Genomic DNA, 72,089 nt, shown 5'->3' with positions numbered 1-72,089 from the left:
GTTGGCAATATCCATTGGTTCTGTATATTTAGTGCCATTGTGCTGTAACTCAGAGCAGATCTGAGTGTTGTCATTGAGATTCTTGACATAGCTATAGAATGCTTTGTGGTTGTCTTTAGAGTCAGTGGTGATTTTGTTTTCATAACTAGCTTTGGAGGATTGTATGAGGGATCTCAGCTTCTTACTTAAGCTGACCAGGGAGTTTTTCCAATCATGGGATTTTACTCTTTTTTGCAACAGTTTCTTTCTTCTGTTGTAGAGTTTGTTTATGGCAGGGGACCACCAGATTGGCTTCATTTTTTGGAGGATAGCATCTTGGTTCTGTTAGGGATTGCACGATCCATGCACTCATGTAAGTGCTTATAAAGTGCATTTGTGTAGGATTCAGCAGTCATACCTCTATTGTCCGTCAGCATGGGTGTCATGAAGTTTGCCACTTCTGTCTTAAGAAGTGTATAGCTGGCTTTGGAGAAATTATTTACTGTGGTTTCCCTAATAGGGGGTGGGGGAGGGATGTGGATGTCTAGGGTGATTAGCTTATGGTCGGATCTGACCAATGAGGAATTGACCTCTGCTGGTGTTGCCCATGTTGGTAATAACCAGGTCTAGGATATTGCTGCCTGTGGTGGGGGTGTTTATAAGTTGATCCATGGCATTGGAATTTATAAATTCCAGAAAAACATTGAGCACAAGAGTTGGTACATGAGTAGTTTTCCCAGTAAATGTTAGGGTAGTTGAAATTGCCCATTATTAGGGTGTTAGGTTGTACCCTAATATTTTCCAGTGTATTAAGAAATGAGGAGTGGGAATCCTGGGGCATGGTGGGGGATCTGTAGCAAGCTACAATTTGGATTGGGGTCTTGCCCACAGTTAGTTGCACTTGTATAATCTCGGATGCATTATGCTGAGCAACTAGCCTGGAGGTGTGGATATCCTTAATGAATATGGACACGCCTCCACCTTTAGTGTTTTGGTCCAGGTTAGGTGGCCGAATGGTGTGGTATGAATTATAGCCTGGTAATGCAGGGGTACTCTCTGGAGCCTTGAACCAGGTCTCTGTCACTGCACAAATGTCGATGTTCTCCATTTTAAGGAGTGCCTGGGGAGAGTGCATTTTGAGGTTTAGACTTCTAGCATTGAGTAGCAATACCCTCAGATTCTTCTTGCCTGTTCTGTTAGGGTGGTGAATTTGTCATTTGAACCTTGCCTAAAAAAGGCACTATAGGGGTGGCTAGAGCCTTAGCCAGTATCCAGAATCCCAGGGGCGACAGGTGCAGGCCATCTCTGGCAAAGCATCGTGGCCTGTCGATCATGTCATCCCAGGCAGACAGATACTGGATCCCCTTAGAATGACACCAGAAGCTTAGCCAATTGTTGAAGTCAATCATTTTGTCCTTGTACTGTGGTATCATTCTGGGTGATGGCAGGATGCTACTCAGGGCTAGGGTCATACCTGCCTGGGCTACAAGATTGGACAGCTCCTCCATGTCCCTTTTCATGTAGTCCAAGGAGGTACGTCTCAGGTCATTCATACCAACATGGACAATGACAGAGTCATATTTCTACTTGTTGTGGAGTGACCTGAGTGCATGTGTTATGTGGTAGATCCTGGCACCTGACAGGCAGCTGACAGCAACTTTCTCATTGTTTAGCCTGGTGAGTGGAACATCAGTGTGCCTGGCTATAGAGTCACCTATGACTAGAGTGTTGGGTACGTTGTTATGCCTTATGGGCTGTGGTTGAGTGGCACACTGAGTTTGTGGGCTATGTGTCATTTGGGTTGTGTTGGGGGGGTGGAGGTTGCTTGTGTTTCTGCTTTGGAGGTCCCTATTGCTTGGGCAGGTTTTTACTGAGAGCCTTCGTGAATGTAGGTGTGTGTTTTGTGTTTCTATGTGTGTGTTTTGGTGGTGTAGATTTTGAGGGACTATGTGCTGAGTGTGGTGTGGTGCAAGTGTTTATCTTCTCCTCTTGACTGTCTAGTCCAGACTTGGGTGAAGAGAGCTTTGCTTCCAGTTTGACTATATAAGTGCATCTCTCACAGGTTGTAGTGTTGGGTGGTAGGAGGAGAGGGTTTCTGTGTACATGAGGCAATTACTGCATTGCCCCAAGATGCCCAGATTCATCAGGTAGACAGGAGAAAACACCGGGGGCTGACCCTTAGACATGCCTGGATAGGTGCTTATTTGTTAAGTACTAGAAACTGTTTTCCTCTAGACAGTGAGGAAAGTTGAGTGCTGTAGTAATTTGTAGCTTATTAAGTGCTTACAATAAGTTCTGAATAAGTGCTGAAACAAAAAACTGGCTAGTTCTAAGAAACAAAATTAAGCTAGAAGGCTTCCCTCCAACACAGAAAGGCTTGGGCCCTAGAAGCCTACAAATAGTCCTGGACACAGCAAATCTATATCCAGGCTAGACTACCCACAGGAAAGGCAGGAAACAAGCTTAGAAAAAGTTTTTTTTTTTAGTGGAAAGAGAGAAAGGAGTAGCAGAAACTAAGCTGATTGGCCTTCTCAAATGTTCTCCCTGTACTGGGTAGAATGAGGTAATGACACTAGACTGGGAGGAGGGTCCCAGATCAAATTTACACTAGGGGTGGGCAACTGCAAAGCCACCAACTATAAAAACATTATACCAACAGGGAAGGAGGGTGGGAAGCAAACTGCAGAAATGTTTCTCACAGCTGAAAAGCAGCAGTGAGCCTTTAAATGAAAGTTTTAAACAGCTAAAGGAGCCTCTAGAAAAAAGAGTTTAACTGCAACAAGTTATCAGAAACAAACAACCCAACAGATGCTTAATAAAAGTGGACAATTTCCAGTTAATACCTCACACACAGTGAAACTATCTAGAAAAATACACAGTACACAAAGTGCTATAAATAACAAAGAAATAAAGAACAAAATAAAAAACAGGATACTTAATGTTATATATTATAGCTCCGAGTTTGCTCAGTGTCCTTCCTTCGATTATCTCAGTGTGAAATGGCAGAACACTCATAACTGAACTTCTTAGGTAACAGAAAGTTGAAACCTGAGACAGCTTTTAAGAAAGAAATCTCAAAAGAACCAATGAGGTGCTTAGTCTAAGCTGTAGTCCAGGTGACCTCAGTCAGCCAATGACCTCAAACAATTCTCTCTCACTGAAATGCCTGATGGCTTTGGCTAAACCAAGATGTCCCTGAATATGTGCTCAGACACACAGCCTCCACAAACACTAGGCCCAAATACAAGCCTGAATATGGAAATTTATTTATTTATTTTATTTTATTTTAATTTTGTTTACCGGGATGGTCCATCTGGACGAGGTCCGTTTACAGCGGAGGCCCGGGGAGAAAAGCTCCAGTTACATTAGAACAACACATTACAGAAATAAACATATAATACAATGCGTAGGAAGTAGTATCTATTAAACTAGTAGTTTCTAGAAAGAAGTCAAAAAGAAATTAAAACAGTAGACAATTGCAATCAAAAATATTTACATATGTACATTTAGTTTGCAAAGAGCAACAGTCAGATTTTAACAGGTACATGTTTTCCATGGATAATATTTTGAGGAAACATATTTACTGGGGTATGAAAAGAGAGATAGGAGATGGTTGTAGAGGTAACAGATTGTGGACTATGTAATACATGGACAGAGCCAAGAACTTGTAAGATGGACCTTAAGGGAGTTTTTGAATAGAGTGGTGTTAGCTACAGAAGTCACAGATGGGGGGACATTATTCCAAGTTTTGGCTATAGTGTGTGAAAAAAGAGAGATTTGACGGCTGTATTATTTGCTGAGGTAATAGTGAGGAGTGATTTGTTGGCTGAGCGGAGTGGATGATTTGGAGTGTGGCTGGTCAGTAGATGCCTTAAAGCGGGAATTTTGTCAGGTTGTTTTAGGATGTTGTATGATATAACAAGTTGGTGATATAGTAGCAACTGTGGCAGTTCAAGCCATTGAAGTTGTCTGAGAGGTATGCAGTGATGGGTTCTAAATGGGGAGTTTTTGGCAAATTTGGCAATTCTGTTATAACAAGTCTCAAGTTTGTCTAGGTCAGATTTCCTAATGTAAGTGAGAATTGGGGCTGCATACAGTAGTGTAGATAGGAGATGGGTTTGAGCTAGGGTGACTTTAGCTTGATTAGTTAGAAAGTTCTTTTGCCTGTATAAGGAACCCATTTTTTTGTGCACCTTATTTATAGTTTGAGAGATATGGATGTTAAAGTGGAGGTTGTTGTCTATTTCGATGCCAAGGAGCTTGCTGTAGAGAGAGAGAGAGAGAGAGAGATGAAATGCTACAAATATCCCCACTACTTAGAAACAAACTGCAGAAATGTTTCTCACAGCTGAAAAGCAGCAGTGAGCCTTTAAATGAAAGTTTTAAACAGCTAAAGGAGCCTCTAGAAAAAAGAGTTTAACTGCAACAAGATTTTGTTTTCATAACTAGATTTGGAAGATTTTATGAATGATCTCAGCTTCTTACTGAGGTTGACCAGGGATTTCCTCCAATCATGGGATTTTACTCTTTTTTACAACAGTTTCTTTCTTCTGTTGTAGAGTTTGTTTATGGCAGGGGACCACCAGATTGGCTTCCTTTTTATTGGAGGATAGTATCTTGGTTCTGTTAGGGATTGCATGATCCATAGACTCATGTAAGTGCTTATAAAGTGCATTTGTGTAGGATTCAGCAGTCATACCTCTATTGTCCATCTGCATGGGTGTCGTGAAGTTTGCCACTTCTGTCTTAAGAAGCATGAAGTTGGCTTTGGAGAAATTTTTTACGGTGGTTTCCCTAATGGGGGATGGGGATGAGATGTGGATGGCTAGGGTGATTAGCTTGTGGTGAAGTGACCTGAGTGCCGTGTGTGTGTGTGTGTGTGTGTGTGTGTGTGTGTGTGTGTGTGTGTGTGTGTGTGTGTAGAGAATGATGAATTGCTTGACAACTCAGGAAGATTGAAAACCTGGAAAATTGAAAGGAGCAGAGCTTTTACTGTGTGAGATCATGACACAGTAGTGAATGCAGTATTGCTCTTTCCCCATTGTGGTGCAATCTTGGAATTGGTGTATATAATTATTTGGGGGTGTGGGGGGTTTGCATTCCAGAAAAAAAGGTGTTCTTTGTGTTGTGGTTAGGTTTTGATTTTTTGATCTTCCTAGCTTGATCGTGTGACATTCGTTCATCTGAGTGTTTGATCAGTTTAATAAGGACTAACACACACACACACAAATATAATATAATATATATATTAGAAATTTGATAAAAAGGTGCAACATTTTAATGTTTCTTGCATATCAGAGATTTATATTTTAAGACAGGATACAGGATTGCCATACTTACTCCAGATAAAAACTATACTTTATATATATATATATATATATATATATATATATATATATATATATATATATATATATATATATATCTATATATATATATCTTAAATGAAGTAAATGTCTGAGTGTCCCTGTAACAGAGGCCTCTGTATGGAAAGTTCCCACAGAATGAACTTAAATATATTAGATAGCATAACATTGAGGAGCTAATTGTTCATTACGGCTGTAAAAAGGGATTCATATTACGTTATCGAAAGATAATGTAATCGAACGGCCAAAACATAGAAACGGCCGCATTTCGAAACTTTTATTGTGGGGGGCTGTGCCCCCCCACTCCCCGCTAAATATGTATTCCAACTCCGTGATCGCACTACAGTGAGGAAAGGGCAAATATCCCACTCTTCACTGTACTGCAGTCCCACAATTCAAACTTTGAAATGCGGCATTTCGATGTTTTGGCTGTTCGATTACGTTATTGTTCGATAACATAATAGGAACCCGGTTGCCTGTCCAAAGGCATTTAGGAAGTTATTTTTTATATTTAGGATCAACAATGGATGAGTAGGACCTGATCCTGGAAGTGTGGCATACATTTGTTTACAGGGATAGTACACTGATCTCAGTGGACCATTTACAGGCACAGCCTGGATGAGTATATAACAGTGTAAAGAAGATATAGCTGTATACAATGTATCTATCTCTTCAATATATTGCAATATAAATAAGATATATAGATACATACTGGGTAATGCAGACATACAGATCTGTATAAACTTTATGTATGACATATTAAACAGCATGTTATGAGAAGAGTGGATACAAAAACAATTAAAACAAATGGTGTCTGCTTGGGTCCTGTTAGGACTCTTCTTTAAAGAAGCTCAGTTAACATGTAGATCGTAAAGCACCCAGAGAAAAAGAAAATGAAAAGTGACAGGTAGAGTGTTGGAGAAGTTAATAAGTGCATTGAGATTTGAGCAGAGTTGCTAGAATGACTCAGTGCATATCAAGGAGTGATTATAGGTAGGAAAGGTGGTGAGATTTAACTCATTACAGCCGAGTGACGTCTCCAGGCGTTTCTGCAGTTACACCCTACTGCTCCTCTAGGCGTCAAATATTGCCTTTTCATATTTGCATTAATAATTCCAAAACCATGTTACATACAAGGTATTGGAAAATTTTATCTTGAAGCATACATGATAGCAAACACAATTGTATTGATATATGACCTCTGTCAATGGGTATTTGTTAAAAATGTAAGGTGATAACTTAAATTTTTAAATATTGAAGCCACGCTCACTAGGGGTTAAAGGTACACACTCAAAAGAGCTCTACTGGAGGGAATGAGTTAAGTGATGTGAGCAGACTGGTGGCATTGGCATGAGACTTATGCAAATAAGTGTTTCATGAGTTCATTTCTAAATTCTGCATATTTTTTTTGTTTTCATTTATTTTTTTTTATTTAGGTAAGCTGATAATAAATCCCACAAATTGGGGGCTTGTGTGGAAAATGCAGTTTAGGAGCAAGTGTGACTGGACTGGATGTGAATTGTGAGAAGTGTCTGAGACTGTAAGAAGGGGCTGAGGAATGGGTTAGTAAGCTAGAGGTGAGAAAGCATCAGAGGTAAGGGTGTTGTAGATGAAGGTCAGCAGGAGTACTGGTCTTTGACAGAGAGCCAGCCAGAGTTTGAGAGAGTTATTCAGTGACATTATTTATTTGGTAAGTTTGTGAGGAAATGTCATATTTTGTTGGAGATAACTTGAAGGGTGATTTCACTTTTCTATGATGCTATAGGAATAAAGGGCAGGCCATATTCTAGCTGGGAAGGTGGAATCCTTTTCCATTGACTTCCCTAGCCATATCTGTCATACTCATGATGACCCAGAGGTGAAGTGAGTTAATTTTCCTGTGTGTTTTTTTTCAATATGGTTCTGAAAATCAAGAACTGGGTTAAGCCAGATTCCAAAGTATTTGATCGAGAGAGCTGTTTCTAAGAGTAAATGGTTTATATTTTTGATTAGAAATGCACTGTGAACTTTGGCAAGTCTTTGATATGTGCCAAAAAGCATAAATTGTATTTTAGAGAGGTTCCATATTAGTTTGTGTTTTAGAAGCCATTGGTTGAGTTTATAATGTGGATTGTGACTGGTTAGACCTGAAGACAATCCTGTCATCTGCATGTAATATGAATGGAATTGTTGTCAGGTTGTAAGGAAGTTTATCAATGAATACAGAGAAAAGAAGAGGTACTTTAAATGATCTGCTGTAAAGAAAGTATGTAAACCAGCGTAGGGAGTCTTCCTTGATGCCAATTTATATTAACTTGTCTTGTAACAATGAATAGTTTATTAGATCAAATGTTTTGTTAAATCTTTGAAGACTACTCTGATAGGATTTCATCAGCTGGGGTCCAAACTGCTATCATGACACTGCAACCCTCCCCCACAGAACACAGAGAAGATGTTACTGAACACTGTAGTCTTTAATTGAATGTGGATTATTTCTTCTAGGATTTTTCCAAGTGTGGGGAGTATAGGAATAAGGCAAACGTAAGAGGAATTTTCTGTTTTTTGTTGTTTAGGAAAAGGTGTTATTAGGTCTTTGTTCCAAATGATGGGCATGATGTTGTTTGTTAGACAAGTTGCAGTTGTCACTGAGAGGGGCTGTTAAGACGACTTTGAAAAAATGGATGAACTATGGATAGTTGCTGTTCGATTCCAAATGGAAATCAGTGGGGATTTGATCTGATAGGGTTTCTTTGTCTGTTTGTCTTATAGGTTCATAGGTAGGTACTAGGCTATCTGCCCGAGGGCATTTATAAGCCTAGCCAGAGTGTGTCGGCTTTCGCTGCTCCATTGATTAATTAACTGATCCTCTGACAAGCAGAGCCAATGAAGTGATCCCAGGGGTGTATTTTCTGTTACCCATCCGCTTGTCAAGGTTTCTCTTGAAGAGTGTTAGTAAGGGGTTCTGTCTAATGTAGTTTAGAATTTTGTTCAAAAGCATGGGGAGGCTCTGTGACAGGAATCTATCCCTCCAGGATGTTCTATTTATTGTTGTGGTGAGGTTTAGCTCATTAGAGCGCGTGGCTCGCAGTGACTTGGATTTCTTTAGGTGGAGCATGTCCATCAATTCTGAGTTGGACATGGCTTTGTAAGTCAGGCAGAGATCACCTCTGAGTAAGCGATATGCCATTGAGTACCGCCGGAGTTTTTTCAGTGAGGCTGCATAGGACATATGTTTGAGGCCAGTAATCCTCTTGGTGAGGTACTTTTGTGGTCTTTCCAGCTGTTGGAAGTGTCTTGTGAGATACATCCCAAATGGGGCATTGTACTCTATGATGGGTCTGATGAGTGATGAGTAGAGGGGTGCTATAACGTCTTTATTTCTAGATGCAAGCCCTTTAGTAATTAGATGGGCCACATAGAAGGATTTTCTAACTACTTTGGCAATATGATTGTCAAAGGAGAGATTACTATCTACCTGGGTCCACAGATCTCTTATTACCTCTTCTGTATTAAGGGGGCTGCCACCTATGCGGTAATTTGTGGGTGTTTTGTTTTTCCCAAATGAGATGACTATGCATTTTTTGGCATTTAGCTTGAGGCCATGACTTTGACACCAGGTGTCCGTCTCAGTAAGGCCCTTTTGGAGGATGTCCATGTCAGCCGGAGAGTCAGTTATGGCTCCCAGTTTGCAGTCATTGGTGAACTTGGTTAGCCATAGTCCTCCTGTGTTTGCCTATACTTCTGTGAAGTATATGCCGAACAGTAGGGGTCTCAGGACCGAACCTTGTAGGACACCACTTGTGACTGGTTTAGAGTCGGACCTGGAGCCTGCTATTCTTACCGTGTGAGTTCTGTCTGTAAGCCAGCTGGCAACCCATCTCATGATGTAGGGGTTTATGTTAATGCTGGTGAGTTTTTCTGTAATACCCGAGTGGGGAATGGTGTTAAAAGCCTTGGCGAGGTTAAGGTAGGCTGTGTGAGCCACCTTTCCCTCGTCTATGGTCTTGGTGACTGTCTCGAAGAACTCAGCCAGGTTTAGTAGGCATGATCTGCCCTTAACAAAGCTGAACTGGATTGGGTCAAGTGTTTGGAGATGCCCAATGTCTTTGTTAATGAGTTTCATGATGATGCGCTCCATAGCCTTGCAGACCAGGCTAGTCAGGCTTATGGGGTGATAGTTACCAGGGTAAGTTGTGGCCCCTCCTTTGTGGAGTGGAATAACCATTGCTGTGTGCCATTCTATGAGCACATAGCCTGTGGAGAGGCTGAGGTTGAACAGTGTGTTTAGGTGGGGGATTAGTTCGTTCTGTAGTTTGTGCAAGACGCAGCCTGGGACACCATCTGGCCCCGTTGACGCTGTGTTTTTGGCTTTTGAAAGGGCTGTTTTCACCTGTGCATCTGTGATTTCTGGGACACTACACTTTTCTGGTATTGTTGTGGACCCTTTTGGGGGTGAGGGGGGTGAAATTTGCACTGAATCTATCTGCCAGGATGTTGGCAATATCAATAGGTTCGGTATATTTTGTGCTATTTTGCACTATTTCATTGCATATCTGCGAGTTGCCACTTAGATTCTTAACATAGCCAAAGAAGGCTTTGTGGTTATCTTTTGAATCCTTGGCTATTTTTCTTTCGAAGTTAGCCTTGGATGATTTTATGAGGGACCTTAGTTTCTTACTGATACTGATCAGGGATGTCGTCCTTCTTGGGATTTGCTTTTTTTCTGAACTAGTTTCCTCCTTCTATTGTATAGCCTGTTTATGGCAGGGGTCCAGCAGATTGGTTTCCTTCTCTTAGAGGAGTGAGTCTTGGTTTTGCTAGGGATGGCACAATCCATGCATCCTTGTAGGTGCTCATAGAGTGCATTTGTAAAGGTTTCTGCATCTTGGGCAGCATTATCCTTTAGGGGCTGTGAAACTTACCTCCTCTGTCTTAAGTAAGGTGAAGTTTGCTTTAGAAAATGTTTTTACTGTGGTTTCCTTAGTTGGGGGTGGTCGTGGGGTGTGGACATCCAGAGTGATTAGTTTATGGTCTGATCTAACCAGTGACGGGCTGACTTCCGGTATGGAACACCTGTCACCCATGTTGGTGATGACCAGGTCCAATATGTTTTCACCTCTGGTAGGGGAGTTTACCAGCTGATCCAGGGCATTTGAGTTGATGAATTCCAGGAAGCACTGGGCCTGGGAGTTTGTACTCGAGTAGTTTTCCCAGTTAATGGTAGTGTAATTGAAATCTCCCAATATCAGGGTGTTCGGTAGGACCTTCATGTTTTCCAGTGTCTCCAGAAAGGTGGAGTGGTGGTACTGGGTCATGGAGGGTGAGCTGTAGCAGGCCACAATTTCCATTGCAGATTTGCCCGATGTTAGTTGCACATGGATGATCTCAAAGGTATCATGCTGCGCCACTAACCTGGAGGTGTAGGTATAGGTTCATAGGTTCATACTAGGCTATCTGCCCTAGGGCATTTATAAGCCTAGCCAAGAGTGTGTTTGGCTTTCACCACCCATTTTAAATTAATTTTGCTATGCCCTTTTTCGAGGTTAGTATACTGTACCTCTGTCTAACAGTGACACAGAAGTGATACCCGGGGTAAACCTACGATCTCCCATCCACTCATCAAGATTCCTCTTGAAGAGAGTCAATGAGGGACTCTGCCTAACCTGGACTGGGATTTTATTCCAGAGTGAAGGGAGCCTCTGGGTTATGAATCTGTCCCTCCAGCATGTCTTATTTATTTCAGTGCTGAGGTTCAAGTCTCTCGAGCGCATAGCTCGATGGGATTTGGATTTTCTGAGGTGCAGAATGTCCATTAATTCCGGGTTGGACATGGCTTTATACGTCAGGCACAGATCGCCTCTGAGCAGGCAGTATGCCACTGAGTAGAGCCGGAGTTTCTTTAACCGGGCAGCATATGGCATCTGTTTGAGCCCTTTGATCCTCTTTGTGAGGTACTTTTGGGGTCTTTCCAGTTGCTGCAGGTGTCTGGTAAGGTACATCCCAAAAGGGGCATTGTACTCAATTATGGGCCTGATGAGGGATGAGTAAAGAGGCACGATGACCTCCCCTGATCTAGATGTGAATCCCTTCATGATTAGGTGGGCTATATAAAATGTTTTTCTAACCACTTTGGCCACGTGGTTGTCAAATGAGAGATTGCTATCAACTTGGGTCCCCAGGTCCCTAATTACTTCTTCCGTACTTAATGGATTACCACCTATGTGGTAATTTGTGGGCACTTTGTTTTTGCCAAAGGGGATGACTATACACTTTTTGGCGTTTAGCTTGAGGCCATGGCTCTGGCACCAGTTGTCTGTTTCTATGAGGCCCTTTTGGAGGATGCTTGTGTCGGCTGGAGAGTCGATTATGGCGCCCAGTTTGCAGTCATCTGCAAACTTGGTCAGCCACAGTCCATCCGTGTTTGCCTGTACCTCCGAGAAATATATACCGAACAAGAGAGGTCCCAGGACTGGGCCTTGTGGGATGCCACTTGTAACTTGTTTGGAGTCTGACATGGCTCCAGCAATTCTAACCATTTGGGTTCTGTCCTTGAGCCAGTTTGCAACCCATCTAGTGACATAGGTGTTTATATTTAAGCTGGTGAGCTTATCTATAATGCCCGAGTGGGGTATTGTATCAAAGGCTTTTGTGAGGTCCAGGTAGGCTGTGTGGACCACCTTCCCCTCGTCAATGGCCTTGGTGACTGCTTCAAAGAAATCGACCAGGTTTAAGAGGCAGGATCTGCCCTTAACAAAGCCGAACTGGGTAGGATCCAGTGTCTGTAGGTCCCCAATATCTTTATTTATGAGGTCCATGATGATCCTTTCCATAGCTTTGCAGACCAAGCTAGTCAGGCTTATGGGGCAATAGTTTCCAGGATCCGTTGAGGCACCACCTTTGTGGAGTGGGACCACTGTTGCTGTACGCCACTCTTTGGGTACATATCCTGTAGTAAGGCTGAGATTGAACAGTAGTTTTATGTTTGGGTTTAGCTTTTCTTGGAGTTCATGTAGGATGCAGCCCGGGACACCGTCTGGTCCCATTGATGCTGTGTTTTTTGCTTTGGAGGGGGCGGCTCTTACCTGAGCATCTGAGATGTCAGGGGGGCAGCACTCTGCTGGGATAGATATTCACCCTTTTGGTGGGGAAGGGGGGGAGAAGTTTGCGCTGAACCTGTCAGCTAGGATGTTGGCAATGTCTGTGGGTTCGGTGTATTTTTTGTCATTTTGGACTAATTCTGAGCATATTTGGGAATTCCCACCCAGGTTCCTAACATAACTAAAGAAAGCCTTGTGATTATCCTTAGTGTCCTGTGCAATTTTTCTCTCAAAGCTGGCCTTAGACGATTTTATGAGTGCCCATAGTTTTTGCTAATACTGATCAGAGATGCCTTCCCTTTTTGGGATTTTGCTCTATCATGTAGTAGCTTCCTCCTTCTATTGTATAGTTTGTTTATGGCTGGGGTCCACCAGACAGGACATCTGCCTTTGGAGGATCGGGTCTTGGTTTTATTTGGGATTGCATGATCCATGCATTCCTGAAGATGTTCATAGAATGCATTTATAAAGGATTTTGAGGTCTGGGCCGTAATTTCCACAGGCCCGGGGGCTTTGAAGGATTCCACCTCGGTTTTGAGGAGTGTGAAATTTGCTTTAGAGAAGTTTTTCACTGTGGTTTTCTGGGCAGGGGGTGGGGTCGGGATGTGAATATCCAGTGAGATTAGTTTATGGTCTGATCTTACCAGTGAGGGATACACTTCTGGTCTGGAGCATAGAGTTCCCATGTTGGTGATGATCAGATCCAGTATGTTTTCTCCTCTTGTGGGAGTGGTAACAAGTTGTTCCATAGCATTTGAGTTTATAAATTCTAGGAACCTTTGGGCTAGGGTGTTGGAGCTAGAGTAATGCTCCCAGTCTATGTTTGGGTAGTTGAAGTCGCCCAATATAATGGTGTTTGGAGAGACCTTCATATTTTCCAGTGTATTCAGGAAGGCCGAGTGGGGTTCCTGGGTTTGGGAGGGTGGTCTGTAGCAGGCTATAAACTGGAAGGCAGTTTTACCCACTGTTAGTTAGACATGGATAGTCTCTGATGCTTCGTGCTGTGCCACCAACCTGGAGGTGTGGGTATCTTTGACAAATATTGATACTCCCCCTCCTTTTGTGGTTCGGTCCAAGTTTTGGAGCCGAAAAGCATGGTATGAGGTATAACCTGGTAGTGCTGGGGTGCTCTCGGGAGCCTTGAACCAGGTTTCTGTTACTGCACAGATATCGATGTTCTCCATGCTAAGGAGAGTTTTGAGTGTGTGCATCTTGAGGTTTAGACTTCTGGCATTGAGTAGCATTACTCTTAGTTTCTTATCCCTTGTGATACCTATGGAGGTGGGTTTGTCTTTTGAGCCTTGCCTAAAAAAGGCACTATGGGGGTAGCAAGAGCCTTTGCCAATATCCGAAAGCCCAGGGCTGACAGGTGCAAGCCATCCCTAGCGAAGCATTGTGGCTTGTCGAGCATGTCATCCCAGGCTGACAGGCATTGGATCCCCTTTGAATGACACCAATACTTAAGCCAGTTGTTGAAATTGATCATCTTGTCTTCATATTGTGGCATCATTCTTGGTGAGGGTAAGATGCTACTCAAGGTCAGGGTCATACCGGACTGGGCTACATGCTCAGAGAGCTCCTCTATGTCTCTTTTCATGTAGTCCAGGGAGGTACGTCTCAGGTCATTCACACCAGCATGGACAATGACTGAGTCATATTTGTACTTGCCTTGGAGTGACCTGAGTGCGTTTTTTATGTGGCAGATCCTAGCGCCCGACAGGCAGCTCACCGTGACCTTCTCCTTGTTCAGCCTGGTGAGCGGGACGTCAGTGTGCCTGACAATAGAGTCACCTATTACAAGTGTATCAGGTGTGTTGTTTAGCCTTAAGAGCTGTGACTGTTCAGCACATTGACTTTGTGAGCTATGTGTTGCACGTGTTTTGTTTTGGGGTAGCGGTTGCTTGGTTGTCTGCTTTGGAGGTCTCTGCTGCTTAGGCAGATTTTTATTTAGAGCCTCCGGGTATGTTTTTGTGTGTTTATGTGTTTGGTTTGCTGTCGTGGTAGGTCTATGTGAGACTGGAATTGTAGTGAGTGTGGTTTCCTTCTCCTCCTGACTGGTTATGCCAGTACTGAGTTGAGAGAGCTTAGCCTCCAGTTTGGCTATATGGTTGCATCTCTCACATGTGTTGGAATTTGTTGGGAGGAGGAGAGGGTTGTCTGTGTACATGAGGCAGTTGTAACATTGCCTCAAGATTCCCAGATTTACCAGCTGGACTGGAGAGGAGATTGACAACTGACCTTTGGACATGCTAGAATAGTATTGGGAATTCCTTTATAATTGAAAAAAAGGGCCAATGGGGAACAAAGTACTCAAGGGGAGCTTGTGAGGGTGTAGTGCTTTTAATTTTTTAGTGCTGACTTAGTGAGCAAGTGCCAGGTAACTTGAATGCAATGTGTTACATGTAACTTAAATGCAAAAACAACAAACAGTAACTTTCTTTCAAGTGAAACAAGGAAATAAGTACAGTAAGCAATGCAGATATCACTAGGGATCCACAGAAGTGCTGAAAAGCCACATTTTAGGTGGAATTAGCATTTCAAGGAAATAACAAGCAAACAAACAACAAGCATACAAACAAAGCTAGATTCAGCAGGCCTGGATCTAGTCTATGCTACAGCAAACAAGGTGTACCAATTTCAGTAAGAAACAGTTCAAATATGCAGGCACTATAAGCCTTTAACCAGAAATTCCCAGCTCAGAAGTGCAGAGTCCAGCCTCTCCTCCCACAACAGTGCAGACCATGAACCTTCTTAATGTAAAATAACTGGCCTGAAGCCCAAGTGCTTAAACCAGAATTAATACACTTTTAGAATAACAGACACTGAGCCCTCAATCAGCAGTTCCCAACTTAGAAGGATGTAAGCTACCTATCCTGCCACCACAGTGCAGGCCACAAACCTTCCTAATGTAAAACAACTGGTCTGAAGCCCAAGTGCTTAATCCAAAAGACTTGATGAATATGGATACACCCCCTCCTTTTGTGTTTCAGTCCGTGTTCTGCGGCTGAAACATGTGGTATGAGTTGTAACCCACTAGTGCTGGGGTGCTCTCTGGAGCCTTGAACCAGGTTTCAGTTACTGCACAGATGTCAACGTTCTCCATACTGAAGAGTGCTTTGAGCCCGTGCATTTTGAGATTTAAACTCCTAGCATTGAGTAGCATAACCCTCAGTTTTTTGTTAATTGTGCTGTTTACAGAGGTGGGTTTGACATTTGAGCCTTGTCTAAAAAATGCACTATGGGGGCAGCAAAAGCCTTGGCCAGTATTTGAAAGCCTAGGGGTGACAGGTGCAAGCCGTCTCTTGCAAAGCAATGTGGCTTGTCAAGCATGTCGTCCCAGGCTGACAGACACTGGATCCCCTTTGAATGACACCAGAAGCTTAGCCAATTGTTGAAACTGATCATTTTTTCTTTATATTGAGGTATCATTCTTGGTGAGGGCAGGATTTTACTCAGGGTCAGGGTCATACCAGCCTGGGCTACATGATCAGAGAGCTCTTTCTGTTTAAAGTTGAAGATGGGAAGAAGTGGTGGGTTTGAGGTGGGGAGTGAGGTCACAGTGAGCAGGGACTAGTGGTAGACTGTTGAATCCACATAGAAAATCTGATGCTTTGAGAATGTTCTTGTTGCAGGTTAAGTTTATTGAGGGTATATTTTCTAGAGTAGGTTTATTTCATGGCAGAAATGTGCAGGTTTATTTAGAAAGTAATGATGCCTTGGCTTAGAAAACTATGCTTGTGTCTGTGGATAACTTGTTTTGAGAGATTTGGGAGTAGATTTGGTGATATGAGATTGAGACTTTGTGGCTGAGTCTTTTTTTTTTCACTTAATCCAAGTCTCATCTCTTAGTTGTAGCAGTTGTGTGAGTTCTGAGATATGGGGCCTGAGAGAAGCCTTCAGTGTGGACTTTTGCTTGAGTGTAGCCCAAAGTGCAAATTTTTATATATGCTGCCTTCATTGTTTCTTTGGACTTTACACCAGTACTGTGTGCAAGAAAAGTTGGCCAGAGGCTTTTATTACCTCTTTTGCTATGTGCAAAAACATATTGTGCTGTCAATTCACCATAAAACTGTTATTGTTGGTAACCATTTGAAATGTCAGGATGCATTACAGTGAGTCCTGAAACATGGAGACTCAATGGCTGAAAGAATGGGCTTACATATACTAAGTCCGAGATGCCATTTCTCAGAATATTTTCTTTTCTCTAAGATATGGTGATCGCGGAGTTGGCATATATAAGTTTGGGGTGTGGGAGTGCAGAGGAGGCTTGTCCCCCCCATGAAAAAAAATTTTAATGAGAAGAGTGATTTTTGACATTCTTCTGAGTTTTCTGCATTTTGAGTGCCAACATTTCAATCAGGAGATATTATTGTTGGTTCCCTGTGGCATTTTTGCTAGATGTTTTCTTACAAAACCTTTTTCCCCTCTGCTTCTGTTGTTAACTCTAACATGGAAAAGTTACTGAAAATGTTTGTAGACTTGAAAGAAAAAACTGATCAGGAGGTGGTAGAACTACAACAACAGCTAGTTGTGCTGGTCAGTGTGGCTGCCAACCCGGGAACTGTGCCTGCTATGAAGAAATTAACCATGAACATGACATTTGAACTATGTCAACTGAGAGAACTAGGACGAGGTAGACTGTGTAAGAATACTGCATCTCAGCTGACAGGACAGGCAATAAAAACATATGTTCACAAGGAGGGAAATGATTAAATGGACTATGGCAAACTAAAATAAGAGCTTCTAGATAAGGATGTCATTAACTGTGAAGTGCAAGCAATAACATTTTATTACTAGAGTTTTAATGCTGACAAATAAGTTAAAACACAGATGCATTATTTAAAACAAAATGTAAAGATCTAGTTAAAACCATATAGTGGCAGTATATTGAAAATGCTAGAACATTTAGCAGTTGACAGGTTTAAAAGAACATTGTCTGGTAATATATGAAAATCCATATTGTAAACTAATCCCAAGAATTATAATAAACTGGTAACATTAGAAGATCTCTTAATAGTTAATAACACAACATTTGAACACAATGTTTAAAACTGAAATGCCTGCTTCTAAGTCTGAAAGTTGCAGCAAGAAATGTGCCATTTTCCGTAAAACAAAGCAACAAGTTATATGCTAATCTGTTTTGAAAGTCAGTAGGGGGCCACAATGCTAAATTTTGTGTTGCTAATAATGAAGAGAATATACTGCAAGCAGAAATGTAAAACTGAAAGGTGTGCTTTGAATGAAGATGTTCTTATGAAGTATGTTAAAAGTATAATTTCATATATTCATACCGGACTATCAATCTGTAGAGCATTACAAATCTGGTCAACATACAGAGGTATGGATCAAACTCTGTACCTTATCTCTGTGAGGTAGAGACCTTAACCATTTTACCAAGCTCCCTGTAGCTAGAAGAACTGAGACAGCACTAGTTACGTTTACTTCATATTTAGTAGGAAAACTGGTTCAAGCACTGCTAGATTTGGAAGAATAATTATCCCTGTCAAGGGTCCCATGTGGTGAAAGTATAAGATTAATAACAAACAAAAAGTGGAAACCATATGAATTTATGGTGACAGAGAACAGCATTCCTTTACACATCTAGAAATTCAAACAGTTCTAGGAAATCTGTTAACATCCTGTGGATGCAATCCCTGATTTGACTTATGATGCTGTATTAGAGGAATATTTCCTTTATTTTAAAGCATACGAAATACTGGAAAATGTGGGAGGAGGGAGAATCTATAGACACAATGGGGCCGGCTGTTACACTTAACAAGACAGAGGACAGCAGTGGCTTCACTCACACATTCAGTACAAGAAGAAAATAGGAAGGCAATGACACACAAAGTTCCAGAATCAAAACAAGAAGAGAGTTGTCGTAGAAGCTACAAAAGGAGTAAGAATTTGGTTATGGCTGGACAGTAAATATGATTCACAGGATTTCATAGGGGCCATTAGAGTTTCAAGTCTATTTTGGTATAATGACCATGTACGTCTTGCCAATACACACCCTCAGGCTTTACCTCCTTTTTCAAGGAGGTAGAAACCAGTTAATCTTAAGATAAATTTGAAAACACCCATCCAGTCATCTAAGTTTAATTTGAAAGAATACAGAGAGACACCTTCTTTAACCATCTATCTGTCCATCACATTCTGTTTATTTGACGATAAATGTTCAGGTCTTTGGTTCTGGTGTTATCTGAGCTGTTTGTCTTATTGGGACATAAGAAATCAAGGAGCACTTGATGTCTAGTGGTGTGGTAATAGCAGAATGGAGTACTTCTCAGGAGTCTATAAGACATATATATATATATATATATATATATATATATATATATATATATATATATATATATATATATGTATAGGTACAGGACTTTCAGCCTGTCTTAATAACTAAGGCTCTTAACACCAGAGGTATGTTTTTTTAGGAACCTCTCGGGCTTTTTGAAATTGTTGAAGTGTCATGTGAGATAAATAATGACCAGACTTCGGTACTCTATAATGAGTCTGATCAGTGCTGAATATTGGGGGAGGGGGTCAATGATATCTTTGTATCAAGATGAAATTTGTCTCAAGGCTTGCTGGTATAAAAAATATTCCCTTTTTGTAAACCCCTGCATGCCATTGCTAGAATCTCCTAGTGTTCTGACTGAGAGTGCGTCTCAAACAATCTGGAAATATAGAGCTGAGCTGATAAGTATATATTTTGGCACATTAACTGTTCATAGTTCTGCACTGTCTTATTTTTGCTTGACTGAATTATTTATATATTTGCTGGCATTGTATTCTGATCTCTGCTGAAACCTTTTTTTACACCCTATTGCTGCATTTTCTTAAAGTTGGTAAAAGTGGTCTAACAGCTTTTGTCAAAGTCAAAGTCAAAGTAAACTTTATTGTCATTCAGAAAACACACAAGTGCAAAAACTGAATGAAATTCCGTCTCCAGACTCAATGTGCAGACAACATATGGACTATTTTCACAGATATTTACACATGTAACACCTGGCTGTTACATCACCAACATGCAGGTAGACAGACTAATATTGCACATAATTAGAAACACATTTTAACACTTTTTGAACTGAACACTTACTTGCATGAGACTTTAGTATTGCACAGATACTTGGTTAAGACATTGCATTCGAGTATTGCACTATGGACCTTAGAGTATTGCACTATGGTTAACTTATAAATTTGCATGTATTGCACTGAAAGAAGAGATATTTTACTGCATTGCTACTGCCCTAGATGGCCTATAAGTCACAGTCATGGTGAATATTGCAAGTATTAGGTGAGACTGGTAACCAGGTACTTGCACAAATTGAGACAGTTTCTACTAACCCAGATGGACACCATGGAGTGTAGTGGTTATTAGCGTTCAGCAGCCTGATGACATAAGGGAAAAAGCTGTTCCTGAATCTCATAGTTCTGCAATGTATGCTTCAGAAGTACTTTCCGGATAATAGATGCAGGAACAGTCTGTAAGCAGGTGAATGCAGTCTTTAATTATTCCTCTGGCCCTGCTGAGACATCTGGATAAGTACAAGTCATGGATAGGTGGTAAGGTGGTCTTAATGATCCTCTCGGCTGTCTTCACCACTCTCTTGAGGGATTTGCACTCAGAGGTAGAGCAGCTTCCATATCATACTACGAGGTTGTTTGTCAGGATGCTTTCTATCGTACCTCTGTAGAAGGTAGTGAGAACTGCCGATGGGAGATTCGCTGTCCTCAGCCTTCTTAAAAAGTGCAGCCTCTGGTTCGCTTTCTTGACTATGGCATTTGTATTTGTGTTCCAAGACAAGTCCTAATCGATGTGCACTTCCCAGAAACTTCATGCTTCTCACTCTTTCAACTGTTTCCCCATTGATGGTGAGGGGAGAATGTTCCTTGTGATTTTTCCTGTAATCCACAATTATCTCTTTTGTCTTGTTTACATTTAGTGCTAAGTTGTTATTTCCAGACCAGGTAATGAGTTGTTCCACCTCATCTCTATATGCTGTTTTATCGTCATTACTGATAAGGCCCACCACTGTTGTGTCATCAGCAAACTTAATGATGTGATTTGTATTGTATCTGGCTGTACAATCATGTGTTAACAGGGTGAACAGCAAGGGACTTAGTACACATCCTTGTGGAACTCCAGTGTTAAAAGTGATGCTTTCTGAGGAGTAATTTCCTATGCACACTTTCTGTGGTCTGTCTGTGAGAAAGTCAAGAATCCAGTTACAAAGTGGAGTGTTGATGCCCAGTGGGAGTAGCTTCCTTACCAGATGAAGTGGGATGACTGTGTTCAAAGCAGAGTTGAAGTCAATGAATAGTACCTTCGCAAAGGTGTTTTTATTTTCAAGGTGTTCCAGCAATAGATGGAGTGCTAGAGAGATGGCATCTCCCATAGAGCAGTTTGCTTGGTAAGCAAACTGCAGAGGGTCAAGATCAGTAGGCAGCCCAGATGTTATGGCATCCTTGACCAGCCTTTCAAAACACTTCATTACTGTGGAGGTGAAGGCTACAGGGTGGTAGTCATTTAGGCAAGATGGTGGAGACTTCTTTGGTAATGGAATGACTGTTGTATCCTTGAAGCATTTCGGAATTATTTGCTGACTCAGAGAGTTATTGAAGATATCCATGAGGACATTTGTTAGTTGCATTGCACAGTCCCTGAGCACTCACCCTAGGATGTTGTCAGACCCAGCTGCTTTTCTCGGGTTAACTCTGCGCAGTGCCCTCTGGACATCAGCTGGGTTGAGGGTGAGCATCTTCTCATTATGGCTGATGGGCATTTTCTTTGCTGTTGTTCCGTTCCCTTCCTCAAATATGCTGAAGTAGACATTCAGCTTATTTAGGAATTCCTTGTTGTCCTCACATTGTGAAGACAGGGGTCTATAGTCAGTTATGGACTGGATACCCTGCCATAGGCGCCTGGGGTCTTTTTGGTCAGAGAAGTAGCTCTGGATCTTTCTGCCATAGGTGCATTTTGCTTCCCTCACTCCCTTGTTCAGATTTGTTCTGGCTCTTCTGAGGACTTCCCTGTCTCCAGACCTGAAGGCTGCATTCCTTACTTTCAGTAGTTTGTATACCTGTCTTGTCAACCAGGGTTTCTGGTTGGCTCATGTACTGATGGTTTTGGTGACTGTCACATCATCCACACATTTCGAGATGTAGCCCATCACTGCCTCAGTGTACTCCTCCAGGTTGATACACTAGTTCTCTGTAGCCACCTCCTTGAATATGCTCCAGTATGTGCTCTCAAAACAGCTCTAGAGTGCTGACACTGCACCCTCTGGCCATACTCTTACTTGTTTAACTGCTGGTCTCCCTCTAGTTAGCAATGGTTTATATGTTGGTAGTAACAATATGGACAGGTGGTCCGAGTTTCCCAGGTGCAGGTGAGACACTGCCTTAAATTCCAGCTTAACATTGCTGTATACCTTGTCCAGTGTGTTCTCACCCCTTGTTGCAAAGTCCATATATTGGAAATAGTGAGGCAGAACTGTTTTCAAGTTGGCCTTATTAAAGTCCCCTGCCACTTTATGAACACAGTCTGGATTCCTGTTTTGTAGTTCATTTATAGCCTGGTATAATGTGGTCATTGCCTCATTTTGATTAGCACTGGGAGGACTGTAGACAGCTGTGATGCAGATGCTGTTAAATTCCCTGGGTAAATAAAGGGTCTGCATTTCAGTGACAAAAACTCTTGATTATCTGAGCAGTGTGAGGATACTATCTCACAACTGTTTTGTGTTATCTGATTGTCTCATGGCTTGCTGGTATAAAAACGATTCCCTTTTTGTAAACCCCAGCATACCATTGTTATTATCTACTAGTGTTCTGACTGAGAGTACTTCTCAAACAACCTGGAAATATAGAGCTGAGCTGATAAGTATATTTTTTGGCACTTTAACTGTTCATAGTTCTGCACTGTCTTTTTTTGCTTGAATGAATTATTTATATATTTGCTGACATTGTATTCTGATCTCTGCTGAAACCTTTTTTTCACACCCTCCCACCCTACTGCTGTTCTATTTTTAAAGTTGATGGCTCTTGCAGATGCCCGCTCCTACTGTAAATTTGATCAGGGACACTCTTCCCAGTCCCATCTCATTAGCTCATTCTACCTAATACAAAGATCATTGGAAACCCCTTAGTCCCTTAACCTTGAATTATCTTCTGTTCCTGCTCTATCCCTTTTTACTTAAAAAAGAACTTTATTCAGCTGCTTATATTTTTCTAATTTGTGTTTCTTCCTACTAGTCTGTTACTTCATCTTGCTTTGCTTCTTCCTGCGACTTCCTGCCTGTTCTCTAAAGGGTTCAACTGCCTCTGTTCTGTTGCATTTATTGCTGCTTGCTTATAGCCTGTCTAAATTCTTAAGTGTTATTCTAAGCTCTTAGTTTTGGATTAAGCGCTTGGGCTTTAGGCCCACTCCTTAGCTCTCCCTGGCCTTTCTCCCTCAGATTCAGACAAATATGGATGGACAATTTCCTACAGTTTCTCCTGCCAGTCTGGTTGATATGGGCATCCTGAGACAGTATAGCAACTGCCTCATTTACACAGACAACCATCTACTACTACCACCTAGTAACACAATTTGTGAGAGATGCAATTGCATTAGGAACCTAGAGTCCATGCTCTCTCCCCCCTCAAGCCAGTATATCTGACACTGAAAAGGTTGTCAACACAATCATTACACCTCAAACACCACCCACAATCACTACACCTCAAACACCACCCACACCTACACAACACACACCCATACCTTTCAACTGTCCCAAATTCCTCGGTTATTACCGAGTTTTGGGGTTCAAATAATGGGGTGCCATGATTCCCGAGTGGCACCCCTTCATTTCCGATTTATTCGCACTTTTATTTTTATTTTTTTAACTTTTGCACTTCATGTGCTGACGTCATCACGTGTGCGATGACGTCAGCACCACCAGCCTGTCTGAATGCTCCAAGCACGTACACAGCACATATTTCCGGCTCTGGTTCAAATGCTTTTGCAAGCTGGAGTCAAGAGAGCCAGAAAAGAGTTATGAGTAGTGTGGTTTTATTTAGAAGAAGCTCACTCTGGGGGATTTTATTTGGAAGAAGCTCGGGGATTTGAGTTTGCTTCGCTCACTGTGTTATTTAAAAGAAGAGTTCACTCGACTTTTATTTAGAGGTAAGTGGTGCATGTGTGTGACAGGTATGGAAAAAAAATCATGTATGCTATCAAATAGTAGAAATGTGTCGCTACACTATGGGCCCAGTTTACAATGAAAGACTATTCAACATGAACTTCATGGCAATCACTTGTGCTGTGTCAACATATTATGCTTATTTTAGTGTGGAAGTTAACATTGGTGCCTGCTTATATTTTCCTTATTTTCATTGCAGTATATTTAAACTAAACAAATGCTTCAAAGGCAGCGGACTTCTGGTAGGAGTGGAGAAAAATGTAAGATGTGAATCCTTTCATCTACATTGCCCCCCCTCTCAATTTTAGTAAATTAAGTGCCTAAACTTGGTGAAAAAGCCCATTTCACTAGAGACAATTTTAATTGCACAAGAGTAATTCAGTTTAATAGTAAATGACTAAAAAATAAATTAGACTTTAAGCAGAACAAAAATGTTTGTTTTTTTTCCCACCAGAAGAGACTGATAACCAACACTGAGTCCTGGAAATAAATGCCCAAAGATCTGTAGCTGGAAACATGCAGTCAGTACAAGTGCCAATGCTGGAAGAGAGATTCAAGAAGATTATGAAGGAATTTGACAATACAAAAATCTGAGACATTTATATGGCCAAAAAGAATGAGAAAATCAAAGTTATAAAAGTGATATTAATGTCCCTTTCTGATAAGTAAACCAAGGTACAAGCAGAAGTGAGGCCAACAAGATTGAGGCTGCATCAGAGACAAAGGTAGATCAAAAATGCATGTGAAGTATTCCTGCCACAGATACTGAGAGCTAAACTTGCAAGACCAGTACTTGTCAGGTTTGAGAAAGCTGCTTTGCTAACTTATGGGTCCCATATAAGAGAATCATGCTTGGAAACAATAGAATATTCTATGACTAGGACTTCTCTGTAGAGACCAGATATAAGGTCTAACTATGCAAAGATAACTATTGGAGAATTAATATACAGAGCTGAATTGAGCATCTATTATTAGGTTAATAGTAACAGAGTCTTCTTTTACAATATAATTCTAAATCATAATGATGCTATTGTTTTACTAATGCATTTACATTCTGATTGACTTAATTCACAATAAATTGTAGTTTGAAACTGCTTCAATTAAAATTATTTATAAGAGAAGGTTTAATTAATAATTAATATGGAATTAGTTATGGGTGGCACAGTGGTTCAGCGGTTAGAGTTGTCGCCTCACAGCAAGAGGTTCTCTAGTTTGATTCTCGGCTGGCGTGCCTTTTGTGCGGAGTCTACATATCCTCCATGGGTTTCTCTGGGTACTCCAGTTTTCTCCCACATTCCAAAGACATGCATCTGGAGCATTTCTCCCCGGGCCTCAACTAGAAATGGCCTCTGTCCCAGTCAGACTTTTCCAGTAAACAAATGTTAAATAAATAAATGCATTGGTAACTATCTGGAGAATTAATTTTCAGATATAAAGTGTGCATGTATTATTGTAGTAACAGTAAAGCATGAAGAAGAATGCTTATCTGTTTAACTATAAGTTGTGAAATGAAAGAATGTGAAATTATAACTACTAATATGATTTAAATGTCTGGACACCTATCTGGCAATTGCTAATGCCCTTGATGTTATTAATGGCATGAAAATGAATGCATTATATAAAATTAATATAACTAAGAAGAAAATTGAGAGAGTTTAGATATAAAGTTTAAAACCTTTAGTTAGTGGTGGGCTGGTGTAATTGCTGGGAAAGAATTATTAAGAATAAAAGTATAACACATAACTGGCCCTAATAAGGAATAACTGACTCTAATAGTATGAGTTGGTAACTGGGACAAAATATAATAGTGAAGAGGTGCGTGGAAAATGGTATATGCCTGTTACCCTAAATTTGCTTCAACTGTCATAATGAAATGTTAAAAGAAAGAGGGAAAATGAAAGAACTGTATCGCGCTACGCTATGGGCATAGTTTATAGTGAAAAAGCAGTGTGTGCGTATTTAAATACACAGCAGAAATTATAAATCTGTTTTAAGTAGTGGTTCATCAGTGCAGCAGAAAAGTTTAGCATGGCAGAAATCTATTCAGTGTATGCATGCTTTAGTGATGTGTGTGTCCGCTCTGCCTTTTCAGAATACAGAAAGCGAAATATTCTGTTTAAGAGAAGCAGCAACTCCATGAGAAATTTCTCTATTTAAGTAGAGTGGAAATCTCGTGTATATTAAGCAGCTCCTTTTTTCTATCTCTCCCTCTGTATTTAAGAAACTAAGTAGCTCAGTTTTTCTGTTTGTATTTAAGCAAGTAAGCAGCTCCATATGTGTGTGTATTTTAGTAAGCAGCAGTCCATTTTTTTTATTTAAGTAAGGAGTGTATGTATGCTTTGGGGGGCTGTGTCTGCTCCTCCACTCTGTTTACAGAACTCTTTTACTTAAGAAGCAGCAGCTCCGTTTTTTCTCTGTCAGTCTGTATATTTAAGTAACTTTGTGTGTTTGTAAGTAAACATTTCCATTTTTCTAAGTAATTAAGCAAGTAAGCAATGCATGATTTAGGGGGGTGTCTGCTCTGCTTACAGAAATCTTTTATTTAAGAAGCAGCAGCTCCATTTTTCTCTCTGTGTATTCAAGTAAGCAGCTCCGTTTGTCTGTATATTTAAGGGTAAGTGAGCTGTCTGTATATTTAACTCCCTCCAAAGAAGTTCTGGGAATTTGTACTGTAACTTTGAATGGGCAGAGTCAATGCTTTTTGACAGAACCAACTTATGTCCTCATATTTCAAAAAACTGTACATTTGTGAGGAATCACAGGAGATACTACTAATGACGTGTGAGAGGCAAAATCTTTAGCACAAACTCTTTTTATACAGTTAGTATTACTTAGGTTCTAGGTCTTAAACTGGATTTTATAAGTCATAATAAACAGAGAAAAATAAATATGTAATATTTTGTCAACAACAATGATAAACATACAGTAAGCAGTATTTTGTGCATTCAGCTGAGTGCTTTCATGTGCGGCAATTTTGGCAAAGCAGTTCTGTCTGTGTTACTTGTTTGCTGAGATGTTTAGAAAAATATGACATTTGTGAAAAATATAAATATTACATAAATAACAGTTAATATATGTTTACCTGCACTAGAAAGAGTTCAGATGTCAATACAGGCAGGTTTACCATTGGGTAAGCTTGAAAATAAAATCTTTTAATACTTTGTATGTAGCACAGTTTTGTAATTATTAATACAAATATGATCAAGCAATATTTGATGCCTAGAGGCATCAGTAGGCTGTAACTGCATAATCACCTAGAAGCATAGAAGTGTCTCTCTGAATTAAGGGTGTGGGACTGGGGCCATATCTTGGATCTGTTCTTCAGTTTGCGTTTGAATGTTGATATCCCACAATTCCACTGTAGTGGGCGGGGTTACATAATTATGTATGCAAATTGTACGTTAATCAGCATACAGATTTGTACCTATTTTTCATGGGCCTCTGTCCAGATTTTTGATGCTTCCAGGTTGGGAGGTATGCACACACCTACATATGTGGACAAACAAAGGAGACCTCTGAGGCAAAAACACATGCGATCTCCACAGCCCTCCACACCACATACCATGCATAGTCCACACACCTGTGCCTCACAACTACTAAGGCTTCACTATAAATCCAACATATTAGTCATAAGAGACTCCATTGTGAGACACACAGATGTACCTTTCACAAGGCTGGATAAGGAGAAAGTCACAGTTAGTTGTCTGTCAGGTGCCAGAATCCGCGATATCACACACACACTCAAGTCTCTCAACAACAGGTACTGTTATGACTCTGTCATAGTCCATGTTGGTGTGAACGACTTGAGACGTACCTCGCTGGACTATATGAAGAGAGACATGATTGAGCTCGCTGATTATGTGTCCCAAGCAGGTATGTCCCTAGCCTTAAGCAGCATTCTGCCGTCACCCAGAATGATGCCTCAATACAAACAGAAAATGACTGACTTTAACAATTGTCTTAGTTTCTGGTGTCATTCCAGGGGGATCCAGTACCTGACAGATTGGGAAGATATGATCAACAGAGCACAATGCTTTGCCAGAGATGGCCTGCATCTGTTTCACCTAGGCTTCAGGCTTCTGGCAAAGGCTCTTGCCTCCCCTATAGTGCCTTTTTTAGAAAAAAATGATGAGGTTAAAACTACCAACATAAAAATTTCAACAAAACACAAATTAAAGGTCATGCTGCTAAACACTAGGAGTCTAAACATGAAACTGCACTCATTGCAAGCATTCCTAAACCTGGACAATGCTGACATCTGTGCAGTCACATAAACCTAGTTCAAAGCTGCATACAGCACCCCAGCCATACCTGGTTACTCATCCTATCATACATTCAGACCCCAACCTGTGGGCAGTAAAGCCAAAGGAGGTGGAATTTCAATATACATTAAAGACATACACACCTCCAGGCTGGTCAAACAGTATGACGCACAGGTGACACTCCAGGTGCAGTTAACCATTGACAAGACCCCTATTCAAATCATAGCTAGCTACCGGCCCTCAAATCTGACTCAAGATGCCCAATCTGAATATTTGGACCTGTTCGAATCTATCAAGATTCAACCCTTTACCCTGATCCTGGATGACTTTAACTTCCCAAACATAGACTGGAAGAACTACTCATGCCAGAGCACAAATGCCCAGAGATTCCTTGATTTTGTCAATGGAAATGCCTTGGAACAGCTAGTCGATACCCCCACAAGGGGTGATAATATCTTGGACTTGGTATTAACCAACATGAGTAACCACTGCAGCATCCCTATAGTATCATCCTCCCTGGTAAGATCTGATCATAAAGCGGTCACTTTCAAAGTCACCATCTCCCCCAACCCCCCTCTAGCTAGGATCAGATATAAAAACTTCTCCAAAGCTGATTACAGCCTCCTGAAGGATGGTATAAACAGCTTCACAGCCCCTCCCCATCTGTAGGAACTGGCACCAATATCCAAAACTACACCAAAGCACTATACAAGCATTTATATAGATGCATGGAATCAGGCATACCCGACAGGACTAAATCATCCTCTGCAAGGAAGAGTAAACCTGTCTGGTGGACATCTGCAATAAATAAACTCTATAACAAAAGGAACAAAATTCCTGTCCAAGACCAAGAAGGAGCAGGTGCCCAATTGGAAGCAGTGTCTCCTTAGCCTGAACAAACAAATAAGAGCACTAATGAAATCCTCCAAAGGAAACTTTGAGTCCAAATTGGCCACATCTACTAGAGACAATCATAAGGCCTTCTTCACATATGTCCACAACCTCAAAGGAAGCACCCAGATCTGTTCAGAACTGGTGGTCAAGGACACCACATATACAAATTTCGTAGATATAGCAAACTTGTTGGCTGACAGATTCAGCGAAAATGTTGCCCCTCTGTCCCCCCATCAATAAATCAGGACATCTCCAGTACCTGCACCCTTCCCCTTATATCTAGGGAGCAGGTCATCACTGCTTTCTCAAAGGAAAAAAATACAGCCTCCATGGGACCCGATAACATCCCAGGCTGCATCCTGCATAAACTCAGGCAGGAACTTGCAGCACCACTAGGCGAGTACTGGCTTCATGCCAGCTGAGTGGAGGACAGCCACTGTCATCCCTTTACACAAAGGTGGAGTGTCCACCGATCTGGGAAATTTTATTTATTTTATTTATTTATTTTACATTTGTTAACCGGGCTAGTCCAACTGAATATATTTCCATTTTCAGTGGAGGCCCGGGGAGAAAAGCTCCACAGTATCATTAAAACATTTATAATGTACAAGTATAAGAAGGAAAAAAACAAAACAAAATAATCTTATTGATAAAAATAATGAGAGATCAGTAGTTACAAAGTCATACAATTTAAGCAAACACAGTATTCAGATAGAATTCTTACAGAAATATAAAGAAAAAGTATTTAGTTAAATGTAGATAGAGAGCATTTCTCAAGGAGAAATCAGCTAAATATGAAACATAATAAGACTTTCTTACATTAAGATATGTGAAAAATTTTATTTATTTTATTTATTTATTTTACATTTTTACAAAATTATAGACCCATCAGCCTAACTAGCCTTATCTGTAAGTCCATGGAATGGATTATCATGGACCTCATCAACAAGGACATTGGCAACCTCCAAACACTTGATCTCGCACAGTTTGGCTTCATCAAGAGGAGGTCATGTCTGCTAAATTTGGTCAACTTCTTTGAGACAGTCACCAAAGCCATGGATGAGGAGAAAGTGCACACCATCTACCTAGACCTGGCCAAAGCCCTTGACACTATTCACCACTCAGGAGTAATAGATAAACTCTCTCAACTAGGCATCAATCCATATGTCACCAGATGGGTAGCAAACTGGCTCACTGATAGAAACCATGTAGTCAAAATAGGGAAAGCCACCTCAAGCAGTAGACCTGTAACAAGTGACATACCCCAGGGTTAGGTCTTGGGGACTCTGTTATTTAGGATATACTTTTCTGAGGTGCAGGCCAAAACCAGTTGGCTATGCCTGACTAAGTTAGCAGATGACTGCAAGCTGGATGCTGTCATTAATTCCTCCAAGAGGGTCTCACTCAGACAAATGTCTGGTGCCAGAAACATGGCCTCAAGCTGAATACCAAAAAATCCATTATCATCCCCTTTGGGGAGAGTGACGTCTCCACAAATTATCACATTAATAACAATGTCTTAAGCACTCAATCAGTCGTGAGGGATTTGGGCACCCAGGTTGATAGCAACCTGACTTTTGACCACCATGTTGCTTCCTTTGTACGGAAAGCCTTCTACATGACCACCTCATAAGTAAGGGTATCTCATCCAGGGGCAAGGAGGTCATAACATCCCTGTATTCTTCCTTTATAAGGACCATTATCAAGTACAATGCCCCTTTCAGCATGTACCTCGCAAAGCACATGCAGCAGCTGGAGCGACCACAGAGGTTCCTCACCAGGAGAATCTAGGGCCTCAAACATCGGGTCTATATTAGCAAATCAAAAAAACCTTTACGCGAATACCTAAACGTCAACACCTATAACGTGAACTGTGAATATCCCAAACGCACTAAACAGTGAAAAATAAAATATCAAACTGTCATAGTCGGCCAACCCCACCACCCGCTACATACTACCTAGCCAAACAAAATAAATAAACCACATACATACACTAACCAAACCCTACTTCTAACCTAAAGTAAAGCACCAAAACCCACCTTCTAACCCTACACTAAACCCCACAAACACAACTAACTATGCACTATCCTTAACCCCTCCCTAACCCTAAGGTCCGTAACTACCGCACACGTCCCTTACAGACATACACCCAAAAAAATAAATAATACACATACATACATTTAACAAAATCCTGCTTCGAACACTACACTAAACCCCACATACACAACTATTTATGCACTATCCTTAACCCCTCCCTAACCCTAAGGTCCGTAACTACCGCACACTTCCCCTACAGACATACACCCCAAAAATATAAATAATACACATACATACAGTTAAATAAAACCCTACTTCTAACACTACTATAGATAAACTCACTAAACTAGGTATAAATCCCTATGTCACAAGATGGGTTGCCATCTGGCTCACTGACAGAACACACACTGTGAAAGTAGCAGGCTCCAAATCCAACTTCAGACCAATGACAAGTGGAGTACCACAGGGTTCAGTCCTGGGTCCCCTCTGTTTGGTATCTATGTCTCTGAAGTACAGGCCAACACAGAAGGTCTTTGACTAATGAAGTTCGCAGATGACTTCAAACTAGGAGCCATAATCAAAACTCCAAAAGATGTGGACATTCTACAAAAGGGTCTCGCTGAGACAGATGCCTGGTGTCAAAGCCATGGCCTCAAGCTCAATGCCAAAAAGTGCATTGTCATCCCTTTTGGTAAAAACTCAGTACCCATGAACTACCACATAGGTGGTAGTCTACTTAACACCAAAAGTGTGATAAGAGACCTTGGGACACAGGTGGACAGTAGTCTCTCCTTTGATAATCACATCGCCACAGTAGTCAGGAAATCCTTCTACGTGGCACACCTCATCACAAAAGGTTTCTCCTCCAGAAAAAAAGAGGTCATTGTTCCCCTCTACTCATCACTCATTAGACTCATTATAGAGTACAATGCCACTTTTGGTATGTACCTCATAAGACATCTACAACAACTGGAAAGGCCACAGAAATACCCCACAAAGAGGATTACCAGCCTCAAAGAGATGCCCTATGCAGACCGTCTCAAAAAACTGCAGCTTTACTCTGTTGCATATCGCCTACTCAGAGGCGATCTCTGCCTAAGACACAAAGCTATGTCAAACCCAGAGCTTTTAGACATGCTCCACTTAAAGAAATCCCAATCCCTATGAGCTACACGCTCTAGAGACCTAAACCTCATCACCACAATAAACAGAACATGCTGGAGGGATAGATTCCTGTCCCAGAGACTTCCCATACTCTGGAACAAACTACCTATCTATATCAAACAAAGCTCCTCATTTGCACTCTTCAAGAAAAATCTTGATGATTGAATGGGAGATAGGAAATTCACCCCGGGGATCACTTCTGTGGCTCTGCTCGACAGTGGCACAGGAAAATAATTTTCTTGGGTAGCGAAAGCCAGGGTACTTTTGGCTAGGCTTATTTAGGCCCTAGGGCCAATAGCCTAGTACCTACCTATGAACCTATGAACTACACTAAATCTTACATACGTTACCTATCTATTCACTTACCTTAACCCACATCCTAACCCTAAAGTCCTATCTATCGCACACTTACCTTATGGAGCTATACCGCAGACAGGCCAACCATTACACTTCGACATTTAAATTTTTGCTGTCTTGGACGTTCGGCGTTTCTGTATTTCGCGCAATATATGTCGCTCTTTTCATATTCGTGATTACGGTCCTTCAATCTGGTAATAGGAACCCCAAACATCTACCATACACAGATAGGCTAAAAGCCCTATCCCTCTACTCGGTTTCATATAGACTCATCAGAGGTGACCTCTGTCTGGCATACAAGGCATTCATGGACCCCACTTTGATAGGACTGCTGCATATCCACAAGTCAAGTTCCACTCCAGTAACCCACACGCGTGGCCTCAACCTGGTCTGTCATATCAACAAGACTTGTTGGCGGGATAGATTTGTCTCCCAGAGACTTCCCCATCTATGGAATAGACTCCCTCTCCACATCAAGCAGAGTACCTCTTTACCCCTTTTTAAGCGCAACCTGGATAACTGGATGGGAAACAGAAAATACACCCCTGAGATTCCACCCATGTCCCTGCTGGGTGCTGATTTGTCAAAACATGGGCTAAACTCTTGGCTAGGCTTATAAGGGCCTCAGGGCCAATAGCCTAGTAACCTCCTATGATCCTATGAAATACCTTTGCCTACTTGCTGTGTTACGTCGAAGGATTTCATGACTACAGTTGCTATGTGGTGATCAAGGGAGAGGTAACTGTCAATCCAAGTGCCAAGATCCCTGACTACTATTTTGTTTTGTATGGGTGTGTTATCTATTGTGTAAGTTGTGGAAAACTTCTGTTTTCTAAAAGAAACAATACTACACCTTTTAGCATTTAGTTAAACCAATTATCCGTATAACCTGCATTAACTACAGAAAGCTTTTTCTGAAGTGGGTTGCAACAATTGCACTCAGTTTGCAATTGTCTGAAAATGTGGTGAACCAGATGTCATGATTATCATTTTTTAGACCACAGATATAGATGTCAAATGGGAGAAGAACCAGGACAGACCCCTGGGGGATTCCGCTGGTTACCTTAGCAATACTTGAAGAGGCACCTACTACACAAACTATGTTGGCTCTGTCTTTTAGTCAATTGGCAAGCCATCTTATCACAAAGAATTTCGGTTTTAGTATGATAGTTTTCTTAGAATTCCAACATGAGGTACAGTATTGAATGCTTTGGTTAAAGTGACTGCCCCATTAAGGAGAATTTCAAAGCAATGTTGAATATTATTTTTTAGCTTTCTGGTGTAGTGAAAGAAGGCTTTATAATCATCCTTTGCTTCAGAAATTAATGTTCATTCATGGAGTGGTTTGCATTTTTTAAATATTGTTATACTAACCTTATTATGAGAAGGTCTCACTTTATTGTACAGTTCAAGGAGATTTTTTCCTTGTTAAAAAAAGTTTGTTTATGTTGGTTGGCTACCAAGGGATTTGCTTCTAAATTTCTCATTTTATTTGGCTCTAACTTGGACTGGTAGATCTGTGCATTAGTCTAAGTATGCATAAAACACAATATCAAAGTCCAAAACACCTTAGCTGCTATGTCTGTGCCAACAGCAGTGATGTCATGGGTAAACTTAGATATTTCATCACACAATTGTATAAGATTAATCCTTTTGAAGCCTGTTGTATGAAGGCACTGGATACAATAGTGTAGCTTTGAGAGTGAATGACATGAGTTATAGTCCAACTTAACCAGAGAAAGAGAAACTAAAGGAGAAGAACAGGTAGAGGCAATATTAACGAGGATCAGATCCAGAATATTTTGGTTTCTTGTAGATTTTCTAACTATTTGGCCCAGGAAATTCCTATATATCAAATGCAGAAATCTCTGGATGTACCCTATGCTAGAGACATAGGTGTTCCAGTCTATGGCTGGGTTGTTGAAGGCATCTAGGATTATGGAGTCATTACTTCTAAAACCTACAGAAATCTAACATGATCCTCTGGATAAATGGTGGAGGTTCTGTATCATGCTATAACTTGGTAGCTTATCTTGCACATAGTAAACTGTTCTAGGAGCTTGTTTTGAGACTATGTTGGTAGTAGTGCATATGATATTTAATCCTTGACAAAATGGAAACACCTTCACAGTTTGTATTAGACCTGAATGTATGGTAAGTGCAATGCCTAGGTATGGAGGGAGTGAATTCTTTAGATTTAATCCTCTCTGTAACTACATACATATGGGCATATTCCAGATATAGGCAGCCCTCGGTACAAGGCGATTTGTTGTTGAGACACCTGACATTTGGAAGAGCTACCATAATGTGGTCTAATTTTGGGTTTGAAGAATCTCCTAAGTTTAGATGTCCATTAGATGGATAATGCCTGAAAAAGGCACTATGGGGTCAGCAAGGACTTTTGCCAGTATGTGAAAGAGAAATGTAGGCACAACAGGTTTATTGTCTTGTCCAAAGTCGATACATACTGGAACCCCTTGGAATGACACCCGCTATTAAGCCAATTGTTAAAACCAAATATCTTCTCTTTATTAGGCATCATTCTTGATGAAGGGAGGATTCCACTCAGAATCAGAGTCTTACCTACAATGTTCACATGCCTAAAGAATTCTGACATCTTTCTGCATATTCCTCATGGTTTTGCACTCAATGTCATTCACTCCCACGTGGACCACCACCACCATGTAGTGGTCATACTTGTTTTGGGAGAGAGTTGTGAGGGTCCTTGCAATGTCTGTGATCCTGGCAACTGAGAGGCAGCTGGCAGTAATCCTAACTTTGCCCATCTTGGTGAGTTGTACATTGTTATGCATAACAACTGAGTCACTAATTGCCAATACATTATTATTAGATGCTAATATAACATTACTTCACTGAGAGCAACTATCATGTTGGTGACCTGCTGTAGGTGTACATTGAGTAGGTGAGTTGAGGGACTTCCACTGAGACCTGTTCTTAAAGATTGTAGGAGGGTTTGGCAAGGATCTTTTCATAGCATCAACATATGAAAGTTTACTGATGTTCACTTTGTATTAATTTTTGTGAGAGGGATGCCTCCACATTAGGTAAGCATTTATAATGCTCATGTAAGAGCTTTCTTTGTTAAGTAGGAGTTTATGATCAGTGGGCATAAGGCAGTTACTATACTGTCTTAGAATGCCAAGTGCTAGGATGTTTGTGAGAGACAGGGAACAAACAAGTTTGCTGGTCCTCTTGTTATGGTCCAGTGCTTTAAGTGGTGTCTGAATACAGCCACACAGAAGCTAAGTATGACCTTCAAAGTGGCTTCAATAGAGTGACATGCAATACATTGGTGCTTCCAGTGCAGCAGTAAGCAAATCAGAGCAACCGAGCCAAGATAAGCAAAAGCTAATGCTGTCCTGGGCACAGCCAAGCAACTGATAATTCATGGCAACAGTGATGGTTGGGAAAACAAATTTATGGAAAAATTGAACATGTGTTCACCGACCACTATTCATCTAGAAGTATGGCAGTATTGTGTAGACAGCAGCTCAGCTCTCAGCCATGCTATAAAGAGTGATTCATTGAAACAAAAGTACAAACCAGCTAACTGCTTTGGAAAGGTCAATGGTGCTCAGACTTTTTTCACAAGAGTAACTACCACACTTTAAATGCTTCAAAAATAGTTCCAACAAACACAAACAGCAAAACAAAATCATGTGCACTATAGGATGGTATTCATAGCCGTTACAGATAAGCACAGTGGTTATGTGTGTGTGTGGGCAGCACATAAGCAGAGATAAGTCAAGATTCGGTGACATTAGATGTACTTAGGTGCAGCTATTCGAACCAGTTTGAGAAAAACTTATGTAAATGAGGTAGCAATGAGATGTAAATGAGGTGGGTATGAAAAATCTACAAGTACCTTATGGAAATGAGAAGGTCTTCCCGACTTTGGTGAACAGTGTAGGCAGAGGTACCTGCAGCAGTGGAGGAGGGATCAACTGGTTGGGTGAGTTTTTGAGGGCTAGTGTTTTATAGTTTGTACTACATTTCTTATATATTATACTAATATGTAGTGCATGTCTTTGGAATGTGGGAGGAAACCGGAGCACCCAGAGGAAACTCCCTGTGGTCACATGGGTTTACTCTGGGTGCTCTGGTTTCCTCTCACATTCCAAAGACATGCAGTTGGTGCATTGGACACTCTAAATTGATCGTAGGTGAGAATATGTGTGCAAGTGAGTGGTTTGAAAGAACTACAGCTGCAGGGCTTGCACATATGATGGAATTACTTGTAGTATATTAACATGTTCATAAGATTTAATTCATTAAGTGTTACTAATTTTCAAGTTGTTATGCATGTATTTTAAACATATTACTATTAAGTTGCATTTCCATGTAAACTGCTATCAGGAATGTATTTCTGGATTTCCAGATGTTTCCTGAACTTTAGCAATTGTTACATGCAGAGACACCACAACCAACACAGTGGGAGATTAGGGACTGTGCAGAAAGTTATTGAAGTATAAAATGTTGATTAGCTATGCATTAATGTAAATGCAATACTTCAGGCCTTAACTAATAACATTAAGAAACAATATGAAGATCTATTTGCAATAACAATGAAGTACTAGCAGTTATAAAGACACATATTAAAAGCTGAACATTAATGGCAATTAGTTCTTGCATCTTAAAGTACACACTTGAAAGTTATTTGCAGTCAAAGCAACACCGGAGTAACGCCGACTTTCATGAAGCTAAACATCTTCTGAGGTTGCCATTGTAGCACACCTTTTACCAGTAGATAGATCAATAGATCATTTCCCCTATTTCCACTACAGACATTTAGAGCCTCTGACTGCATCAATTCAGGTGTGTTCTGTACTACCTGCAACAATTCATTTAAAGTGGAACAGCATTTTCTCTTTGCAGCAAAGGTATATAAAATGTTATTATTTCCCAGGATGGAAACCTTCTTAGCTTTAAAGCCATATTTTAGAAACAACAATGTCCTATACATTTACAGAGTAACATGCTGCATTTCCTAATAATAACACAATGGATTACTGTATAAACTGAACGATGGGGGATGGGGGAGGTGTTGCCATATCCTATACTTTATTATTATACATACTAAAATTCATAAATATTGAATTGCTTTGATACAGAAAGCACACATCTCTAGGATTGTGAGACACTCTCTTTTTGTCCTCATTTTCTTCATATCTCTACAGCACCTGAGGAAATCAATTACAACAGGGAACAACAGCTGCAAAGAGTGCCTCCACTGGTATCACAACCGTTTAAGCATGACAAATACTCAAGAAAATAAAATAATACATACATATATAACATTAAAATAAGATAGAACTGCATAATAAAGTAACTGTATTTTAGTGAATTACTTAAGTGAAAGGAAATGTGCTACATCAATAATGAGCACTTTACTAGTAAAAGGACACCTGTCACTAAAACAGTAGCTGTCAGTATTTACTGTTGCAATACTTCAGTGAAGATTTATGACATTTCATTGCAGAACATAATGCAGTTATTCATTCATATTACACAAGAAGCCGTAATACCAATGACTATCAAGCCAAACTTGCCAGAAAAAAGTACTTATAAGAAATGTAACACTGCTTGATACTTTCAGATTTAAGAATGAAATGTTTACTTTTCTTTCCTTAAAAATAAAGGGCTTTACTACTTAATACGTATGTGTCCATCTGCTGTCTCCATTTCTCTGTTTTCTCTTCCTCTCTCTCACTCTCTTTCTTCATCTTATATTTTTCTTTTTTTCCCTTTTATGTGCTGTTTTTCTGTAGGTCCAGAAGTGCCTGAGCATCTCACCCAAAATCTTCCCATGTGAGAAAATGCTAACCACCTCCTCCTGTGCATCTGGAGGCAGCTTCACAGGGTGGGTGTGGTGTCTACATGTCTGTGAGCCCCTGGCATGAGGCAGTCTGATAAGCCAGCACTCTAAACTTCAGGACCTGGAAAAGGCTGTGGTTGCGAGGGCTGTGGAGAGACATTCGTGTCCATACTAATCTCTCATCCTGTGGGTAGAACACTTGCTGGCCCAGATAGCACTGACCATTGAGCCGCTGGAAGCTTCCAACCCCAAACCATTAGGATTACTCCACACAGGTCCGTCAGTGCAGGTAATAGTTCAGGTCCTCTAAACTAGGGTGGTGGATGCCTCCCAGATTTCCTCATCCTTCCTCTGTGTCCGTCTGCCATATGTATCCCTTCTTACCTCTCACATGTCAGCTCACTATTCTGTTCCTGTCTGTCTTGTCTGTGTTCAGTGATTTTGTGCAAAAAATTCCTTAACTCTTTCCTAACCCTACACATTCTGCACTTCTTTCTTCCTGATCTTCTCTTATTAAAAACAATTTAGCTAATTCAGAATTTCTGACTTAGCCCCTGTGGAGGGTTAAGCCTAAAAGAGGATGAGGACCACCTCAGGGTGGTTGTCTGGTTGAGGTCTTGTGAACAGAGTCCCATGACTGGTCCAGTGTATCAGGCTTTCACTGACCTCTCTGCTTTGATATACCTGTGGGACAAAGGTTTGTTTTGGTCTAGTTCTTTATTTTGCTTTATTTCATTTATAGAGAGAGAGAGAGAGAGAGTATGCAGGTAGTTCCCTTAGATTATGGGACCAGCTGTCCAGCTATGCTAGTTGTCCATTTGATGGTCTTTATTTGTAGAAAGGTCTATTGCTGAAGCCTCATTCACAGTAGCTTTTTGCTTCACATGGAGTTTCTCATCTGTGAAAAAATTCTTAAGAACTATGGTGGAGTCTAGGCAGTCAAAAATATGCTGATGTAGAGCTTTAAGATCCTTTATTGATTTTCAAGAAGAAGACATTCAAGCGCTGCTCCATATGTTTTATCTTTCGGAGAGTGAGCTTATATATTGTAAAAGATGTGGGCGTCTCCAGGGTTATAGCCAATCCCGATGCATTGGAGTGTGTTGTGGGCATTCACCTTTATTGAAAAATTTGTGATGTCACTCTTGGCTGTTAACTCTGGAAGCTTCCCATTTAGTTATTTCAAAGTTTAAACCATGCATTATGGGCAATTATCTAAAAGCCAGACTACATGAGAAATTTGCCTTGAGTAAATAGTAGAAAGACTACACAGTACATGGGTCACATTGTAATAGGCAGTGCACTGTTCTACAAAAGTCTCTTGTAGACTAAGCGGACTCTGCCGTGCTTTTGTAGCCATCTTCAGGAATGCTTTCTTCTCAGTTTTTCATTGTGTAGGGTAAAAATTAAAATAAATGAAATTCAACTAAAACTAAAGTTAAATGATATAATTAAAATGAGTTTTGTCAGGAACAACAGTGCTATCTGTATCTCAAAAAGGGAATCTGTCATGAAGTATGTTTTGTGAGTCAGAACCAGATAAGCGCCTGGTTGCTTTTACTGAATTTAATGCCCTTTTGGCATACTTTTCTATACAAATCACTGAATGTGAAGGACCTCAAGGGTCAAGGGTTTCTAATTGGAAGGATCAATGACCTTAGCACCCTCGGTTATCAAGTGAGACTGGAAAACCTCTCTCTCTATGCTCAGTCTCTTACAGACTACTTCATGGTGAGTTGTGTATAGCCTTTTAAGTCTTGAAACATCTGGCCCTCCATGACCTTCTATTCCTTTGCAGATCAAATGTTTCTGCAAGTACCCAGTTAAAGTATCTGAACTTTCATCAACAAATAAATAGGACATGCAGACATGATCTGTATCCTGAGGTATCCCACACCTTGAAACAAGCTTCCACTACATGTCAGTCAAACTAGCACCACTGCCACCTTCAAGGTAAACCTAGATAACTAGATGGGCAACCTCAGTTCCTCAACCAGTCTGTCCTATATTGCCCTCATTGGCCCTGAAGGAAATTTTTGTTTCTTTTTTTTCACTTCTCACAGCTGACTATCATCTGACAACACCTCCTCTTCTGGCTCACTGGGTCTGCCAGACCCACCAGAGCCTTCCTCAGACACAACCTAACCCATGCCCTGGGCAAGTGAGGAGACTGAGAATGCTGGAGCAGTGTCATACTGTGGCTGCCTTGTAAGCTCCACAACTGCTTCATTTTGGAGGTCAGGCTGTCTTCCTTGTAAGTACAACCTCATGACCTAGCAGTAAACCTACTTACAGCATGGAAATCACTAGGTTCTTAACAGTGGTATTGCAGTGAGACTTGGCTGCCTCTCTCCTCCCTGGATGGCAAGCCAACATCAGCCTCTCACTCCCCTGCACCCTCACCTGGGTCTCTCCAATGATCATGACATTAGTCAAACACAGGTCATCTGGGGTGCAGTAAGGCCATTATTACTGTATAGAATGGGCTTGAATACGGTTTCTTAACTAATGATTGGCCTAATGATTGTATTTTGTAGTAGATATAATTGCACTATAAGGTAATCTGTCACCAGCAGCAATTTTCCCACAGTGAATGGCAAACTTCATTGTTTTTTTTTTTGACAGCTCTAATGTATTGCTCAGTGCTGTCAGATGCACAGCAAATAAGCAAGAAAATGGAATGCAGTTTTAAGAAGTGCAGTTTTTCTGTATTGTATGTATCTACTGACCAACAGGTTATACCATTAGGTCTAGACAGTACTTCGATGGTGCTGCCTTCGTGAATAGCATATGATCGAAGAGCAGGGGTTGTTTGCATATGCCTGCAGGACAGTATTAACACAATAGTGTGAGACCATAAAAATGGTCTTACCCCATTTTGTTCAAATCTTCGTGAATCACTCAGGGCTTTGGCACACAGCTAAACTGGGTGATTGTTTACATTAGGACACATTGAGATGTGCGGCAGGAAGCTGCTGCTCCAGGAGAGATGTGGAGTAAGATGCATGAGATGCAGCTGCAGAGATGCATAAAGATTGTTGCCCATTTCAAGGGCGGTTTATTTGGGAATTTTTTTTTCTTTTTCTCCTGGAGTGGGTATTCTTCTCAAGTGTCCCTCTTGTTGGATGTGGGTAGTCATCTCTCACTGTCAGTCAGTCGATCAGTATTGCTGGAAGTTAGTTTCATACCTTTTACTGTTCACATATTGCACATTAATGTAAAAAATATTGTTCTATTAACTTCATAAGTGAATTATAGTGAGATTAAAAAATCATCCCTGATTTTAGTCCTTTGCCCTGTCCCTCTCACTTTGGGCAGAAGGGGTTAACCTTCAGAACAGAGCTGCCACACTTAACTACCAGCCTCACTGGGATGTCATTCAAGTCAGCACTGCCTACATCTGTACAAGCTATGATGGTGTGTCCTAATGTAAACGATTGCTGCTCTACTGTATACTAGTCCTGTTCCACAACATTTTAATGATAATGAATAGGGTCCCACCTTAACCTGTAGCCTGAAGATGATGGTGTCAAAAAGTTATACAGCAGGCACGTGAAAATGAGGATGTAGCTAGGTAAAGCTGTGTTTAGTTAATGTTAAGAGTTCTAAATAGAAAGCAGCACTAAGCCATAAGGGAGGAATTCTAACAGGAAAGTATTACAGATGGGCCTTTTTAATTCACTGCATTTGTTAGATTAATGTCAAAGCCATGATGATACAGCTATATTACCCACTAACACTGATAAAAAGAAAACTGAATGTACACTAAAACTGATAAAAACACCATGGAAAAAGCACTGTGGTGACCCTCCCACTATCTCTTATTTAAACATATTATCTGCTTGGTTGCATAGCTATGGCGAAGGGCAAGCATTGTAAAACTGGTAACATGCACCACACAACACGTTGCTGGTACTAGCATAGCAGACCAACTGTAGCCTCTGAGAAACAAGTGCACCATCTCAAGGTCCAAGTATAATGTTGCATTCCCTTACACGTAAAACTAGTTCATCTGTGGAGCTTTGTCAAAGAAGAATGAAACTGATGCTTTCGTTCTTAATAAATGTAAACCAGGCCTTTATCAGACTGAATGTAAGAAAGAAAAGTGGCTGGAGTGGTACAGAGTTTATAACCAAATGATTACTACCTTCTCAGTGGTAATAGGCAACGCCTGGTCATGATAGTGGTAGGTTTGCTGCCAGGATGGGTACCTTTCTGGTGGGTCTGCTATGTGGTAAGACTGAACTAGCAATAACCTGGTAGATAGACAACCTGTATGGGGTGGCAGGTGTGGAAGAAATAACACGTATGGTACGGGAGTGAGTGATGGTGTCACATATTCAGGTGGATATAATATAAAAACTCATTAAGAGTCTGGCATATAATTCATAAATAAGACTTTGTGCTCACTGTGAATAGTGTGCTGTTGGCTCCTGCTATTATTAAGGATCTAGAGGCTGGTTCCTTTTGTCCTTCTGAAGCATACTAATTGAATGGTTATGAGTCAAGCTAAAGAGAAGTGAAAGGCACCATCTTCTTGCTGAAGGGAGATTACTCAGTACAAAAAACAGTGAATGCCATAATCTTACAAATCCTAACAGTGTTCACAACAGAGAAACTACAGATTTGTCATGTGCAAGAATTATGGTTTAAATGAAGTATGGGTATGCTATAGTGTAACATGACAGGGGTCTAGCTACCAATACAATACAAGTGAAGAGATGACATGCACAAAGACAGTTTTGCCTGAGTAGAAAGAAAAAAAATATTTAACAAAAACTTTGGAACAGAAAGTCAGACATGTTCTATGCTACATTGTAAGGAAAATATTTTTAAACAAATTCATTGGATTTTGCCAATATTTAAGATAAACCACACATCTTTCCACTGCAGACTGGTGAATAATAAAGTAGCTTAAATGTCTGTTAAAAGTTCTTTGAAATAGAAACATGCTTAGTCAGTTAACAGCTCCTTGATTACAATGATAGTTCCAATACCTCAGGAAGACTGTGGGAGAGGGTCTGGCAGCACTTAGACTAAAAATTGGAAGCCTTAAAACATGCTGTTCAGTTAATATATTTTGTTGAGTATTTATATCTACCATTATAGAGGAATGAACTGCTCTGAGAACACAAATCAGAGCAATTCAAGCAAAAAAAGTGAAAACGAAAATAAGTTCCAGAAGCTGCACACGATGCCGGTAGCTGATGCTGCTGAATTCTGTTTACATGAAAGTTTAAAAAATGTAATGTCTTCATGTCTAACGGGACTCTACTAAAGGGTATCTGAAGTGGATTCTGAGAAAAAAACTCCAAGATTACTTTAAAGTAGCAGGTCAATTGAGCTATAGTAGCCATTCCACTTAATGATTTGGCTGCATTAAAATAGTCAGAGTACAAAGATATAATGAAATAACTGAGATATAGTAGCAATCGTAATTTATTTATACTTTTTATTTACTGGATTAGTCACACTAGGCCAATGGCCTTTTTCCAGGAGAGATCCATGGTGGTATTCTTTAAGGGGAATTTGGCCAGGACAACTGGGAACGCCCTTGTGTTTTTGATAAATGTTGTGGGAATTTTTACATCCACCAGAGCTACCACCATCTCAGGCAGATTGAGAGTCAGTTTAATGTCTCATTGAAAGGATGACCAACTCAGGAGTGCAGCCCCACTCCCCCAACCCCCAATCCCTAACCCCTATGCTGCATTGCAATTTCAGTATTGGAAAATTAGTCCAAGTACCTAGCATGAGAAGAGAACCCACTACCATCTGTACCAAAAACAAGTGTGGGACCTGTTGGGATACTGAGACTGCAAGCAAAAGCATGCCAATTTTCCAGCCCCCTCCAAGAAAAGCACCATCCTAAGCAAATTCTGGTTTGCTGAAATAACTCTTAAAACACTCATAGAAATAATTTTGATCTGAAAGTTTGGGGTAGCACTGCACCTCACAACTTACTTGGTCCCAGATTCTGGACAAAACCAAAATAATGGGGGGAGGATAAAATCAGGAACAATTTTAAAATATTACCCTAATTTACTTAAAAAGTTAATAGAACATGCTTTGTATCAATATGCAATTTTTTGAACAATATGTATAAACCTTTAATGAGTGGCATTGCTGACTGACCATAATCATGTGACTGGCATTGCTGACTGACAGTAATCAAGAGTGATATACCAGAAAACCAAAAAGATAATAGAAACAAGGCAAACAAATGAAGTGAAATCGGGGACATTCTGCAAAAATAGAGAGAGAGATAAGAGATGCAGACAGTACTCAAAAGGGAATATCTGATCACAATAATCCATGCAATGATTTGAATACTTATTTAGATATGTGCATGATTACAAATGATGCTGATATGATTTTCCAAATGCTATTATAAATGTCTGCAAACAAGTCTCAGGCTGAGACTTCATTTTCAAAGAGTTTAGTATTGCTTGACAGTATAACAAACACAGCAGCAAAAAAAAAGAAAAAAAGAATGAAAGAAACTGCAGCTATTGTCTTCTTTCCATCTTCAGAACAGAGCCATGCTACACTTCCTCTATACTGCGGAACAAATGGGAAAATGTTGAACATTTACTACCAGCTGGGGAGGAACCTAACATCATGGTTAAAAAGGTTACTTCATACTTATTGTCCCAACTATCCAGTTCTTCAACCATTAGAAACTCTCTGGAGAAACAATTTAAGTAGCAAAAATCCAAGTCTCCAAATGGGGAAGTCAGGCAACCCCCCCCCAAAAAAAAAACACAATAATCTACAGTCAGTTTCAAGTACTCAAGCAATAAAGATGAGAACAGGCTTGCAACATCACGAATACCATACCATCCATAACATCAACAAGCAGAAAATAACAAGAAAGAAAGACATTACAACCATAGTTAACCGTCCATCTTCAAAATACAGAATACTACACTATCTTGCACATTATAGCACAGATGAGTAAAGCAAGATACATTTCCAAACAACTAGGAAGGAAGCTCACACTGTTGTTAAACTGAGGCCTTTATAATTATACACTACTTCTTTGATGCCCACAGTATCCCTCTGCTTGCCAGAACAGTCATTTGATTATAATGTAAAATTTTCCTTTTACAGTATTTATAAGGCAAAGAGTTACATAGCAGTTGTAATATATAGTGTTTTACCATACATACAGCTCTTCAAACATTAGACACCTGAGAGTAAGTTGAAAAAGTGTAGATGACCCCACACACACACACACACACACACACACACACACACACACACCATGCCCTCTCCCACAAGCAAATTATTCTCATATTCTGTCTTAGCATTTCTAGTTAGAATTTCACATACAATTTCCTTTCTCCCCAGCTCAGCTATTATTACTTCAGTCTACCCACCACATTGCTAATCCATTGATCTTTGGCCCATGCACATACATTGGAGTGCATTCATGCACACACCCACCAATCAATTGCAACCACTTGTATGACTGTACCTCTAATATCTGTTTGAGATCATGTGAATGAATAAATTCATAAATAATGGTCTAGAAATGTATCCCAGCTCAGTGCAACCCCCCACCCTGTCTTCTCAACTTCTTAGCTCAAGATCAGAAGTAAGGAACAAAACAAGGAACAGCTTTTAAATATTTCTCTTTTATACTTAGAAAATTGATAGAATAACCAGCTTTCATTATCAAATATTTTCCGAAGGATACAAAATCAGAATCTCCAATGCATGTTATTACATGGTAACCTCAAGCTGCTACAATTTGCCAGAAGCCAAAAATGTTACAAGGAACAGATCAAAATAATTTTCAGTTTCTTTGCTCAAGAATACTGGACAAAACAAAAATAATTGGGAAAAGGAGAGCCCCCCCCCCCTCAAGAGACACATTTTGCATACTTCGTTTTTATCTTTGTTAATAGGTAACCCCACTGGAGAAAGTGTCCATTTTCACGGGTGACTCAAGAGTACTGTCATATTGACTTGCTGTCACTTACAGTCACTATAGGCAAATGGAGGTGTGAGGACTCAAACCCTGTACCTTTGACTACAGGAAGCAATTCATTAGCAGCTCTGAGCCTTAAGTGCCAGATATATCTAATTCACTTAAAAGATTAACAGAACTACAACAGGTGCTGCAGGATCATGCATAACAACAAGATCAATGAAACTCTAATGACTGATTTACCTAAAAAAAAAGAAGTTAATGGAGGTTCACTGTGGAGGATTAAGGCTCCAGGCTCTTAATAAGGTGCCTCAAGGGTACATGGTATGATTCTTTCCACCTCCATCTGTGTGAATCTGAACAAGAAACCCCCAATCTAACTGGAGCATTCACACACACTCATGAAAGTGTAGTAACCCACAACTTTTCTAACTAAACATACTTCATTCTCCAAACTGCTTAAAATGTAGCAATAGACACCATCATCTCATTTAATCTCCTGACAAGAAGACATTCAAAAGGCATGCTAAAGAGTCAGCTGCTCTTGTGTGGTACACTCACGTATGAATGCATTCCCTTTTGTGACATGCTCAGTGCTCAGCATGTGTTTTAGCATCGACCATTTTTTAGTATTCTCAGCATTTTTTGTATTCCAAGGGGCTGAAGCACTCAGGGGCGGAGACACACTTCATGGGGGGGGGGTGTACATGCCACTGTGTGCTCCCCTTTAGTGCTATCTATTATCCCAGCCGTAAAAAATTCTACAGTGATAAAAGGTACTCTGCCTAACTGCCCCATAAGCTTTCCATTATAATATGTTTTTTGTAGAGTGCCACCCAGGTAAGATGCTGGATGTACCATCCTAATAAGATGCTGGACTTAACGTCCTAACTATAAAAGATATTTTCTCAAACAGCTGTGCCCAGAATGAGACTTCAAAAATGCAGTCTATGTAAAAGGAGCATGACAAAGGTAAATGGTGGCATCCAGCCATATTAAAGGAGGACAACTGGACCAGCAGTGTGACTGTGTTGTCTTTAAGTCTTAAACATGCTGTATAATCAGATGTAATAGTGAAAAATGCAAACAATTGGAAGAAAAAGACAAACCATATAAAACAAATGGCAGTGGTGTAAAAAGCCCTTCTGATGACAAATAACACGGCAAGTTCAAACAAAAGGCTGCAACAAATGGTAACAATCCTAAAAGTAACTTTCAATTTAAGTATTAAAACTGCTTGATTTGACCATCTGAGTACAGTAAAACGTGAACAGTAGCAATCCTTGAAGAAAAAGAAAACTAACTTAATAAATATATTAATAATGAGCCAAGCATACACAAACATGGTTAAGGAGCAGAGATTAATTATCCAGTAAATTATTTTAATCTCTAGTCTGTGCTTAAGTTACCTTCATAAATGTGCATGTGACAATGTGAGGTATTACTAGCTATGCCAGGAGAAGTAAAGCAGTGGATGTGTAACATATGCCAGCACAGTTAGTGGGAATTTTGTAAAGAATTATATGTCATTTGTATATCAAACTGATTTGTACAGATGTTTATGTTGAAAAATGTATTTGTAAAGCTGCTTGTGTTAAAACTCTACCAACAGCGTGCCCTGATGGACAGAAAAAGAAATATACATGCATTACTGTAACTGTTTAAATGTATATGTTTTAACAGCTGATACTGGAAGACAAGAGGTTAATCTCTAACTTTAAAATAGTCTGAAACTAAATTACTTGTGTCTAGGCCATAAAGAGTGTATCTTACAGTTCTAATTGCAGCCACAGACAAAATGTCTGGAAAAAAAACAAGTACTAGGGAGCCTTCTGTATTGTCTTTAGAAATTAACTAATTGACTCTAGAAGGGTGGATGTTTGAATTTGTCTTATGACTTTCAGGAGCTACAGCAGGTCTTAGCAAGGCTCTCTGTGTGTGTATTATTGACACATATGTGCTAAATCCTGGCAGCTTCTAACCAAGGTGGGAAGCATCAGAACCAGAAGTCAGATAACCAGATGTATGTGATGTAATTCTGTAATCCATCACTAAAAATGATATTTTAATGCTAGGTGAGATTGAAGTCTCAGGGCAGTCTGTTTTTTAACCTGACAAGGAAGGACACCTCACTTACTTCATCTTGCCTTGCTCTAGTAAGTAACCAGGGAATAGCAATTCTTTATAGCAGTCAGGGAAATATAGTGAGATTAGTTAAGTACTGTTTTTCTGTATATGTATGAATCCATTCATCTGTGTTGTTTTAATATTTCTTGTGGTTGAAAGTCTTGTATTTATTATAAAAATATATTTAGTATTTTCATGTTCTTTTATTATTTATTATTAAATATATTTAAACTTTTCATTGTGGCTGGTCCTTTAGAAATATTTTAACCTCTGAGAGTACTTATATTTATTCAGTGACACTGCGGCCACTCCTGAAAGCCTTACTGTTTGTGTCTTTCGGCTTTTCCCAGTTAGGGGTTGCCACAGCGGAACTCCGGTCTGTTAATGATTGGTAGTTGAGTTTTACGTACCGAGTTACCAGCCCTGATGCACAACCTTCAACGAAAGTACGCCCATTCATGCATGTCTCCACCAGAAGACACTCTAGCTGAGAATCGAACCGGACAATATCTTACTGTGGGGCGACAACGCTACAGCAGCACCACCACTGCGGGTTCCTGAAAGCCTTACTACACTGGTCAAAACACTACCATTTATATTAACATTAATTTCACTCAGTATAACATCCTGGCAGATAGATTCAGTGCAAACTGCATCCCCCTCTCACCCCCAAAAGGGCCCACAACAATACCAGAAAAGTGTAGTGTCCCGGAAATCACAGACGCACAGGTGAAAATAGCCCTTTCAAAATCCAAAAACACAGCATCAATGGGGCCAGATGGTGTCCCAGGCTGCATCTTGCATGAACTACAGAATGAACTAACCCCCTACCTAAACACACTGTTCAACCTCAGCCTCTCCACAGGCTACGTGCCCATAGAATGGCACACAGCAATGGTTATTCCACTCCACAAAGGAGGGGGCCACAACTGACCCTGGTAACTATTGCTCCATAAGCCTGACTAGCTTGGTCTGCAAGGCTATGGAGCACATCATCATGGAACTCATTAACATAGACACTGGGAACCTCCAAACACTTGACCTGATCCAGTTCAGCTTTGTTAAGGGCAGATCATGCCTACTAAACCTGGTTGACTTCTTCGAGACAGTCACCAAGGCCATAGACGAGGGAAAGGTTGTTCACACAGCCTACCTTGTCCTTGCCAAGGCTTTCAACACCATTCTCCACTTGGATATTACAGAAAAACTCACCAGCCTGAACATAAACCCCTACATCATGAGATGGGTTGCCAACTGGCTTACAGACAGAACTCACACGGTAAGAATAGTGGGCTCCAGGTCCGACTCTAAACCAGTCACAAGTGGTGTCCTGCAAGGCTCGGTCCTGGGACCCCTACTGTTTGACATATACTTCTCAGAAGAACAGGCAAACACAGGAGGACTATGGCTAACCAAGTTCACAAATGACTGCAAACTGGGAGCCATAATTGACACTCCGGTTGACACGGACATCCTCCAAAAGGGCCTTATTGAGATGGACACCTGGTGTCAAAGTCATGGCCTCAAGCTAAATGCCAAAAAATGTATAGTCATCCCATTTGGGAAAAACAAAACACACACGAATTACCACATAGGTGGCAGCCCCCTTAATACAGAAGAGGTAATAAGAGATCTGGGGACCCAGGTAGATAGTAATCTCTCCTTTGACAATCATATTGCCAAAGTAGTTAGGAAATCCTTCTATGTGGCCCATCTAATTACTAAAGGGTTTGCATCTAGAAATAAAGAGGTTATAGTACCCTTCTACTCGTCACTCATCAGACCCATCATAGAGTACAATGCCCCATTTGGGATATACCTCACAAGACACTTCCAACAGCTGGAGTGACCACAAAAGTACCTCACCAAGAGGATTACTGGCCTCAAACATATGTCCTATGCAGCCCGACTGAAAAAACTCTGGTTGTACTCAGTGGCATATCGCTTACTCAGAGGTGATCTCTGCCTGACCTACAAAGCCATGTCCAACTCAGAATTGATGGACATGCTCCACCTAAAGAAATCCAAGTCACTGCAAGCCACGTGCTTTAGTGAGCTAAACCTCACCACAACAATAAATAGTACATGCTGGAGGGATAGATTCCTGTCACAGAGACTCCCCATGCTTTGGAACAAAATTCCAAACTACATTAGGCAGAGCCCCTCACTAACACTCTTCAAGAGAAACCTTGACGAGTGGATGGGTAACAGAAAATACACCCCTGGGATCACTTCATTGGCTCTGCTTGACATAGGATCAGTTAATTAATCAATGGGGTGGTGAAAGCCGACACACTCTGGCTAGGCTTATAAATGCCCTCGGGCAGATAGCCTAGTACCTACCTAGGAACCTATGAATTTATAATTGGGTACCCTTGCAAGTGCCTTAGAGCACCTGGATTTGGAGTTCTGGTGGCAGTGTAACTACTTTATAGTTTGGGCAGAAGGGGCCATAGCTAATAAGTCTTTGCCAGCCTTTCCCAGATGTTTGTGTATGTGTGTGTGTGTGTGTGTGTGTGTGTGTGTGTGTGTGTGTGGCAAGACGCTGTGTGTGTGTGTGTGTGTGTGTGTGTGTGTGTGTGTGTGTGTGTGTGTGTGTGTGTGTGTGTGTGCGTGTGCAAATCAAATCTCAAATAGTGATCTCAAATCTCAATCTTGGAGCAGGGACACGAAGTACTGGTTTCACAGATAGGGTGCTGGAGGACTTGACTTGGACACTCAGCTGAGGACTCAGCCGTGCAGTTGTGCCAGTGGGGTGTATTATTGGGTATCTGGAGAGAGAGATAGAGGACCCAGCCCCTAGGCTGACAGTGTTCCCTGTGTGATCTTAAAGGAAATTGTGCTTGATGCAGACAGCTGCATTTGGAAATACTCGGTGTATCCATTTTTGTTCCAGATTGTGCTTGATGCAGAGAGCTGCATCTGGAAATACTCAATGTATCCATTTTTGTTCCAAGTGAACGTCCCTTTCCAATGCCAGTGGTGAGGATTCAGGCTCCTTGATTACTGGCCCAGTGTGGGGACGTCACAGTGTAATAGTCCTGTATATGGAAATGTTATTAGGTTGCACTATTATTCCTTGGAGCACAGGTTGTGACTGAAAAGGATCAATAGACTAGCCCATCTGCCTGGTTATCAAATAACAATAAATAAATGGTGTAGATGGAGGAATTTCTGCTGTGAATAAGTTGACTGAACTGGCTAGTTGCCTGGGTGTTGAAGAAGTTGCCAAGGGAAGGCAGAAGTGATTGTGCGATAAAAACTCATCCATTTTGGAGTGAGAAAGTTGGCTCAGTCCACTGCTATCCTTACATTCAGTGGAGGCAGAGTGCCACAGCATACAGCATAGGGGTTAGGTAACACATGTTTTGTAGCCATCTTTGCTTGTGTGTGAAAGTAAGAACATGCTTCAAGGACTGGCATAACAGGCCTTCATTTAGGCATATGGTAAGCCACCAAAGGGGTGGGTTTATTATAGCATCAGAAAAAATTATGGTTCCTTGGTTGACAGCTTCAATGTAATTATCTCTCACTTCCAATGTGTGGAACGAAAGGGTCTCATCAATATTGGCTCAATTAAATGGTCAACAGCTACAAGGAATAAATAAAAATAAAAGTACTCCTCTTCAGTTAAACAACCAGTTTTGTTTATTAAGCCAGTCCACTGTTTCCTGCTCTTCTTGATTTCTTGATCCCCTGCTCCTGTTCTCTCTCTGAATATACTTTCCTCTGTGTTGCAGACCTTACCAACAACAGCTCTGATGTTTCAGTCCAACTCATACATCCAAACAATACCAATGCATCCAAGATCAATTACACAGAGATCAGTTAAAATTCTTAAATATCTGTTTCACACAGCCCTCATGGTATGACATGGAGGAAAGGGCATTCAGCTTCTTCCCTTAGCAGAATGGTTTAGGACTTCACCTCATAGACCCAAGGTACAGGGTTTGATTCTGACTGCAAGTTGTTTGCTAGGCTTAAAATGCCCCTTCAGGGCACTTAGCGTGGTATCCACCTATGAATACAATTCATTATCTAAAGCAAAATCATATTTAAAATAGGTCTCAGCTTTTAAACAGGCCTCAAGGTCCATCTTGCCAAAACTGCAAACTGATCCAGTCATGAAATTATGTAGCTGAACAAGCGTGATACATTTCAGTCAAATAAATTACACAGCAACAGGAAAGCTATGATTATGGTAACAATGATAATCATCATCATCATCATCATCATATGCGGTGACACAGCTAATGCCTGCTTCTTAAATATATTGAAAATATGCCAAACTCTCTCACCAACCACACTTATGGATTGCACCAGGAATGCTCCGTTTCCAGCACTCGCCTACTGAATGGAACAGCATCATAGATTAACATTGTTTCTTGCACATTCTAACATTGATTTAACAGACTAGTTTAAAATAACTGCTAAAATGTTTTCATTTAGCTAAATTTGAACAAAAGGCAGTTTTGGACAAATCATGGTGTGACACATTTGCAACCACCTTCCATTCTCCTTTTTTTAAATTCTGTTTTTAGTTTCTTCTTACAAATTTCAGCAGAGATGTGAGCTATACCGCTATAGGATGGCCTTACCATTATCTGTTTACTATCACTCTGCAGAGTCTCTTAATTAACACATATGCTGAAATACTTTAAAAGGTATGTTGCTTCGTTTATATGCGACTTTAACTATTGCGTACGTCTCAGACTCTTACCTCCAGAATAAATAGGGAAATATGACTCGCATTTAAGCATGTTATTTAAATATTAGTAACATTAACTTAGAAAGCTGATAGAAAAAGAGGATGTGAATTTTCACATCTTTTTTTCTGAAGTAAAAGTAGTCTGTAACTGTAACGATTATCAGTATTTACTGACTACAATCCACTTCATTTTCTCAAAAAATATTCCAATTCTAAGAGGGACAGATAAAAAAATAGAAAACATTAGGGACATTGCTAAAAATTAGGGATAGGTGAGAGGTACTCAATTGTGCATACAAGTTTATTTATCTGTATGATGACTGAGCAAGACATTTTTTCAGTCATGACCCAAAGAGGAATAAATATTAGATAACTAAACCAGCTGCTGGCAATGTAGGAAGAAAAGATATGGACACCAAAATGAATTTCTGATGAAGTTCTGTTTTATTAAACAAGGAACGAAGCACTAGTTTAGTGTCCGTATCTTTTCTTCCTACATTGCCAGCAAGTGGTTTAGTTATCCAGTTCTTTTGTGGCATGTTGAGTGTAGGAATAAATACTAAATATGACAAACAGCAACATGAAGTTATATGTAGTCTCTAGTACAGCACAGAAGTTTATGAAGTTAGAATATTATTATTATTATTATTATTATTATTATTGTAAACACTTTTGTTTGGCTTCTTTAGAAACATGGGATATGGTTAGTTTTGCAAAAAAATGGAGAGGTGTTCTGAGAAGTGAATATGAGTGATAACATAGAGTTTCAAATAAGCCAGAAACAGGAAGTTCTGTTTCTAGTGAGCATACATGTGTATGCTGTAGTCAGACAGGTCTGGGAGCAAAGAAAGGATCTAATTGTTCAAGTTAAGTGAAGCAAAATGTAAAGCTTTATCCAGCCTAGGGCACGTGTTATAGCAAGCTAGTTTGAAGATATGCAAATAAGTAAACAAATGAAAGGAGTAGCAAAGCGAGGCTGTTTACTTTGATATAAGTGATGCTGAGATGTTCAAAGCTAGGTTAAGAGTAAATAAGGTGTTAGGTGATTTACATGAGCCCTTGTAAAAACAGCAAGAGAGTGGTGGAAAAAGAACTGATATTAATTTAAGGGATGATTTTGGAAAACAGCATGTCAGTGCAGTATTAGAAAAATATGCTGAGGGTCAAGTTGTCAACCTAATTACTTGAAAAATTAGTAGAATTTCCATAGATGGAAGACTGAAGGCCAGATGAATGAAGAGTTGATGTAGTCCAAAACAGTATGAGTTTAGTCTTTGGACAGTTTAAATGAACGTGTTTTGCAAAAAACTTTCCTCTATGATATTTATTTAATCAAAGATATTAAAGGACAGCTGGACAGAAGCAGATGAATGGTGTTGTGGTCTCTATAAATGGTAAGATAATATGCATATTGGAAGATGCTGATATCAGGAAGGTCAAGTGAAGGACAATGTATGTACAACAGCGAGAAAGTGGACCAGGCAAACAGTCTTGGGAAATTTCAACACTCATTTTCATAGGTGGTGATAAGTGCTTAGAATAAGAATATTTGCAGATGTGTGCAGTTAAGTGTCAACAAGTGTGAACTTGTTTTACTTATGTATTTATTTAATTTTAAGGTACAATGTAATCCTAAGTATTAACAAATGACAGTGGATGATTAAAACAAGTTTAAACTGTCAAAAGCACAGTACAGATTTTGAAATATAAAATAAGGACAATCTGAATCGCTTTTGAGGTTTAATACACTAAAATGTATATGTTGATTTGTGTAGAACCAAAAGTGAATGTTTTGTGAAAGTCACAAAAGACTATTCTTGGAGCACATCACTGTCAAAATTTTGATAAAAAAGCATTAATAAAGGTATAAAGGAATGCAATGATATTCATTTATCTGTCTTGGAGCTTATCTCCCCGGGCCTCTACTGAAAATGGACATATATCCAGTTAGACTAGCCCGGTCAACAAATGTAAAATAAATAATAATAAATTGTGACCATATCTAAAAGCAGGTGCTTCATGTGTGAGTAGACCATGTGAATTTTATTTACATGTAAAGAAAAGTGGAGGTGAACTAAATATTCTGGCATCTTGGAGAGAGGGACAAAAATAATGTAAATGTCTTCCCAAAGATATGAAACAACAATATTAGAAACATGAAAATATAGAATAGGGTGGGAAGTAATAATCACAAAACCTACTTATCTGTCCATTGTTTACCTAATAAGTTACATGTACAATTTAACTAACAGCTTATCCCCAGTCCTAGCAAGAATAGCAAGATTGGTTCCCTTTATAGAATCAAACCATTCCTTACACCTGAAGCTCGGACCACCTTAGCTAGTTCTCACCTTATCTCTACCCTTCTATATGCTTCTACTATTTATACCAATCTCTCTAAAAATAACCTCAAGAAACTTGCGACATCTTACCATAATATTGCACGATTTGCCACAGGATCCCTATTTAGAACTCATCACTGTCTTAACCTAAAACAACTTGGCTGGCTTGAACTTCCTAACAGGCTGATTTATCAACAGCTCTTAACTGCTCACAAAATTCTATACCAGCCTTCTAAAACACCAATTCTCTCTAACCTCATCACGCCTTATAATAACTTGAAACACCTACGTTCATCAAACAAACTAATGGCTAATATTACCATACCCAATAACTCCAAGAGGTGATAGCCTTTTTCTAACTCTGTTGGAAAAATATGGAACAAACTGCCATCTGATATCTCATCTTTAACTAGTCTTCCACTCTTTAAAAACAGCTGAAAACACATCTCAATAAACACTGGCTCTGTTCCTGTAACAACCCAGATTAACCTTTCTTTTTCCTTTCCTCCTTAACTCCTCCTCACACAACATCCTATGGACATATGTAAAAAAAAAAAAAAAAAAAAAATTTATTGTTAGAATCTGTATAGCAAATATCTACTAAACTTTGTTTATGTAATTTCCTGCGATGACTATGCCTGCTTGCATGTATATCACATGTTCTGACTCAATGTGTTATTATGTTTGACCTTATATTGACTGTTGCTGTGAATTATCTGTAATATCGTTGGAGCTTTTCTCCCCGGGCCTCCACTGAAAATGGACATATATCCAGCTGGACTAGCCCGGTCAACAAATGTAAAATAAAATAAATAAATAAATAGCCGTATGCTTTGTCTGTGTATTTTAAATGTAGCCACTGCTTTTAACCTTCCTGCATCTTCAGGAAGTCTGTTCAAGTTATCCAGCTCTCATTCTGTTAAATAATGCTTTTCTGTATCTCCCTGAGCTACCAATCTTGAATCCTGAAATGATATTGCTTTGCTGTCATGCATTTTTTTTTTTTTGGAATATGGTACTCATCTGGACTCTGTGGGCTCATTTTAGGCACCTGAAGATAGCTAAAGTACTTTCATCACAGGTGGATAAAAAATTCAGCTCCTTTCCCAGTGGAACTTATCCCACATTAATAATAATTTGTTCCTTACATCTCTTTGCTATAGCACTAAGCAGACTCTTACCTTTCTTGCATTATCCCATCATTCTATCATCTTAGCAATTAAGTTCCCTATCAGAGATTACTCATGTAGGTCATTTCTGTGTGGATTCCCCCCTTTGCCCTTAGCGTTCACTGCCAGTACCCCCAAAAGAGGCTACAATCTATTCCAGGACAAGAATTAAATACTGTATATTACTGGAGGGTCGTATGCCCATTTCACTGCTCTCAGTCTCCAGAAGACCACTGTGGTCCAATAGTTCATTTTTGACAACCTCAGAGTTGCTACCTCTCTAAAGAGAATTAACTCATAAAGACATAGGATGTAGTTTGGAGTGTAAAGGCCAATAATGAATATGTGAATGGTGTGAGAAGGAGCAAACCTCAGCAGTGACCTGAGGAACACCAGAACAGATGTAAGATGGGGAGGAATAAGACTTACAACCACATTACTTCCAAGATGGCTGCACACTGAGCAACAGCTTAATTTCAGCTTTCCTAGTGTGAAAAAAGAAACTGAGAAATAAGAGTTAGTAATTCTACCAGCTTGAGCAAAATTTGGTTTCTGGCTAAGAAGTACACTTCCTAGTTGCCAGCAAAGAAGAAATTTAGAGAACCTGAAAGAAAATCAGCTAGATAAGGTGAAGAAAAAACACTACCTGGGAAGATGCCTGCAGCCATTCAATAAACAGCAGTTCACGTTTCAGTTTTGGTACAGGAGATGGCAGCAATTTAGAGGAAAAAAAGCATATCAAATCTACTCAGAGCAGATTAAAATAAAAGAAATATTGAAGGAGTATATCAACTCAAATGACAAACTGCTAAAAACATAGAAGTTCTAATTAGTTATTCAGATGAAATGATAAAATTGCAACACTCAGAGGTTAAAATGAAGAAAATGCTGGCTGAGTATGGGACTTCTCAACATATCTCTCAATCTTTCAGGGCAAGAAATCTGGACAGAGCCATAAATAATGGGAGGAAGGCCCAAAATTAGGAACAATTTTTAAATATTGCTCTTACAAACTTAGAAAGTTGATATAATAGGTTTTGTGTTAGCACGGATTTTCTGAAGTATATGAAATCTGAAACTCAAATGTCTCTCATTATTTTCTGACTTCAGTCTTTACTGACTTGCCAATGTTTTGTCAGAAAATCACAGTTTTATGAAAAAGGACCAAAAATATGAAAGAAAAAATCTGGACATTCTATCAAAATCTGTATAGCTGAAAGGTGTGCTTCTCAAGAATAGTTGTTTCAAAGAATGGTAGACCTATAATATAGAGCATGCAGAGAAAACCTGAGATTTTTTGCTGTACCAGAGAAACTGGAAGGAACTGAATGCATTATTTTTATGAAAGCACATATAAGTAACTAGACTAGTATACCACAAAAGGATTTGTTAACTGAAAGGGTACTTTGAGAGCATGCTCTAAACCTGCCCATGAGAAATCAGCCAAGACCTGTATTAGCAAGGATGCAATCATATCAGTAGAAAGAGTTGATCCTGAAAAAACTGTGACAGAAGGGAAAAGTATTAAAAACTGCAGAGGGCAGAGTGTTTGTGGAAAATTATTATTTCCTATACACCCAACAGAAGAGAAACAGATTTATCTCAGCAATCAGGGCATGCTGATAGGCAGGTGTGAGATTCAAGCTGCTGTATCTAGCTGTCTTCAGAATATTTTTCCTGGAGGATCAAATATATTTCTGATGCAGGACAGGCTAAGGAGGAAATAAAAATGCTTATCCAACAAAAAGTGAGCCATCAAACAGAAAGGGGGTTCCGCTTCTCCTTCTTTGGACAGTAAAGCTCAAAGAGAGAGTTTGCTAGTGAAACATTTTCCAATGTTCCAAAGGAAAATGCTTGAGAAATACAAAAAAAGCATAGTAATTGACCATAAATATGGGAGTGCCTTGGACTTGAACCAGAGTCTGGTATTGGGATATGGAGATGAACAGGAAGACCAGCAATACTGAACTTAGTGAATAGATGTGATATTATAAAACATCAATCATATTTGTGAAATATGGCTTTGCAAGAAAAAGTGGCTGAGAACGATTGGAATTATGTTGACTTTGTTAAACTTGTGGGTGGACTGTAAAACATATACCCCACTTTATACCATTAAAGTTTAGAAGGACACTAAAACAGAAGAAAGTAACTGTAAGTAAACACTTTTTGTCTAAATAGTATTTGTATAAAACATTTCATGATATAAGCTGCGTGTTATATGGTAAAGCAGTTTTGTATAGCTTGAAGTCAGGGGTATTTTACATGTGGGGATGAGGTTGAGTCTTTTCAGTAATTGCTGTTTGTGATAAACATATTAAACTCAACCTTTCCTTTTTTAGTTTTAAGAAACATAGGCTTTACAATATAAAAAAAGAAAGGCTAAGACAAAATCAAGTTTAAGTCAATACATGGAAGGAATGAGGTTTAAAAGACGGCAGGACTTAAATGAGCTATGTAATGTTTGACTGAAAATGATTGGGTAGATTATAAGTGATGTATAGTGTTTTTAAGTGGGAGTGTGTCAGTATGGTTTGTAATGTAAAATGCTTGCAACTAGGATTGTATTGGCGTGGTTTGTTTTCATTTATATAAATGTATGATTGCCTCTGTCAGAAATGATGGTTTAATAAAGATATTTCTTGTTTAAAAAATACTGTAATCTTGGGCTCTTGGGTTGGGGGTGGGGTGCAAAACTGCATTGATTACATTACATGTAGAGTTGAGATGTTTACTTTTATTTTTGCATATGTAGATGCCTGAATTAATGCCCTTGGCTTAATCTAAAAACTAGTGTTTTCTGCAAGCATGTAATGGAAAATGATGAATGCCATGAGAAGTTTCTTGCATATGCCATGGGGTCTACTTTAGATAAACAAAATGCCACTTATCCAAAACCTATTTCATCAAGATGAAAAGACCAACAGCACCACAACACCGATGTCCTGAAACACAGACTATTCACTCCAGGTAAGTAACCACTCGGCCATTTGAAACAAACATGTAAACGGAAGAAAACCAAACTCACCCATGTGGGGGGCCCCCACACCCACTCTAACTAAATATACTAACTCTGAGATTGCACACCATGGGAGTAAGGGACAAGATTCAACAGGATGGTCGAGTGGTTACTTACCTGTAGTGAATAGTTGGTGTGCCGGGACGTAAGTATTGTGGTGCTGTCGGTCTTCTCGTCTCTGTGAAATGGGTTTTGGGTAAGTGGCATTTTGTTCATTTAAAGTAGACTCATGCAATGATATTAGTTTGTTTTTTTTCCTTTCATAAATGTTCAGTTGGAGTCAATAAGTATGCAGCTCAAGGCAGTTGTACATTCTGTATTGTTCTCAGTGAAAGTGACAAAGACTCCTACATGCATCTACAGAGTTGTTAGCTGTGTTTAACTCTGCTGACTATGTTTTCATGGAGATAAGCTGCCTACAGATGCAAGAAATTTATCTGGAGAATTCTGATCATTGTTTGCTGAAGAAAATACAAACTTTAAAGGTAAAATGGCAAGCACTTTAGTAAAAAATTAAGTTTGAAATTATTGGAACTGAATAACAGATAGCTACTTTCTAGCAGCCTTAATACTTTAAAGCATTCAATAGAACATTATATAATTTGATTTATTTAAATATAGCCAGTGAACTTTTCCAAGGATAAAAAGTTGTTTTCTAAAAGCATACAAGCTGTTTTTTACATCAAGGAGGGTAATATGGATAAGAAAAGAGCAGACAACAATCAGTGCAAGTAGATGCACAGGCTGTAACATGTACTTTAGCATGGGCTGCCTTAATTTTAGGTTAGGTAATGCCTGTGTGTGTAACTGTTGATTTGGGGCAATTGTTTCTATCTGGAGAATTACAATTCATTTTTGAAGATGTACAGAGTTGTGTGTATTTTTCTAAGGTAATAGGTAATGGGGGATGTTGTAATTTTTTTTTGAGTTGCAATGTAGAATGCTAAAGAGAATATAAATGAGCATCTGGATGATATGCATGAGTTTAAAAAGATTGCTGTTAAGCAACTATTTTTTGATAATAACTCCAAGACACAAACACTTTTACCACAGTGAAAGTAGAAAGGACTGTTGCCAAACTTAGGAAGGCTGTAAGAAGAAAAATAACCAGAGATTCTTCTTCTTATTTCAGCTTTTTCCCGGTTAGGGGTCGCCACAGCGGATTACCTGGAGTTTTACAGTGTCAAGTTGCCAGCCTGGCACCCAACCTTCAACAGAAGGCACTCACATGCACGCACTCACACCTAGGGCCAATTTAGAGTGTCCAATCCACCTACAGCATATCTTTGGGATGTGGGAGGATACTGGAGCACCCGGAGAAAACCCACGCAACCACAGGGAGGACATGCAGACTCTGCACAGAAGGCACCCCAGCTGAGGATAGAACCGGAGAACCTCCTGCTGTGAGGGGGCAACACTAACTTCTGCACCACTGTGGCTGCCCAAAAATAACCAGAGATTATTTAGCGGTATTAGAGATATTTAAGAAATTTTGTGAAAATTTGTATAAAGCAGAGAAATGTGGAAATCAAGAAAGAGCACAAATGGAAATATTTATGGAAGACGTAATTTTACTGAGGCTACAGGTAAATGATGGTCAAATATTAACAGTTAGAACAGGAGGAGATGAGATAAAAATGGTGATGTATAATCAATCTGCAGAAAAGTCTCCAGTCACAGATGATATTCCTGTGTAAGTTTGGAAGTTAGGAGGGAATAAAGTGATAAAGAGCTAGAAGGTTTTGTTTAGCAGTATTTTAGAAGGAGGGAAACACCACTATCTTGGACGAAAGCTGTGGTGGCTGTAATACCTAAAGATGATAAAGACCTGTCAGACCCAGCTTCCTATAGACCAATATTAATTTTAAACAATGATTATAAAGTGTTTATGCCTATACTAGCTAAAGGAGTTGCCAAAACTGATAGACATTGATCAATGTGCTTTTGTGGTGGGGATGCAAACATTTGACAACATTAACAGAAAAATGATGATCTATAGGGAAACAGAATGTAAGAAAGTACTGCTGTTTTTGGTGGGTCTTGATGCAGAAAAAGCATTTGACAGAGTAAGTTGGGATTTTATGAGAAGGACAGTGGAAGCATATCCATTCCCTGATACAATAATAAGGTTAATTAGGAGAATATATGAATGGAGGCAAGAATTAAAGAGGGAGGGTTCCTCTGTGATAAGTTGCCTCTGACCAGAGGAACCAGGCAGGGATGTTCTCTTTCCTCTTTATTATTTCCCTCCCGTTTTTTTAATTTCTCCAAATCGTTTGGGTTTCTAATACCATGACATAAATGTTCAGTTGGAGTCAATAAGTCTGCAGCTCAAGGCAGTTGTACATTCTGTTTTGTTCTCATTGAAGGTGACAAAGACTCCTGCATGCATCTACAGAGTTGTTAGCTGTGTTTAACTCTGCTGACTATGTTTTCATGGAGATAAGCTGCCTACAGATGCAAGAAATTAATCTGGAGAATTTTGATCATTGTTTGCTGATGAAAATACAAACTTTAAAGGTAAAATGGCAAGCACTTTAGTAAAAAATTAAGTTTGAAATTATTGGAACTGAATAACAGATAGCTACTTTCTGGCAGCCTTAATACTTTAAAGCATTCAATAGAACATTATATAATTTGATTTATTTAAATATAGCCAGTGAACTTTTCCAAGGATAAAAAGTTGTTTTCTAAAAGCATACAAGCTGTTTTTTTTTTAAATCAAGGAGGGTAATAGGGATAAGAAAAGAGCAGACAGCAATCAGTGCAAGTAGATGCACAGGCTGTAACATGTACTTTAGCATGGGCTGCCTTAATTTTATGTTAGGCAATGCCTGTGTGTGTAACTGTTGATTTGGGGCAATTGTTTCCATCTGGAAAATTACACTTCATTTTTGAAGATGTACAGAGTTTTGTGTATTTTCCTAAGTTAATAGGTAATGAGGGATGTTGTAATTTTTTTTTTTGAGTTGCAATGTAGAGTGCTAAAGAGAATATAAATGAGCATCTGGATGATATGCATGAGTTTAAAAAGATTGTTGTTAAGCAACTATTTTTTGATAATAACTCCAAGACGCAAACACTTTTACCACAGTGAAAGTAGAAAGGATTGTTGCCAAACTTAGGAAGGCTGTAAGAAGAAAAATAACCAGAGATTCTTCTTCTTCTTCTTCTTTTGGCTTTTTCCCGGTTAGGGGTCGCCACAGCGGATTACCTGTCCGCTCATGATTGGCAGTGGAGTTTTACAGTGTCAAGTTGCCAGCCTGGCACCCAACCTTCCACAGAAGGCACACACATGCATGCACTCACATCTAGGGCCAATCTAGAGTGTCCAATCCACCTACAGCATGTCTTTGGGATGTGGGAGGAAACTGGAGCACCTGGAGGAAACCCACGCGACCACAGGGAGGACATGCAGACTCCGCACAGAAGGCACCCCAGCTGAGGATTGAACCGGAGAACCTCTTGCTGTGAGGTGGCAACGCTAACCGCTGCACCACCTCGGCCGCCCAAAAATAACCAGAGATTATTTAGCGGTATTAGAGATATTTAAGAAATTTTGTGGAAATTTGTATAAAGCAGAGAAATGTGGAAATCAAGAAAGAGCACAAATGGAAATATTTATGGAAGACGTAATTTTACTGAGGCTACAGGTAAATGATGGTCAAAAATTAACAGTTAGAACAGGAGGAGATGAGATAAAAATGGTGATGTATAATCAATCTGCAGAAAAGTCTCCAGACACAGATGATATTCCTGTGTAAGTTTGGAAGTTAGGAGGGAATAAAGTGATAAAGAGCTAGAAGGTTTTGTTTAGCAGTATTTTAGAAGGAGGGAAACACCACTATCTTGGACGAAAGCTGTGGTGGCTGTAATACCTAAAGATGGTAAAGACCTGTCAGACCCAGCTTCCTATAGACCAATATTAATTTTGAACAATGATTGTAAAGTGTTTATGCCTATACTAGCTAAAGGAGTTGCCAAAACTGATAGACATCGATCAATGTGCTTTTGTGGTGGGGATGCAAACATTTGACAACATTAACAGAAAAATGATGATCTATAGGGAAACAGAATGTAAGAAAGTACTGCTGTTTTTGGTGGGGCTTGATGCAGAAAAAGAATTTGACAGAGTAAGTTGGGATTTTATGAGAAAGACAGTGGAAGCATATCCATTCCCTGATACAATAATAAGGTTAATTAGGAGAATATATGAATGGAGGCAAGAATTAAAGAGGGAGGGTTCCTCTGTGATAAGTTGTGTCTGAGCAGAGGAACCAGGCAGGGATGTCCTCTTTCCTCTTTGTTATTTCCCTCCCTTTTTTAATTTCTCCAAATCGTTTGGGTTTCTAATACCATGATGGGAATGGACCCCATTCGTAAGTCAAAGTATGATTAAAGTTCATGAAATTAGTATTGTTTCACTCTTTGATATCAGCCAAAAGTGCTCTTCACAGCACCCGCAGTGTGCCCAGTAATGACTCATTCTGCAATTCATATGTAGTCACATGTATTGGTAGCCAATCTAAATAGGATTGTAGACTTTTTTTTATAAGACCTGTTGCTCCTACTACTATTGGAACTATCTGGGTATCTTTCTTCCACATTGCTCTCATTTCTGCTTTCAAATTCTGATATTTTATGACTTTGTGTCTCTCTATGCAGGACACTGTAGTCACTGGGAGTGGCGATTTCAGTGGTCAGTTCTACTTTTGTCTTCTTTTCTTAGACCACTATATCTGGTTTTCTAGCATCTATCTTTTGAACTGTTGATAATGGAGGATTCCATGTGATGTAGATGTCATCATTTTCTGTGATGCTTTGTCGCTTAGGTTTCCAGTGTTTTTCAGTCACGTCAATACCATAATGTTTGCATAATCCCCAGTGCAACAGTCTCATCACAATATTATGCCTTTCAGTATACAGTCCTTCTGCCATTAGTATGTCGCAACCAGCAATGAGGTGTGAACTGTTTCCAATTCTGTTTTACAAATCCTATATTTGTCTGTTTCTCCCACATGTTCAATGGACTTTGTGAACAAACATGTACTTAGCCCACTATCTTGTGCTGCCAATATTAACCTTTCATTTCTAGGTTTGAATTTGCATCTCATTAACCATTCCTGCTTTTGTTCCTGATCAACATGAGATTCTTCCAGAAGTTCTCTGTACTTGCACATTTTTTGCCTTCTCATATGATCCTTCACCTTATATCCTTTCCTTTGTTTTTTTGGCACATTCAGTTGCTGCCTGGTTTTTATCCACTTGTGGTTTGATTTCCATTCCTCCTTGATTGCCGATATGCTTCTGCTAGCCTTAGCAGGGAAGTCATCTTAGATTTATTCTCCTCATGTTTCAAAACTTTCACTACATTTGAGTCTTGTGAGGTCAGCAGATATGTGTGGAGTACCACGATTGCAGATCTATGCATGTAATCAATTTCAAGGAGGCCCATCCCTCCTTTGGAACAGGTAATATATAATCTTGGTATGCACTGATTTTTATAAATCATTTGATGAGCATGAAGCATACTTCTTGTTTTCCTATCTAATCCATCCAACATGTTTTGGGGCCAGTCAGTCACTCCAAAACTGTAAATTAGGACAGGAAGAGCAAATTGGTTTATAGCTTGGATTTTGTACCTAGATGTCAATACTGTTTTCAGGATTAATTTAAGTCTTCTGAAGTAGTCCTTACTAAGTTTTATTCACATTTGTTCATGTTTTATTGTTGATCCTTCATTAGTTCCCAAATATTTATACACTCCCCTCTTGCTCATGTTTTTTTTATATTGCATTCTTGTCCCAAACTGATGTTTTCTTGGTGCTGCAGTTTTCTTGCTTTAAAGGTTGTTTTTGCATATTTATCAAGACCAAATGACATTCTTATATCATCTGAAGAAGTTTTGACAACTTGCAGTTGTACATTCAGTTCCTCACCTGATGAGCTATACAGTTTCAAATCATTGACAAAGGGAAGATGGGAAGTCTTTACACTTTGCTGTTTTCTAGGAGCCAAATTATAGCCATGGCCTAAGCTGTTAAGTAGACAGCTTAATGGGTTAAGGGCAAGGAAGAATTGCAGTGGTGATATAGAGTTACCCTGTAATATTCCCCTTTGAATTTTTATCCCTGGAATAATAATTTGTCCTTTATCATGGCTTAATTGCAAGGTGGTCTGCCACTGTTTCATGGTCACTGTAATGAAGTGGATCAGTGTAGGGTGTATCTTATACATTTTAAGCACTCTTTTATCCATGAATGTGGGATACGCTTTTTTTATAGTCACTCCATGCCATACTTAAATTTTTCTCCTTTTTATAGTTCTCCACTATGACTTTATTTAACAGCAAATGATCCTTTGTTCCATATGACTTTCTTTTATTGCCCTTTTGTTCTGTTGGCATAATTGAGTTTTTTCTAAATGACTACAGACTCTGTCGGCATCAGTTCCAGTGTATAGTTTATATGTTGTCGGAAGGCAAGTTATTGGTCTATAATTTTTAGGGTAGCTTGCAGGTTCACTCTTAAATAAGAGCACTGTGTTTCCTGTTGTTAGCCAGGTTGGTGTCTGTTGAGGGTGTGCATATAAATAGTTCTTACTCATGGCTAAATCTTAATGCAAATATGTTAATACTTTTAACCAGAAGTTAGGTACTGCATCTGGGCCTAAGGTTTTACAATTTGAGGCTTTTCTTAACTTTATTTCAATCTCTCTGGCTGTTACTTAATTAGATTTCATATCCTGTACCTTTAAACTTCTTATTCTTTCTCTTACTTTTTCTGCCCATTCATCATCTTTGTTATGTTCCACAGGATCTTCATAGATAGTTCTACAAATTGTATCTATTTCTTCTTTTTTGGTGGTCTTTCAATTCATTTTACCTTGTTTCCCAGTTCTTTATTGTTTCCCATTTCTCTATAAAACTTTTTTGGTTCCTCAATAAATTGCTTATTTTGAACTTTTCCTTTATATTTATCTGCATATCTCCTAAGTGTTTCCACCTGTGCTGAGAATTTTAGTTTATTTGAAATACTGCATGATAGATCCTGATCTATTCTAATACTGTGCATTGCTTTTATCACATATATCTTGCTAAGTATTTTTGTGAATCTATTCCCTCTTCTATACTCATCTAACAATGAGACTTCTTGTCTTAGTTGCTTTATAGTTTTCTCGATTCAATACTTCCATGATGGTGTTCAATTTCTCCCTTCTCTCCCTCACTATCCTGTGTTCTTGAGGTAGAACTTTATCAGTTATTAATTTAGCTGCACAGTAATATATCCTGTTTACTTCCATTATATTGCATGGATCTCTATGGACAGTCCTAATTATTATGCTCATTTGTTTTATCAAACATCTGACTTTTTGGGATTTATTGACCTTCTGTAGTCTATTTCTTTCATTGATCTTAATATGTCTATCTATCTCTGTTAAGTCAAGCAATTCTTCTCTTAGCTCATTTTCTTCTAAACTCAGGGCACACTTTTTTGTTTTCCATTTCCTGCGGGCATTCTATAAAAAGTTCTATTGCATCTTCCTGTGGCACATTCTCTTTAATTTCCTCCTGTGCAATCCATTGCTCTGTCATATGAGAACTCACTGACCTATCACTCCTCAACATTAACTGTGTCAGAGTTTCCACAGTTTCCTGTTCCTTCCCTTGCCACCCAGCTTCAAGTGAATGTTTATACTCATTTCCTGTGGAAGGCTCCAAAATATCTTCATATAGCACCTGACCAATTGCTTCCCGTTCCACTGGTTTTCCCTTAATTTGGATATCCATTACTCTATCCTGTTGTGGTGCTTTCTGAATTAGATTTTCTACACTGAATCCTTCACTTTGGAGGTACTCCATAACCTCAGTTTCTATTTCTTTAACTCTTCAGTTACTAATCTCCTTTCTACTTCTCCTTTCTACTTTTCCTCTTTGTCTTCTTTTTTTTTTACTGTAAAGTTTCCCATGTCCAGGTTCCTTCGCCTGTATTTCTCTTCAAATATCATTGGTACTGATGTTTTTGTATTGAGTAGTTTTGCTTTCTCCTTTGCATAGATATTACATCATATTAACTCTGTTTTTCTTTCCCATCTCCATATTTCTTCTTCAGGTGTCTCTTGATCTTCCTGTTTCTCTTTACTTTGGGGACTCGTTCCGTCATGCTGTGATGTAACCTGTGTTAGACCTTTTACATGAAATCCTTCACTGCTCAGGCACTCCATAACTTCAACTTCTATTTTGTTTAACTTCTGCTTTACTAATCTGCTTTTCTACATTCCCTCTTTGTGACATTATTTTTGTATTGTGAAATTTTCCATGTCTAGATGCCTTTGCCTATATTTCTCATTGAATATATTTGGGGCTGCCTATTTTATATTGATTAATTTGGCTTTCAGCTTTGCATAAATATCACACCATATCAAATCTCTCTTTCTTTCCCATGTCCATATTTCTTTTAGAACCACTGACAAAGAAATAAGGGACTCAGAACTTCAAGAATATAACTGGAAATGTATTCAAGAAAAGTTGGTTTTATTTGCAGATGATATTATTTTTGGACCTGATAAAGCCAGAAAAGGGCATATCAGTTTTGTGAAACATTTGAGACTGTTTTAAGTCTTTTCAAGATATAAAATCAATGAAGATAAAACAAAGGTTATAGCCATAACTTATGTACGCACACATGAATTGGTTTAGCAATACCCATACTTATGGGGGCACAATAAGGTGAAGTACTTAGGAGGATTAATTAAAAAGGCTTCTGTTATGGCAGCTAAGGATATATGGAAAGAGACAAAAAGCAAACAAAAGTTAATGCAAAAAAAAGCTGAGAAACTGGAAGCTTTTGGTCATGGACATGGATAGTTAGTTACAAGCAGTGAAAAATTCTATTCCCATTAGTTTTATATGCAGGTCAGGCATATTTTTATAAGCCAAAGGAGATGCGGACAATAATTAATAAAGCATTCAAGGAATTTATCTGGCAGGGGAACAGAGCAAGGGTTAAATGGAATAATTTTTCCCCCTCCTACTACAAAAGGGTGGTTTAGGATTATCTGATTTGAATGTACATTTTACAGTTAGAGAAGTAAGGCTCATATATGCAACACAAGCAGAAAGCTATAATTCAAAGTGAAAAGGGATGATGATGAAGCAGGGGAGAATTTTGAGAGATAAGGAGAGAGTGGGATTTTGGATGCAGATATGTAAGGACAATAACAACAGCCATACAGAATATTATATTCATAAAGCAGCAGAAAGTATTCTTAGAACTAAGCCAACATGAGAATGGAGAAAGGAGATTTTGCTGATAGGGATGACTGGAAGTCAGGGTACAGAGAATAGACAAGAGGGGGGGCTGGAATTTAATAGAGAAAACTGGCAAAGGAACCAAAGTATTGGGAGCAAATAATTAGAGAGGGAAAGGTAATAGAATGGTATGTGGCCAAGAAGACATTTAGACTGCAAGATAGAGACTGCCTTCCTTACAAGGGATTTTTATCAAAGTACAGACAAAGAGAACTAGATAGGGAAATCGTAAGTAAAAGACTTTTTCTGGTAGAGTTTTTAGTTGAGAACAATGAAAGGGCATATGTATAGCTTCCAAATATGCAACAATTTCTAGAAAGTTTAGGGCTTTTGCTTGGAAGTTTTTACATAAGTACTTTTATACCTCAAACAGACTGCAAAGAATTTTTCCTCAAGTAGATGGCAGATAGCGGAGATGTGATCAAGAAGAAAAGGTTATCTGGGAACATATGTTTTGGGAGTTTAAAGAGTTGGCATATTTTAAAAATTCCCAACAGAAACCTCTGTCAGAAATATTGGTTGAGCAAATGGGTGTAATCAAGGAAATTATTATTTTGACTTGGGACACAGGATCTGAATTGTCTGACATAATAAGGCCTTGTTAAGTTTAATTCTGGTGGCTGCCAGAAAATCAATTAATAGAAAATAGAAATCAGAATTTAAATCAACTGTATTTGAGCATTGTAAAAGAGATAAAAGAACTGGAAGTGGGATCTTTAGAAAATGGAAGGAGCAAATTAAATCTCAATAAATGGAAATTTTGGGAACGATACCTGCAGAAGAATGTTTTGCAGAAGGAGGAGTGAGGTTTAAGGGAAGGCAGGAATTGAGCAATTTGTGTAATGTTGGACTGAAGAGAGTTATAAAAAAGAACATGTCTGGTGTATGTAACTGGAAACATGTTAGTGATAATTTAATAAAAGTGTTAAAGAATTACAATCATTGGCCATAAGGGTCAGATTAAGCAGTAAACTAGATGATACCAAAGGGACCAACATGAAGAATGATAGACTAGATAGAGCACTGGCCTGGCAGACATGGTCAAAAACATTTCACATCCCAGTAATCAAAAAACGATGCCTTATGTCAGGTCCATATTTTTACAGCTCAAGTCAGCAAATAAAGAGAGCTCCAAAGGTCCTAAAATCAGGTTTACACCCAAACTCTATATCCCAGAACAAACCAGACCTGCTAAAGTGGCTGTTAAGCTGATAGACTCCATCTTCATAAGTTTATAGGATGGTACTAGGCTATTGGCCAGGAGGCCCTTATAAGCCTAGCCAAGAATTTTGCCCATGTACCCACAAAGTCAGCACTTGTTTCCCCTGTCCAGCAGGGACATAGGTGGGATCCCAGGGGTGTATTTTCTGTTTCCCATCCAGTCATCCAGCATCCTCTTAAAGGGGGCTAGTGAGGTACTCTGCTTGACATTGAGAGGGAGTCTGTTCCACAGATAGGGGAGTCTGTGGAACACAAATCTATCTTGACAACAAGTTCTATTAATGCCACTGACCAGGCTGAGGCCTTGCATGCAGGTTGCGCAAGTGGAGTTTGACTTACGGATATGTAGCAACTCCATCAAGTCTGGGTCTGAGATGGCCTTGTATGCCTGACACAGGTCACCTCTGAGCAGTCTGTATGAGACTGAGTAGAGGTACAGGGCTTTTAGCTTATCTGTATAGGATAGGTGTTTGATACTCTGGATTTTCCTGGTCAGGAACCTCTGTGGTCTCTCCAGCAGCTGCATGTGCTTGGCAAGGTACATGCTGAAGGGGGCACAGTACTCAATAATGAGCCTGATAAGGGAGGGGTAGAGGGATGTTATGATCTCCTTGTTCCTGGATGAAATACCCTTATTTATGAGGTGGGCCATGTAGAAAGCCTTCTGTATAATGGAGGCAATGTGGTGGTCAAAAGTCAGGTTGCTATCAGCCTAATAAAAAATAAAGAAGATAATCAGGACAGACATTTAGAGATATTACACTTGTATGCTGCTTTTACAGTGTTTTCGCAGTTGCAAACTTCAGATCAATGTATTGCCTGAATTCAGAGAAACTGAGAGAGAAAGAGAGAATAAATATGTGATTAGGGTTGGTTTGTTGAAAACCAGCAGGAATTTATAAAATTCAGAATATTTTGCATACAGGGAATGCCACAGTGCTGATGCTGTGCAATGGTTAGTGCTATGGTAATAGCAGATGTTAAGCAGAGGACCATATAAGTAATGTGATGATACCACAGCCATTGTATATCATGAGATCTGCAAAAGTTCTGGGTCAACCATGTATCAGTTAATTGGTGTCAGACTTTAGAATGCTACAAGGTTCTGTGTTTCACCCTTTTTGGAAGTGGAGATGAGTCTTTTAGTCAAGCAGTTTCTTTTAAGCATCGATGATTGGTTAGTGCTGATAGTATACTATTTATCCAATTTCTTGTTGCTTGCTTAATTTTTTTCCCTGTATAATTGCTGATCCTTCGAGTTATTATGATTTCAAACTACAACCATTTTGTTGGTTTCCCACAGGTCCTCAGTAAACTTAAAGTTAGAAAACCTTTGCATTCCAGTATTTTCTATCTGGAAAAGAGAGTAGTGGAGACATTAACCTTCAGCTTCCTCCAAGGTGATACGAAGATTAGGAGTAAAGGGGTAAAATGAGAATCCAAATAAAACATTAATCCTTCTTGTTGCTGGTTTAAATTTTATTTATCTTTACAAATGCTGGTCTATTTTAAGCTTTATTTTTTTTGGCTGGAACCATGTTGTTAGAAGATTTCTACAGATCCTCAGTAAAGATGCAGTTTTCCTTTGCTTGGGTTCAGACAACACTCAAGGCATTGGTCTTTAGCTTTCCCTAGACTATAAAGAAAGATGCAAATAAAATATTAATTTTTGTGAAGAATCATTATTGAGAAAGGCCTCTATACTCTTACAACTTAATTTTCTAATTTGCAGCTGCAAATGTCGGAAGTTCTGGACTGGGTGCTGACAGTATAAGTGAAGTGTGACGGAAACACCTCTTAAAAATCCCAACAACAAATAATGGTTTGGCAGTTGTCCTTGTCAGTACTGGAGGTGTGGTTATTTCTGGAAGGAGGTATGAAATAAACATTCTTTATGACAATACAATGCATCCAAATGTGGTTGATCGCTGGTTAACATTTGTTATGATCTTGTCAATTAGATTACAGCATGATATTGGTGGTTTGATATCCTCACAAACATTTTTGTGTTTAAAATTCAAACTCCCCAACCATACAAAGCATACTTGTGCAGTACTATAGTTTGCGGACTAAGTGATTATTTTGGAATTCGGGTAGATGTTT

Source organism: Protopterus annectens, chromosome 1.part1 (assembly GCF_019279795.1).
Source record: "Protopterus annectens isolate FY-2018-M chromosome 1.part1, PAN1.0, whole genome shotgun sequence".
In the NCBI taxonomy this organism is placed as follows: Eukaryota; Metazoa; Chordata; order Ceratodontiformes; family Protopteridae; genus Protopterus; species Protopterus annectens.
This window is presented reverse-complemented; position numbering follows the sequence as displayed.